The sequence below is a fragment of the Nicotiana tomentosiformis genome, chromosome 1 (genome assembly GCF_000390325.3).
Source record: "Nicotiana tomentosiformis chromosome 1, ASM39032v3, whole genome shotgun sequence".
In the NCBI taxonomy this organism is placed as follows: domain Eukaryota; kingdom Viridiplantae; phylum Streptophyta; class Magnoliopsida; order Solanales; family Solanaceae; genus Nicotiana; species Nicotiana tomentosiformis.
The window spans coordinates 23,459,247-23,531,335 of NC_090812.1; the positions used below are offsets into that span (position 1 = coordinate 23,459,247).

The 72,089-nt window shown below is 37.0% G+C and overlaps 2 protein-coding genes across 3 annotated transcripts; both read right to left on the reverse strand.

The window, feature by feature from the left end:
- Positions 1-26,057: 26,057 nt before the first annotated feature.
- Positions 26,058-28,582, reverse strand: LOC104116864 (NAC domain-containing protein 35-like). 2 transcript variants are annotated; one of them, XM_009627813.4, is made up of 3 exons: positions 28,212-28,582; positions 27,491-27,759; positions 26,058-26,957 (listed from the first exon to the last, which is right to left on the reverse strand). In XM_009627813.4, the coding sequence occupies exons 1-3, from the start codon at positions 28,405-28,407 to the stop codon at positions 26,265-26,267; spliced, it is 1,158 nt and encodes a 385-aa protein (XP_009626108.1). In that variant the 5' UTR covers positions 28,408-28,582; the 3' UTR covers positions 26,058-26,264. The 2 variants fall into 2 exon arrangements, with proteins under 2 accessions (XP_009626108.1, XP_009626107.1); XM_009627812.4 differs by having other exon boundaries at positions 28,143-28,580.
- Positions 28,583-45,236: 16,654 nt separating this feature from the next.
- LOC138904505 (uncharacterized) lies at positions 45,237-45,716 on the reverse strand. The gene has a single exon (XM_070193005.1). The coding sequence runs from the start codon at positions 45,714-45,716 to the stop codon at positions 45,237-45,239; it is 480 nt and encodes a 159-aa protein (XP_070049106.1).
- Positions 45,717-72,089: the final 26,373 nt, after the last annotated feature.

Sequence of the window (72,089 nt, forward strand, 5' to 3'; positions counted from 1 at the left end):
CACCAAGATTTTTACCTGAAAACCCCTTTTGAATAAGGAAAAAATCACGGCCCCAAGACGAGCAACTGATATCACTATAGCAAGAAATTTTACACTTTGTAGGTCCGAGTAAAATACCCCAAAAACCACTACAACACTAAAAAAAAAAAACTCTATTTTGATATTCCCACCTCACTACAATATCGCACTCTTTATTTTTCTCACAAACTATTTTTTTATACCTTGTCTGTGAAACATCATTCTTTCTTTCTCTTTTTGTTAGTGTGTAGAAATGAGAGCCAAAGCTCTCATTTTATTGTCGAAGCCTCACTCTCTACAGCCTACTATATTTGACAATTTACACATATTTTTTCTTCTTTTTATTCAATGTTGATAATTCAACAAAGTTGGCTACCAAACCAAAGAAATTTAACAAAGTTGGCTACTGATATCGCCCAAACTCACACCACTAATTTAGGTTGCGAGGCGGTCGATGCAATAATAAAAATCCAACGCGAGTCGGAGTCGATTCCACGAGGAGCTTGATGTGGGATTAGATATATACCTTGTGAATGTATGACGTGCCTAAAATTACACTTCCACATTTTCAGTTGTTGTTTCTACTTCTACTTTTACGCTAATGCTTGTAATTATAAAGTTAAGAGACAATGTTTTTGGTTTTGGTTGTTTTTCATGTTATAAAAGATCTAGGGTTGCGACTTCCGCCTAGTTGGTTACCTAATGAATTTAGACTTTAGGGCATGTTTGGTTGATCGGGATATAATATATCAATCACATGCATTTACTCACTCTATACCTCTCGGTAGTTTGAGTGATTTTTGTCCAATTTGGCTTTCTCAAGTCCAAATGGGTATCTCACGAAATAAGTGATAAATGCTCAAGTCGGGTCTTACTATCTCTAGATTCAACCCTTTAATTGGGGCTATCAATTTCTTGAGTTCACCCTAATTTCTTGTTAGTCAAGTTTTCTTAGACTTAGTCTCACTTTCTCAAGTATAGACTAAGTCAATTAGGCATGAATCAATGTTTGCAACAATCAATTCTGAAATTCAAGCAAGAACTAGGTTAAATATCATATACTCAATCATAAATAAGCCCTAAATCAATCACTCAATAAGTACCCATACTAGGATTGGGTCACAACCCTAGTTAAGGGTTTAGCTACTCATGAAAAATGAAGAAATTAAAGAAGAAACTAAGATAAAATGCATAATAATTGATTAAGAAAAGAAAATCTAATATTTATATACTAAACTAGTACAAAGTTACCCAATACCATAAATAAAAACTGCTCTAAGTGTTCAGGTACACCAAACTTAACCTAAAAATGACAAAAAGATCTATTTATACCCAACTGAAAATATCTGACAAAATTGCCCCTGTGAAGGTTATGCGGCCGCACAATTCTGTGTGTGGTCCGCACTTTGGGACTGACTGGTTAGGTTGGCTTTTTGCGGTCGAATAAAAGTGAGATGCGGCCGCACTTCCTCTCTTGCTCTTGGACTGGATCTAGGCTTCATTCTGCGGACCGCACATTTATGAGTGCGACTGTATTTTGGCATCCTGCGGCCGCACAATAATAGTGTGGTCCGCACATCTTCAAGCTACCAAACTACAAGTCTCTGAATCTAGTCTTCTGCGGCCGCACAATAATTATGCGGTCCGCACTCTGTGAAGAAATTCGATCGGTGCATCTTCATAGTTTGCAGCCGCACACAGTATTGTGCGGTCCACACTATAGCCCTTTTTGCATTGTTTTGATTTTTGTCCAATTTTACTCCTTTTTGAGTTGATTTTTACTTCTTTGGCTCATTTTCCAATATTCCTGCAAGAAAGCACATTTTATTAGTTCTCGGGAACACCTTTAAGCACTCTCATGCAGGTCACTGTGGCTCCCAAACTCCTTATCCTATACTCTCCGGAAGCTCATCTCACTCACGAATGAAGAATTCAATTCAATGACTCGAGAAAGATTCGCTCATCGCTCTCAAAAGAATGCCACAAGCCCGGCTCTAAGTACCATATACTTGCCCCTCATATAGATCACCACTAATGTAAGCTTGCTTGGCTTGAAATCACGTAGGGCTTTTTCGGCATGTAATGAAGGCTTTTGGACTAAGGAGGGAAATATCAGAATGGAATTGGTTCATCTTTCCTTTAGCACTTCATATTCTCTTTTTGGCTCTTACTTTGCCGACTCTTTGAGTCATTTTCTTTTCTCTTAGGGGGATTAGAGAGACTTGACATCACTCTTTATTTGTCATGCTATTCATACTTTCCTTCTTTGTTTTCTCCATGCTTTGAACTTTTGCTTTCTTTTGCATCTTTTCAACCCTTTCACATTATTCACTTTCTTTTTGTGTTTTTCTTTTGTTCTTCCTTTCTTTTTCTTTGCCTTTCCTCTTCTTCATTTCTTTTATCTTTTTGTGCCTTGAGACCATCTTTAAACTCCTCGTCTCTCCCCCAAACTTATATTTTTGCCATTTTAATCACATGAGTGCTAAAGAAAGTTCGGGTGCCAAGAGAGAGTCACTATAAAACGTGTAAAGGCTTGTAATGTGGTTATCGAATAAAAAGGCTTTAGGCTCAAAAGAGTTTACTAAGGATGATATCATTGGTGGGCCATGGAAGGTTTCAAAACGGGTCAAGGAAAGCCTACAATCACTTCTCAAGCCAGGCTAACTTAGAATTTCACCTAGAAACACATTCGGGGCAAGTTCTGGACCACTCGCACGGATACTTGGACTTGTAACAAAATAACTCACCTCTCACACAACCAGATTGTCAAAGAGAATAGAGTCAAGGACCCACAACAATCGCATTCAAGATTGAAAATCGCTAATGGTTCAACTAAACCACACGATGATTGTCTAAGTCAATACAAGAGTCACAAGGTTACTAACTAAGGCTATTTCTTTACAAAAACTTATTTTTAACCATAAGCACGTAGTTAAGTATGTTGGATACTACTTGTTTCTACCTAATCATCAAAAACTGACTCGATCCCTTAAGAAGGTTGTCACGCTATCCATCGTTGGGAAGAGCCACCCGGTTCATACAAGACCCACCTTTGGAAAGAACCGTAGCATTAAGAAAACCAAAGGATTATTGTTCACTAAAACATAAAAAGAAGCTAACAAATAAAAAAGAAGCTAATAAAGTAACTAAGAATCTATACTATTAAGAAAACAAAATGAAGAAGCTATGAAATAAACTACTGAAAGTAAGGCAAATGAATATATAAACCAAGGGGAATCGAATATATACAAGAAGGATGCATATATACATAATGAGGGAGAAAATATAAAAAAAAAAGAGTATTAAAGTTATTACAGGCCCAAAAGTAATCAAATGTCATCAAAATATCATCACAGCCATCCAAAATGAACCAAAATAGACTACTCCCCATAATAAGAACAAGCATTGTCCTCAATGCTTAGCAAAATAAAAACAAAAGAGGGTAGAGAGCAAAGAAAACTCCCTATGTGGTCTCGGGGTGACTGGCAACATCACCACCCTCAATCTCCTCCAACTATATCTCATCATCACCGAACTGAGGGACAACATGGTTGGTCAGCATTTGAAGCATCTTCTCAGCAGTGGGGGTAGTGAGATCTAGCTCGTCAAACTGGCCAGCTGGTGCCTCTGCTGATGGTGTTGCTGGGTCAACTGGTACTGATGGATTTGTCTCCATCAGTAGGTCAAAAGGCAAATCACCTGCTGTTGCTATTTTCGCCACCTCCTTTCTCAAACTCTCCACTGCTTTCTTTGAAGCCTGGGATTTCCTCATCTTTTTCACCTGCTTGGTCAACTCCTCAATAGCATCCCCGTGAGCCACCAGTGTATCCATAATAGTCTTCTGGTTGTCCACAATCTTCTTCAATGTTTCCTCCACTGACGGAGGGACCTGTGGTGCTGCTAGGGTAGAAGACTGTGCTGCAACAGTACTGGATATGTCAGACAGCTTAGAAGTGGTTGTCTGTATCCAGTTGTTGAGGCTCGCCAAAGTCAGGGAGACTCGCAGCGCAGTGAGAGGATAAGTGGATGAGGCTGGCACTGGTACTGCAACTGATGGCATAGAAGATGAAAGTGGTGGCACGTCGGCTGTCTCGGTGGAAGGCCCAGCTGTTATGGAAGGCATGGGAGTTGTAGATGGCTCAGCAACAGCCTCGGAACCCACCACCGATGGCTTGTCAGACTGACCAACTTTGGTAGTGACCTTACCCTTGAACTTTGGGTTGTGAGCACCCTGCGAGTGGTACCATGAGAAAGGCTTCTTGGCCTTTACTTTTGTGTCTTATGGCCTCGGCTCCACCTTGGCATCATTGAAATACTCTGTGAGGGTGTTTGGATAAGGGTAGGACTTTTCACTTTTTCGGACCGCCAATGTGATGTTGGTTGACATGATGGCACCCACATTGATCGGGTACCCCACCATAATAGAAGTCACCAGAACTGCCCGGGGAAGTGGGAGGTTGTTCTCATTCAAACTCGGATCAATCCAGCTAAACACAAAGGTTTGTCACCCTTTAACTTCAAAATTGAGGGTGGCCCGGAGGATAGGAACTCCTGCTGTAATCCATGGTGGTGATGGTCCTCGGGCAGCCAAAATCTCAGCTAGCCAAGGGCGAGCTGCATCACCCAGAGCCAACTTCTCTAGGTGCTGGACTGCCTCCACTTCTTCAAATCCCACATAAGTGTTCAAAGAGCAAGCGTCGAAGCGGACTTTCAAATTTCTCACCTTTGTCACTTTTGTCCCCTTCTTGATGCGAGCCACATTGGCGTAGAACTCCCTGACCAAATGCTCATTTGCATCGATGACACTGTGGGTGAACCACTTCCACCCCTTGCGCTCCCGAAACTGTCTAAGGACATTTGGATTATGAATATCCAAATCCTTCATTAAGAACGGTCGCTCAAGTGTGAGCTACCTCTAGGGCCACAATTCCCAGAACTTGTTGAAGGCTGTCAAGCTCACGAACCGATCCTACCATATTTTCTTTTTCTTCGACCTCTCAAGGCTACCCACTTGAGTGTCCCCCCCTCTACCATCATCCGAGACATCATCATCATCGATATCAATAGCTACTGGTGCTAGAGGAGTAGGTGTAGAGGAGGGCTCAGAACCTTGGCTTCTCGCATCAGAACCCCCAGAAGAACTAGATGTAGGTTTTGTTACGCAAGTGATAACGCCCATTGGGTTGGGATGGTTGGGACTAGGCCTCAGGTTGGACCTCTATTTAATGACCCTCGGAGGCCTCCCTGGATGGGGCGTAGGAACTGGATTCTGAGGGCTCTGTGGCCCTTCCTCTCCCGGTGGTCGACTTTTTAGCAATAGGCTTTGATTGCCCTCGCAAAGGGCACGTGCCTTTTCCTCTGCCTCGGGAGGATTCACCTCTCCCTTTTGATGTATCACTTCCACCACGTGATCTAACAATTGTCTGTAATACAAGATACATGGGTCAGTTGAGTTCAAAACAATTCAAACATTTGCAGAACAATTGCAGCACAACAGTCATCAAAGGAGACAGTGCGGACCGTACAATTCTGAGTGCGGTCGCAGATTATCTAGTGCGGATCGCACAATTTTGAAGTGCGGTCGCACACCCTGAAGTGCGGACCGCATAATTATGAGTGTGGCCTCACATCCTGAAGTGCGGACCGCACAATTTTGAGTACGGCCGCACAATTCTAATCCTGAGATACTGATTCTCTGAAGTTTAAAAGTGCGGTCGCATACATTTTTATGCGGCCGCACAATTTTTCTGCGGACCGCACAATTTTGAGTGCAGTCCGCACTTTTCAAGCGTAATATTTTCCCTAAGCAAGTGGTCTGCAGACCTAACAAATTTCTGTGCGGGCACACAATTTGAACAATTACGACAGTAAGGTTAGGGTTCATGCAATTTTTCACAATTTAGACATGGCATGCACAAATTAACATGATTAATGGTCTACCCATTCCCTAATCAACATATATGAAACAACCCACATGAGTGTTAAGCACATATTAAGCACATTTGACATTTTTAGGCCTAAAAATAACTAAACTAATCAAAAATAAAAATTAAGAAAAATGGACAAAAATCTAACATGGATTGAACATACCAGTAATGAATGATGCGGGTGAGAAACTAACTTGATCAACTGAGTGTGATTTTTGAACTATTTTGTGATGCACCGTGTTTTCTTAGGGCTTGGGAATTCAGAGTGCATAAGGTGTGAATAGTGTTGAAAAGCCCTATTTATAGTTTGACCAAGTCGGTCAAAAATTTAGTTGAGTGCAGCCGCACAATTTTGAGTGCGGTTCGCACTCTTTACATGCTCTTTGAACTGAACTTCTATGGTCCGCACAAAAGTGAGTGCGGCCGCATAAATTTGTGTGTTCCGCACAATTTTGTGTGCGGCCGCATTTTAGCCAATTTTCTGCAAATCCAAACTTCAGAGAGATCATGTTTTTGGGTCTCCAGTTGTGCGGCCGCACAAAGAATTATGCGGCCGCAGAGCCTTCTTTGCGGTTGCAAGCATTTTTGTGCGATCCGCACAATTTTGGTACGGTCTGCATAATTTCAACACTTGGCCAATTTTTTCAATTATAATCCCTGCAATGCATACGCATCCTGCAATTCACTTCAAAACAGTTAGCTCAATACAAAACCTATCTAAAAGGGAAGAAAATAAAAAAAAATGAGAAGAAACATGGGTTGCCTCCCAAGAAGCGCCTGATTTAACGTCGCGGCACGACGCAGGTTACCATCAATCACTTGAAATGAATCAACGCCACAACGTGGCCATCATCAACCTTGCTAAGATAATATTTCACCCGGTGACCATTGACTCTAAATACTTCATCATTCTTGTTCTTCAAGTCTAATGCACCAAAGGGTGTCATATGCACAACCTCAAATGGACCACTCCACTTGGACTTCAACTTTCCTGGAAACATCCGAAATCGAGAATTGAACAATAGCACAAGATCGCCTTCTTTGAACTCCTTGTTCCGGATGTACTTGTCATGGAGGTACTTCATTTTGTCCTTGTACAAGGACAAACTTGAATATGCATGGAACCTGAATTCATCAAGCTCATTCAATTGTGCCACCCTTAAATTGGCAGCGACATCCCATTCAAGATTAATCTTCTTCAATGCCCACATAGCCTTGTGCTCAAGTTCCACCGGTAGGTGACAATCTTTCCCGAACACTAACCGATACAGAGACATACCAATCGGTGTTTTGTAAGCTGTCCTATAAGCCCAAAGAGCATCATTAAGTTTCTTTGACCAATCCGCCCGGTTGGCATTCACGGTCTTTGATAAAATACTCTTGATCTCCCGGTTGGAAACTTCAACTTGCCCGTTTGCTTGAGGATGATAGGGGGTCAACACTTTGTGAGTAACACCATACTTTGTAAGTAAGGTATCAAAAGCTTTGTTGCAAAAGTGAGATCCCCCATCACTAATAATGGACCTTGGAGTACCAAACCTTGTGAAGATGTTCTTTTTCAAAAATGTCACCACACTCCGAGCTTCATTGTTGGGAAAAGCCATGGCTCTAACTCACTTTGACACATAATCCACAACTACCAATATGTAAGTGTTCCCACAAGAGCTCACGAACGGACCCATGAAATCAATGCCTCACACATCAAAAATGTCAATCTCCAAGATAGTGGTGAGGGGAATCTCATTTTTCTTAGAAATCCCACCGACCCTTTGACATTCATCACAACGCTTGATGAGATCGCTAGCGTCCTTATAAAGAGTAGGCCAATAGAATTCATAACTCAACACTTTTGTCGTTCTAGCTCCACCATGGTTACCACCATATGGCGAAGAGTGGCAGGCCTCAAGAATTTCCATTTGTTCCTCATCCGGTACACATCGTCGAATGACACGATCGGTACAAATCTGGAAGAGATAAGGCTCATCCCAATAATAGTCAAGGCAATTCTTTTTGAGCTTCTTCCTTTGGTTTGAAGAGAACTCATTCGGTACAATGCCACTCACAAGATAATTGGCTAAGTTGTTGAACCATGGCATCCCGGTCATAGAAATGGCTAGGAGTTGCTCGTCGGGAAATGGATCATTTATCTCAAGGCCATCATGTGTCCTCCCCTCCTCCTCCAAACGAGACAAGTGGACCGCCACTTGGTTTTCACTACCTTCGCGGTCTTGAATCTCTAGATAAAACTCTTGCAAAAGAAGCACCCACCGCTTTAGTCTTGCTTTAGAATATTTCTTGCTCATCAAATATCGAAGCGCCTCATGGTCGGTGTGAACAATCACCTTTGTACCCATCAAGTACGGGTGAAACTTCTCCATAGCAAAAACAATAGCAATGAGCTTTTTTCGGTCACTGTGTAGTTGACTTGGTCATCATTCATGGTCTTACTAGCATAGTAGACCGGATGGAAGATTTTGTTGATACGTTGCCCTAACACCGCTCCAGCCGCCATATCACTTGCATCACACATGAGCTCAAAAGGTAATATCCAATCCGGTGTGGTGATAATAGGAGTAGTAGTCAACTTAAACTTGAGCAATTTGAATGCCTTCATACAATCTTCGTTGAGATGGAACTTGGCATTATTCTCCAAAAGTTTTCACATGGGGTTTACCACCTTAGAAAAGTCCTTGATGAATCGGTGATAGAACCCTGCATGACCTAAGAAGCTCCTCACTCCCTTCACGGATGTAGGGGGAGGGATTTTGGAGATCACCTCAATTTCGGCCTTGTCAACCTCAATACCATGCTTTAAAATTTTGTGGCCGAGGACTATGCCTTCTTCGACCATGAAGTGACATTTCTCCCAATTCAAAACCAAGTTTGTCTCCTCACATCTTGCCAAGACCTTATTCAAGTTGTTCAAGCAATCATTGAAGCAATTCCCAACCACAGAGAAATCATCCATAAAGAACTCAAGAAAATCCTCCACCATGTCGGTGAAGATAGCCATCATACACCGTTAAAAAGTTGTCGGGTGCATTGCATAACCCAAATGGCATCCGCAAGAATGCGAAAGTACCATAGGGACAAGTGAAAGTAGTCTTCTCTTGGTCCTCAGGAGCAATGAGAGTTTGATTGTAGCCGGAATATCCATCAAGAAAACAATAGAAAGCTCGTCCGACCAACCTATCAAGCATTTGATCAAGAAATAGAAGCGGAAAATGATCTTTCCGAGTGACTTTGTCGAGCTTCCGATAGTCCATGCACACTCTCCACCCGGTCACCGTTCTTGTAGGAATCAATTCGTTCTTATCATTGGTGACCACAATCATGCCCCCTTTCTTTGGGACACATTGCACCGGAGAGGTCCACGAGCTATCGAAAATAGGGTAAACTATCCCAGCATCCAACCACTTTATGATCTCCTTCTTCACCACCTCTTGCATTGCTTCAATTAATCTTCTTTGATGTTCAATGGAGGGTTTGGCATCCTCCTCCAAAATAATCTTGTGCATGCAAAAGGCGGGGCTTATACCCCGAATATCTGCCAGTGTCCATCCTATAGCTTTCTTCCTCTTTTGAAGCACCGCTAAAGTAGAATCTACCTGCACGTTAGTCAAGCAAGAGGAAAGAATAACAAGTAAAGTAGAACATGGACCAAGAAACTCATACGTGAGATGTGAAGGCAATGGCTTTAACTCCAAAGTGGGAGGCTCCTCGATTGAGGGCTTTGTTGGAGGAGTTTTCCGGTTCTCAAGATCTAAGAACAATTTTCGGGGTTCATAAGTATACGACCTTATTCCTTATAACACATTTACACATTCCACATAGCCGTCCCTCTCATCATCATCATGATTAAGCAATACGACCTCCAAAGTATCATCAACATTCATCATGGCACTAGCATCATCAACAATCACCTCGGTCACTAAGTCTACAAACGAACAAACTTCGTTGCTTTTCGGTTGCCTCATAGATTTGCACACATGGAAAACCACCTTTTCATCGCCTACCCGAAAAGTGAGCTCATCGGGTTTCCATATCAACATGAGCCTTCCCGTAGCAAGGAAAGGTCTACCCAAGATAATAGGCACCTCATAGTCCACTTCGCAATTAAGAATCACAAAGTCCGCCGGGAGGATGTACTTATCAACACGAACCAATACATTATCAATAATACCCAATAGTCTCTTCATAGTTCGATCCGCCATTTGTAACCTCATAGATGTTGGTCTTGGTTGCCCAATTCCCAAAGTTTTGAACACCTAGTAGGGCATCAAGTTGATACTTTCCCCTAAATCACATAGAGCTTTGGCAAAGTCGGCGCTCCCAATAGTGCAAGGGATTGTGAAAGCGCTGGGATTTTCCAATTTCAGAGCCATTGAGTGCACAATAGCACTCACTTGATGTGTCATCTTGATAGTCTCACAATTCATTGATATTTTCTTTGTCACCAAATCTTTCATGAACTTTGCATAACCGGGCATTTGTTCCAACGCCTCAACCAATGGCACATTAATGGATAAACTCTTCATCATGTCAATAAACTTCTTGAATTGGTTCCCACTATTTTGCTTGGCGAGCCTTTGAGGGTATGGAGGAGGAGGCCTTGGCCTTTGGAACTACCGGTTCCGGTATGTCAATCACGTGTTTCCTAGACGGGTTCACTTCTTCTTGGGTCTCCTCCACATTCTCATTAATATCAATTCTCACTTCTTCATTAGATTGAGCCACATTGCTTGGAATCTCATCTTCTTGAACCACTACATCATCATCCACAATTCTTCTTTGATTTGAGGTGGTTGCATCTCCACCTCTTCCACTCCTTATTGTTACGGCCATAGCATGTCCCGTGTTGTACCCACCCTTTGGGTTCACCACCGTATCACTAGGTAGTGCCCCCTTAGGATGAGTGTTTAAAGCTTGCGAGATTTGCCCCAATTGAACTTCCAAATTGCGGATTGAAGTGTTGTGAGAGGCTAATTGAGCATCGGAGTCGATATTTTTCTCCATCATTTGTTTGAACTTATTTTCAACCCGTCCCATCTCATTATTGGAAGAACTAGAACCTTGAGACGTATAAGGAGGCGGGTTGTTTATTTGTTGATATAGCGGGGTCCTTTGAAAGCCCGACACCCGATTCCCTTGGTTATTATTATTCCAACCCCCTTGGTTGTTGACACCCCAATTGTCTTGATTATTGCCTCCCCAGTTGACTTGGTTACCTTGATTATTCCAATTGCCTTGATTATTGTTATTCCCTCAATTACCTTGATTGTTGTTACCACCACTCCAATTGCCTTGGTGGCCTTGATTGTTCCAATTTCCTTGATTTCCTTGTGATCTCCATTGTTGTTGATGTTGGCCTTGAGCATTATTTCTTTGGCCTTGATAATTTTTGACATATTGCACTTCTTCTTTCTCATTATACGAATCACCTTGGTCATACCCACTATCATCTTGCACAAATTATTCCGGACGGTTTTGCACTTGTTGAACTTTTTACCGTCTCTTGTTCATCATCATATTCACACCTTCCATCGCATTCACTTGCTTCGGCCCTTAAGCTTGTTAAAGCTAAGCTTTGGCTGACTGATTCATTGTGGTCGTCAACTCAGAAATAGCTTGCCCATGATCATGTAGTTCCTTGTGTAGGTGAATGACATTTGGGTCACCTTGAGGAACATTGGATCTACTTTTCCATGCCGATGAGGTATCCTCCATTTCATCCAAGATTTCACATGCTTCGGCATATGGCATAGTCATGAAGTTCCTACCGGCGAGTTGATTTACCACACATTGATTTGTCGTGTTGATCCCCTTGTAGAAGGTTTATTGGATCATGGCCTCAGTCATATCATTATTCGGGAACTCTTTAACCATGGTACGATATCTTTCCCAAATCTCATGCAATGGCTCATTGGGTTCTTTCTTGAACACTAGAATCTCACCCCGTAGTGTAGCCATATGCCCCGGAGAGAAGAATTTGGCAATGAGTTTTTCTGCCAACTCATCCTATGTATGGATGTAATGATTGGGCAATCTCTCTAACCAGTCCAATGCCTTTCCCCGTAGAGAAAAAGGAAATAAACTCAACCACATCGCATCCTCGGAAACATTGGTTTGTTTGCTCCCCAACAAGTATCCACGAACCCTTTGAGATGCTTGTAAGCATTTTGACTTGGAGCCCCAACGAAAAATCCCCGTTTCTCAAGAAGTGTAAGCATCACACTGGTGATTTAGAAGTTGCCTGCCTTAATGCGGGGCGGGACTATGGCACTTGCATAACCCTCATTCGGCAATACCCGGTGTGCAACCGCTCTTGGTAGAAGTAGGGGAGGGTTGGGAATGCTATCATGAGGTGGTCGACCTCACCTATTTTCTTAAGGTTCGGGATGAACCTCATCACCTTGATCATCATCCACTTCCTCCCCCCAATGGCAAATTCCCGAGAGTCTCATTGTTGAGAGCCATTCTTGTACCTATAATCAATTCAAAAACAAAATTAGTAACTTGGAAGGAAAAGAAGACAAATCACACACAAATCTAGATATATAGCTAAATCCGTTTAGCTCCCCGGCAAAGGCGCCAAAAATTGATATCGCCCAAACTCACCCCACTAATTTAGGTTGCGAGGCGGTCGATGCAATAATAAAAACCCAACGCGAGTCGGGGTCGATTTCACAGGGAGCTTGATGTGGGATTAGGTATATACCTAGTGTGAATGTATGACGTGCCTAAGATTACACTTCCACATTTTCAGTTGTTGTTTCTACTTCTACTTTTACGCTAATGCTTGTAATTGTAAAGCTAAGAGACAATATTTTTGGTTTTGGTTGTTTTTCAAGTTATAAAAGATCTAGGGTTGCGACTTCCGCCTAGTTGGTTACCTAACAGATTTAGATCTTTAGGGCATGTTTGGTTGATCGGGATACAATATAGCAATCACATGCAATTACTCACTCTATACCTCTCGGTAGTTTGAGTGATTATTGCCCAATTTGGCTTTCTCAAGTCCAAATCGGTATCTCACGAAACAAGTGATAAATGCTCAAGTCGGGTCTTACTATCTCTAGATTCGAACCTTTAATTGGGGCTATCAATTTCTTGAGTTCACCCTAATTTCTTGTTAGCCAAGTTTTACTAGACTTAGTCTCACTTTCTCAAGTATAGACTAAGTCAATTAGGTATGAATCAATGTTTGCAACCATCAATTCTCAAATTCAAGCAAGAACTAGGCAGAATAGCATATACCCAATCATAAATAAACCCTAAATCAATCATCCAATAAGTACCCATACTAGGATTGGGTCACAACCCCAGTTAAGGATTTAGCTACTCATGGAAAATGAAGAAATTAAAGAAGAAACTAAGATAAAATGCATAATAATTGATTAAGGAAAGAAAACCTAATGTTTAAATGCTAAACTAGTACAAAGTTACCCAATATAGTAAATAAAAACGGCTCTAAGTGTTCAGGGTGCACCAAACTTAACCTAAAAATGATAAAAAGATCTATTTATACCCAACTGAAAATATCTGACAAAATTGCCCCTATGAAGGTTGTGCGGCCGCACAATTCTGTGTGCGGTTCGCACTTTGAGACTGACTGATCAGGTTGGCTTTCTGTGGTCGCATAAAAGTGAGATGCGGTCGCACTTCTTCTAATTGTGTGGACCGCACATTTCTGAGTGCGGCTGCACTCTTGCTCTTGGACTGGATCTGGGCTTCATTTTGCGGATGACACATTTATGAGCGCGGCCGTATTTTGGCATCCTGCGGCCGCACAATAATAGTGCGGTCCACAGATCTTCAAGCTCCCAAACCGTAAGTCTCTGAATCTAGTCTTCTGCGGCCGCACAATAATTATGCGGTCCGCACTCTTTGAAGAAATTCGATCAGTGCATCTTCAGAGTTTGGGGCCGCACAATAATTATGCCTTGTTTTGGTTCTCGTCCAATTTTACTCCTTTTTGAGTTGATTTTTACTTCTTTGGCTGATTTTCCAATATTCCTGCAAGAAAGCACATTTCATTAGTTCTCGGGAATACCTTATGCATTTTTGAGTTAAACGTAAGTAAAAGAGAGAAAATAAGCGGTCAAAATCCCTACTTATCAGCTACCAAACCAAAGAAATTCTCATCCAAATATTTTCCTTAGGCACATGCCTATTACTTTGGCTTTTGAATGAGATGGACCCCATCAATCTCTCCCTTCAGTCTCATTCATCTAGAGGAGGTAGCACTGTCTTCTAGTTTGTGTGCATGCCTACAAGTTCTTTGCATAGCATGAACTTGTCTCTTGGTACCACCTTGGCCAACATATCAGCAGGATTTTCACTCGTGTGAATCTTTTTGACCTGTAAATATTCGTTCTCCACCTTCTCACAAATCCAATGATATCTCACATCTATATGCTTTGTTCTTGCATGGTATATGGAGTTCTTGCTCAAGTCTATTGCACTTTGACTGTCACAATAGCCAACATACTCTTTTTTATGCAATTCCAGCTCTTGAAGAAACCACTTGAGCCATACCATCTCCTTGCCAGCTTCTGTAGCGGCAATGTACTCTACTTCAGTTATTGAAAGTGCAACACACTTCTGCAATTTAGACTACCATGATATATTCCCCCTGAAAAAGTAAACAGATATCCAGTAGTGGATTTTCTATTATCAGTATCACCGGTCATATCAGCATCCTTGTATCCCTTCAAGATTGGATCAGATCCTCCAAAACACAAGCACTCTCTTACACTGAGTATCCACTTGACTGCTTCCCAATGTTCCTTTCCAGGATTTTTAAGGAATCTGATAACAACACTAACTGCATGAGCAATATCAGGTCTGGTGCATACCATTGCATATATCAAGCTTCCGACTGCTGAAGAATAAGGAACTCTAGCCTTATTCCCTTTCGCCTCCACTGTTGTAGGAAACATCTTCTTGCTCAACTTTAGATGACTAGCAAGAGGTGTGCTGACTGGCGTAGCATTCTTCATGTTGAAGCGTTCCAGTACATGTTCAATGTACTTCTCCTGAGACATCCACAACTTTCTGCTTGTTCGCTCTTGAGCTATCTTCATACCCAGAATTTGTTGTGCTGGGCCCAAGTCCTTCATATCAAATGACTTGGACAAATCTCTCTTCAACTTTGCGATCAGCCCCTTTTCTTTTCCTACAATTAACATGTCACCCACAAACAACAATAATATAATAAAGTTATTCTCAGAAAATCTTTTGAAGTATACACATGGATCAGAATAGGCCTTTATGTATGTTTGACTTTTCAGGAATGAGTCAAACTTCATGTACCACTGCCTTGGTGCCTGCTTCAATCCATAAAGACTCTTATTCAATTTGCACACCATGTATTTCTTTTCAGCTACTTCAAATCCTTGTGGCCACTCCATATAAATCTCCTCTTCCAAATCTCCATGAAGAAATGCAGTTTTCACATCCAACTGCTCCACTTTAAGATCTAAGCTAGCTGCTAAACTCAAAATTGTTCGAATAAAAGTCATTTTGACAACAGGTGAGAAAATTTCATCAAAATCAATATCTTTCTTCTGTTCGAAGCCTTTTACCACCAATCGAGCTTTGTATTTGACCAGCTTGCCATTTCCATCTTTCTTGAGTTTAAAGACCCATTTGTATTTGAGTGGTCTTTTTCCCTTTGGAAGTTCAACCAGCTTGTACGTGCCATTTTTCTGTAGAGATTCCATCTCCTCTTGCATGGCTTTCATCCATTGGTTCTTTTCTGGATGAGACATCACCTCCTTAAGATGTTTTAGTTCCCCTTCATCACTGATGAGGACATACTCTGTGGAAGGGTACTTGCATACCTCTATCCTTGGCCTCTCTGATCTCCTAAGAGGTTGAGGTTGTTCTTCTTCCTGAGTGGGGTACTCCACTTGCTCGACATCATTATCAAGTTGCTCCCCCCTGCTCAATAACCTCACCAGGTTGCTCCCCTTGCTCGGCAACCTTGTCGGTCTTACTTTTTGCACGTGTGAGATTGTTAGAAGTAGAAGTAATAATAATAAGATTAGGAATTATACCATTCTTGGCCTTCTCTGGTATATCATCAGCAGATCCAACTTCACTTTCTCGGAAGACTACATCTCTGCTTCTGATGATCTTCTCCTTTACAGGATCCCACAATCTGTATCCGAACTCTTCATCTCCATATCCGAGGAATATGCAGGGAACAAATTTATCATCCGGCTTTGTTCTCTGCTCCTTTGGTACATGTGCAAAAGCTCTACAACCGAATACCTTCATATACGAGTAGGACACCTCCTTGTTGGTCCAAACTCTCTCTGGGATGTCAAACGCCAACGTAACTAATGGCATCCTATTGATCAGGTAACAGGCTATCTGAACTGCTTCACCCCAGAATGACTTAAGCAATTTAGCCATTCTAAGCATGCTTCTCACCTTCTCCACAATGGTGCAGTTCATCCTTTCGGCTATGCCATTGTGTTGTGGGGTTCCAGGAACTGTCTTTTCATGTCTGATCCCATGACTCGAACATTACTCTTCAAATTCCCTTGAAGTGTACTCACCTCCATTGTCACTTCGGAGACGCTTTAACTTTTGGCATGTCTCCCTTTCCACCATAGCATGAAACTTCTGGAAAACTTGAAACACCTGATCTTTGATTTTCAAAATATAAACCCATAATTTTTGTGAAGCATCATCAATAAAAGTAACAAAATATTTGTTACCGCCCATCGATTCAATTTCCATTGGACCACAAACATCAAAATAGACCAAATCAAGTGTATTCAATTTTCTTTCAGACAATGTCTGAAATGAGACTCTATGCTTCTTACCAAATAAACAGTAGTCACAAGGTTTTACCGTTGTACCTTTGGCATAAGAAATGAGTGATTCCCTGGAAATAATCTGCAATCCCTTCTCGCTCATATGACCCATCCTTTTGTGCCACAAATCTGCAGAAATTTCATCTTGTGCCACATTCAATTTACCTTGGCATATTTCTGCATTTGTCCTGTACAACGTGCTACGAGCAACTCCCTCTGCAATCACCAATGATCCCTTGGTGAGTCTCCACTTTTGATTTGCAAAATAGTTCTCATATCCATCTCGGTCTAAAGCAATTCCCGAGATCAAGTTCATCCGTAAATTAGGTACATGTCGCACGTCCTTTAGAACCAATGTGCATCCGATATTTGTCTTGATACAAATGTCACCAATCCCCACAATCTTTGAGTAACCTGTGTTACCCATTCTCACTGTGCCGAAATCACCTGTTACATATCTACAAAAACGATCTCTTACTGGCGTGGCATGGTAAGATGCTGCTGTATCAACCATCCATTCCGACTCTAGACCTGACAAGTGCATGCATTCCTCATCCTCATTTATAAAGAGGACACGATTATCATTGTTTTGCACTATGACGGCTGTGTTTTCGTTATTCTTCTGGCCACTAGTTTCACCTTTGCCCTTCCTTGGATTTGGGCAATCTCTTTTGAAGTGACCTGGTTGGTCACAATTGTAGCAATTTCTAGATCTTGATTTGGATCGGTTCTTAGACTTCCCACGAGCTCCGGATCTGCCATTGTTGCTCGAACTCCTTTGATAAATATTGCCTCTACCTTCTGTGATGAGAGCTTGTCCTTGATTTTCAGGCTTCTTTCTCATCTTCTCATTGAATAAAAGAGCCGATGTGACGTCTTTCAACTCAATGGTAGTCTTACCGTGCAGGATGGCTGTTGCCAAATTATTGTACAAAGATGGCAAAGAGTTCAATAACAAGATGGCTTTATCTTTTTCCTCGATTTTCACTCCGAGGTTGGCGAGCTGTGTGATTAGTCCGTTAAACACATTTAAATGTGACAAAAAAATCGTACCTTCACCCATGTGTAGGGCATATAGCTGCTTCTTCAGGTATAATTTATTTGTCAGCATTTTGGACATGTATAGGCTTTCCAACGTTGTCCAAATACCATGTGCGGTGTCTTCATCAATGATGTTATTTACCATATCATCTGATAAGTGCAACCTGATTGCACTAGCAGCCCTTTCATCCAAGTCAGCCAAATCCTCAACTTTCATGGTATCAGGCTTTTTTACATCAACATCAAGTACCTTGTGTAATCCTTGTTAAATGAGTAGATCCCTCATCCTTCTTTGCCATGTTGAGAAACCGTTATCTCCGTTGAATTTTTCTACCTCATACTTTACGCCGGACATTTTTTTCCACCGAGTATAGTATTACCGATAGTGAATAGTACTTATGTGAATGAGCAAAACCTGTGCTCTGATACCAATTGTTGGGAATAAATTCCCTACAAAAATAATATTCACAATAATAAAAGCGAAATAATAATGTAGCACCGAGATACGGTAATTAACAAGAATAAAAGAGTAAAAATGACACCAAAATTTTTACGTGAAAAACCTTTTTGAATAAGGGAAAAACCACTGCCCCGAGACGAGCAACTGATATCACTATAGCAAGGAATTTTATACTTCGTAGGTCCGAGTAAAATACCCCAAAGACCACTACAACACTCAAAAAAAAACCCTATTTTGATATTCCCACCTCACTACAATATCGCTCACTCTCTATTTTTCTCACATACTATTTTCTTATACATTCTCTGTGAAATCTCACACTTTCTTTCTCTTTTATAGTCGAAGACTCACTCTTTAAAGGCTACTATATTTGACAATTTGCGCACACTTTTTCTTCTTTTTATTCAATGTTGACAATTCAACAAAGTTGGCTACCAAACCAAAGAAATTCTCAGCCAAATATTTTCCTTAGGCACATGCCTATTACTTTGTCTTTTGAATGCGATGGACCTCATTAATTAAAATATTTAGTAGCATCCCTATTTATATTATTACAAAACCAGATTTGACTAAAATCTAGAAAACCTTTTCTTACATGATTTTGGTTGTTAATCCTAATTAGACATAAATTAAATAAACTAGTAAATACCAAATCCTAGACGACGTAAGAATACTAATTAATCTTGGTTTAATTTTCAACATCATCAAGTAGGCATGACCAATATTAGTGGTGGAAGTGGAACAATAATTTCAGTATAAAATTATTGCCATATAGGTATTTCTTCATGTCTCTCAAATCCCTTTATGTTTTAGAAGGAAGGAAAATTCTGGACTTTTTCAGCCCAAGATTTGCAAGATGACTTTTCTGATTTTGTGGCTTCAGATGTTGATATTTGTTGCTTAACGTTAAATCAGCTATTACTAGTTGTGCTAATGGGCTGAAAGACAAACACCCCGCTAAAATACTAGTTGCTTTTAGGGTGTGTTTGGTATAACGAAAAATATTTTCCGTAGAAAATATTTTCTTGGAAAACAAGTAATAATCCTACTCATTTTTCGATATTTGATACGCAAATAGAGGTGAGGGGTGAGGGGTTAGATGTGATGGTAGATGGAGTTTTTGGAAAATGCTTTCCTAACTTTTTCTAAGGAAGTCATTTTCTTTCAATTTCAGAAAAATGTGATATCTAGAAAATTATTTTCAAACTATTTTGTGCAACCAAACAGTGAAAAATGGGAAAACATTTTTCGAAAACTGTTTTCCGTCATACCAAACACATCCTTAGTATGATTCATATTAACGAGCTCCTACGGTTGTGATTGTACAATGTCCTAATGTAAGAAAATCAACATTGCTCAACTTGTAGCAGCAAGCAGGTTCCAATTTCGTTTTTCAAAACACATATTTGTCATTTATAGTGCAACGAAACATTCTGTTTGATATGTGTCATGTAATTATATTTGATTCGTCTGTGTATACAACACTCAACTGAGCATGTTACGGGAAAATAGGATAAGAGGTTGCAAAATTGGGTGATTTGCCGTTAATGGTGTTGGTATCTACATCAAGTAGGTTTGGTGGAAGTGGAACAATAGTTTCAGTATAAAATTATTGCCAAATAGGTGTTTCTTCATGTCTCCCAAATCGCTTTATGTTTCAGGAGGAAGGAAAATTTTGGACTTTTTCAACTCAAGATTTGCAAGATGACTTTTCTGATTTTATGGCTTCAGATGTTGATATTTGTTTCTTAACGTTAAATCTGCCATTACTAGTTATGCTAATGGGCTAAAAGACAAACACCCCGCTAAAATATTGGTTGCTTTTAGGGTGTGCTTAGTATAACGAAAAATATTTTTCGTGGAATATATTTTCTTGGAAAACAAGTAGTAATCCTACTCATTTTTTGGTGTTTGGTACGCAAATTGAGAAAAATAACTTCTCAAGAATATTCATAAATAATTTAGATACAATAACATAAAGCCATAAACTTTCGAACCTACAAATTTCATAAATTTCTGAACCGCTAAACTTTCGAACCCGTAAACTCTATAATTTCTAAACCCGCAAACTTCCAAACACATAAATCTCTGAACTCATAACTTTAGAACTCGTAAAATTGCGAACTTGTAAATTGAAAAATAAAAAAATCAGAGCTGAAAATATAAAATAAAAAAAATTATCGGGGAGGGGGAGGGGAGGGAGGGGGTGAGGGGGTTTGGGGGTTAGATGTGAGGGTAGGTGGAGTTTTTGAAAAATGCTTTCCTAACTTTTTCTAGGGAAGTTATTTTCCTTCAATTTCAGGAAAATGTGATATCTAGGAAAATATTTTTCAAACTATTTTGTGCAACCAAACAGTGAAAATTGGGAAAATATTTTTCGAAAAATAATTTTCGTCATACCAAACACACCCTTAGTATAATTCATATTAATGAACTCCTACGGTTGTGATAGTACAATGTCCTAATGTAAGCAAATCAGCATTGCTCAACTTGTAGCAGCAAGCAGGTTCCAATTTCATTTTTCAAAACACATATATTCGTCATTTATAGTGCAACAGAACATTCTGTTTGATATGTGTCATGTAACTATATTTGATTCGTGTATACAATACTCACCTGAGCGTGTTACAGGGAAATAAGATAAGAGGTTGCAAAATTGGCTGATTTGCCGTTAGTAGTGTTGGATTCTACATCAAGTAAGTTTGGTGGAAGTGGAACAATAGTTTTAGTATAAAATTATTACCAAATAGGTATTTCTTCATGTCTCCCAAATCCGTTTATGTTTCAGGAGGAAGGAAAATTCTGGACTTTTTCAACCCAAGATTTGCAAGATGACTTTTTTGATTTTGTGGCTTCAGATGTTGATATTTGTTTCTTAACGTTAAATCTGCCATTACTAGTTATGCTAATGGGCTGAAAGACAAGCACCCCGTTAAAATATTGGTTCCTTTTAGGGTGTGTTTGGTATAACGGAAAATATTTTTCGTGGAAAATATTTTCTTGAAAAACAAGTATTAATCTTACTCATTTTTCGGTGTTTGGTACGCAAATTAAGGAAAATAACTTCTCAAGAATATTCATAAATAATTTAGATACAATAACATGAAGCCATAAACTTTCGAACCAACAACCTTCCGAACCCACAAATTTCATAAACTTCTGAACCGCTAAACTTTCGAACCCGTAAGCTCTATAATTTCTAAATCCGCAAACTTCCAAACACATAAACCTCCGAACTCATAACTTTGGAACTCGTAAAATTGCGAATCTGTAAACTGAAAAATGAAAAAAACAGAGCTTAAAATATAAAATAAAAAAAAATTACCGGGGGGGGGGGGGGGGAGGACAGAAAATTGAAAATACAAAAAAAGCGCATAAAAACGAAAAAAACCAGAAAATTAAAGTTGGAGGGGTTAGGGTTAGAAGTGAGGGTAGGTGTTGTTTTTGAAAAATATTTTCGTAACTTTTTCTAGGGAAGTCATTTTCCTCCAATTTCAGGATAATGTGATATCTAGAAAAATATTTTTCATACTATTTTGTGCAACCAAACAGTGAAAAATGGGAAAACATTTTCCGAAAAATTCAAAGAAAATGTTTTTATAGAAAACAAGTAGTAATCTTACTCACTTTTCGGTATTTGGTACGCAAATTAAGGAAAATAACTTCTGAAGAGTATTCATAAATAATTTAGATATAATAAACATGAAGCCATAAACTTTCGAACCAACAACCTTCCGAACCGATAAATTTCATAAACTTATTCGAACCCGTAAACTCTATAATTTGTAAACCCGCAAACTTCCAAACACATAAACCTCCGAACTCATAACTTTGGAACTCGTAAAATTTCTAACATGTAAACTGAAAAATGAAAAACCAGAACTAAAAATGTAAAAAAAAATATTTTGGGAGGGGTATATTGGGGTTAGATATGAGGGTTGGTGGAGTTTTTGGAAAATGTTTTCCTAATTTTTTATAGGGAAGTCATTTTCCTTCAATTTTAGGGAAATGTGATATCTAGGAAAATATTTTCCGTCATACCAAACACACCCTTAGTATGATTCATATTAACTAGCTCCTACAGTTGTGATAGTACGATGTCCTAATGTAAGAAAATCAACATTGCTCAACTTGTAACAACAAGCAGATTCTATTTCATTTTTCAAAATACATCTATTCGTCATTTATAGTGCAACGGAACACACTGTTTGATATGTGTCATGTAACTATATTTGATTTGTCTGTGTATACAACACTCAACTGAGCGTGTTACGGGGAAATAGGATAAGAGGTTGCAAAATTGGGTGATTTGCCATTAATGGGGTTGGATTCTACTGGCTTATAAGCTGTGGCTTGTTGTGTTTGGGTAGAAGCGACAACATGACTGGAAAGGAGCTGGCAAAAGCTGAAGTAGCACTCTTTTATCGTTGATGCAAGGTTAGTCTTGGTACAAAATTCGAGCAACTCTCAAGATGAAGTACATACTATTGCTGCTAATACTCCAGAATTTACTTGGACACAATTTCTAAAATAAGTTCTCGTTTTTGTCAAATCACATGCCTCAAGACTGTTAATCTATCATGAATGAATACCTGCATCTTTGCAAACTGGATGTAGTATATCTAACCGAAGTGCGAATTCATTAGTTATCAGCTCACCTCGTCAAGCTTGAATTCTAAATTTAACTGTCAGTATATGGTGTTGTGACTAGAGACGGATAATAGCCTATTTTGGATATGGGAAAATGGTTGAGGAACAACGCATCTGGAATCAAGACTATTGCGGTGACAAATAAATCTGAGAACTTGATGATGGTGATGGTTCACTTGTTTACATTCCACATTGTATCTGTTAACATTGCATATGACAGCTTTCTACAAGTTGTTTCTGCACATTCTGAATAAACTTTGGCATTAACTTGCTTCTCCTTATGTTAGTTTCCCCTCTTTGAAAAGTGTTCCCAAGTTTACAAAATTGAATATTATTGTATATATATTGATATCTCTGCAAAATTGAAAATAACCTCTCTGAAGTTTAGATTATGGCTTGAATATGACACCTGACCTAAAGGTGCTGCTCCTAATGATCATTTAATTGCTTAGTTTAGATGGTGATGCCCTTCAGAAAGAAATAATACTCCTTAATGTTTTATCAGATTGGTACAGTTCTTGTATTCATTTGGTATATGGCGATTAGATTAAACAATTAGCACTATTAGCTGTCTTTAAATATTCCTTTTAAGGGCATGGAGAGGATTCAAATTTGACAATCATATTTATTTTGTAGAGAACTTTCCTTGAGATTTTCATGACAAGAGACCATTCAAAATTTCATATGGCTATTTCAGCTCAAGTTTGATGACATAACTCAAATGAATCACAATTGACAGAACTAATGTGGTTTTATGCTATCAATAGAAAAGGGTTCATATGCTTGGTCTGATGTCCCTGACTGTCCATTCAGAAAATGTAGACAAGTATCAAATTTGTATCGTCTATGAAATTCAATTTAATTGACAGAAATATTGAGTGTCAAAGACAAAGAGTACTCTTTCCTGTTCTCTTTTGTTTTCTGATAAAGTTACTCTTTCCAATCTAATATGACTGTTTCCACTTTATGACATGTCAAACATGCTAAAATGCACTTCAACTTCAAGCAATATCAATAAGAAACAGTAACATTAATACATTACATAACTCTGTTCACCAAGTTGAAGTATTCAAATACTTTATAGATGTCAACTCCAACACTTCAAGCATGATGTAGGAGGCAAATAATGCTTCCTTGATATGATATGTGCCTTAACTTTTCTAAATATAGAAGACTTTAGTAGCAATTCCTGTAGGTTCTACAAAATGTGAGGAATCACTATCATATAGAATCTTCAGGAGAATGAACTATTACCATTAGTAGTTGGACAACCTATATATACAAAGAGACAGGTGAGGCTTGCTCAGTTGGTAAAAGTACTTCCACCTACGACCGTTAGGTCCTGGGTTCGAGTCACGCTGGAGGGAAAGTGTGAAAACACTATAAATCCTCCTAATTTGGGAGGAGTTTGAAGAAAAAAAAATATACGAAAAAGAAAAAGGAGCTCGGAGTCTGTTCCTACACTACAAATTAAAGAGGTAATTAAAGTGCAAGTTTCAAAAAGCCATCGAGATCAATACACATGTTAATTCTTTTTTCTTATTGCAAATTATAGTAGATAATGTTCTTCATTTCAAATTGAAAGAAATAAGTGAGAGACACCAAAATGAGATAATACTCAGATTAATAGTATTCAAGTTAGTAATTTTCATTGTTTTTTGTTCAATAAGAAAACATCTCAAAAGATTTGCACCGGGTGTTTCCACATTTTTGTTATAAAGTCATGCCATCCTCCAGTGTTCTTCATATATTTTGAAATGGAAGAGAAAGAATGTAAAAAGAGTAATACATCCAAAGAAGAAAATAAAGAGAATTTGAAAAATTGCTTCATAATTAAACCATATAGTTAATTATAAGCAATCCGCACCTCCCTTTGAAATTGAAGAACGTAACTGCTCCATTTCAAATAACAATCCTATGCTGACCAAATAATTATTTTTTGGAAGAAAAAATGATCCAAGACAGTATATATAATTTCAGCCAATTATAGCATCCAATTAAATATGGCTTTCCAAACAGGATCAAAATCACATTTTCGTCGCATTACACGTGAATTTGGAATGTGATTGGCCTAGTCATTTCATAATTTCGTCCCGCCACCTAATATAAAGCTCTTTCAATAATTAGGAAATTCTAATTGATAAGGCTCTTACTCTTCTACCCTCTAATTAGGAAAACAACTTTTGACAATCAAATACTCCTAACTTAACATTTTGTGAGAAAACATTCATCTAAAATTGCAAAACATGCAAACTCTCAGTAGCACATATTCCCTCTCCCCCTGGTCACAAATTTTAAGAAAATGTACAAGATAATATTTCTCCTCGATGGATAAATAGAGTAGCATTTTGTTAGAACGATGTAAAGAACTTTTCAGACTAACCGACACACATATATATAAAAAAGATAATCTCAAGAAATAACGTAGCTATATATATTAATAAATCCGACCTAGTACTGATATTTTGCTCAACAATGAAATCTTTGTAATGGATTAGTTACCGCGAGAACTATTCAGGCAAATCTTGATGTACAATTAATTTGTCTTCTATTTAGATGTTGGCTTGTGAAAATCGCCGATCCAACTCATTTTCCAACATTTTTCATTGCAATTTTGTCTCTTCATAGTCATCTGTGAATCAATCATTACATCATTATTTCTCACGAATAACAGTGTGTTTATTGGAAAAATAGACAGACTGATTTCTAAGTTCATCCCTTTTGATTCCAAAAACTTCAATGGAAGGACATGAGAATTGAACTCTTTCCTTTTTATTTTTTTTTTGGCTGACTAACATGGGATGTAGGGTGTTGGATTTTGTTCACAATACCAATTGATATAAAAGTCATTTTGAGTCATTGGAATCGATTTTGCCTCCTTATCACTTTGGTTAGCTATATACCTGAATAATGAAGGGACATATACAAGACAGTGTTTTGATTCCTAAACTAATTCTAGATATAATTAGTAGGTATTTTTATTTTGCTTAATAGTAGAAAGTAAAAGTAATTCACTCCATTAGTACTTCCCCTCCAAATTTTCCCAAATATATGTCATAGCTAAAACTTGCAAACAAGAAGGCCGTTTTACTCGATAATCAACAAAAATAAAAATGTTGGATACCATAGAAGTTAATGAATTAACTAATAAACATTTTTCCTTATTGAAAAGTACAGCTAAATCACATATTTAATCAAGTACCGATAGTAAGAGAAATTACAATTAACTAAAAATTAATAGTCTAACTAAGATCCCAAAACCCTAACAAAGGTACCATGCACATTATTTAAAAATATAGAGCTCTATGTATATATATGTCTAGTAGCTAATTGATAAGACTACTTGAAGGGGTTATTGGGTTGGTAGTCTTTACAGTTTGCATCAGTTTGAATTGAACTCCATTCCCATAATCTGTCTGAAAAAGACGACGACGACTGAAGCGATCCTTGGAACAATAAAGATTGAGGCTGCGCATGGTGTGGTAATACTTGTGGCTGCAAAAACTGCTGGGATGCAACAGCAGGAATATGGTTAATGGGATTATTATGAAAATGCTGCTGATTATGAAACGCGACCTGCTGATCTAAGTTGATTAGTTTGTGGAGATCCTCGACTACAGCACCAGTACTACTCGGTGATACTAACGAAGCAAAAGGCGATAATGAGGATGTTGAAGTGACCGCGCCCCCAGCCATGGGGTCTAATGCGATGGAATTGTAAGAATTTGAAAGGGAATTGAGGCCGAGAGATGTAGCAACGTGATGATGGTGGTGGTGATCGGTGCTAGTACTGCTTGCACTTGTTTCAGTACTCAATTTTTCATCAATTTGCTGTTGGGAGGATTGACCTACTACGTATGGAGAGATCAATGAGTTTTGTACTACTTGTTGATGGTGTTGTTTCTTGATTGAATTAGTAGTCCCTCTTGAGGAAGAAGAAGATGATGCTCTTGTTGTGGGAAGTGATCGAGGGAGAGATGGATGGTCTTCCACTCCGGATCTTTTATGGACACGGCACAATGAAATTTCAGCCTGAAATAGATTCATTCAGTAACATACACATTAATCAAAATTTGATGTCATAAAGTGAAGTTCCGTAATAATTAATTCGTATCTTCCATGCATGTTAATATATTGGTGTATATACGTTTTCGTCATGGGCATTTAAGAAACTCAACTAAATTTATGATTAAATCCCTTGTCAACTAATTGGCAAACTACGTACATTTCTTCTATTCACATTTTTATTCCTCATATTTTACCCTTTTCATCTTTATGCTTTTATATATCTTCTAATTGAGTTTCTTTCATGAACTTAATCTTAAGGATCTAGAGATTTGTGAAACATTGAGAATGAAAAAAAGTAGTACTATGTTTTCTAATGAACATTAATTGGAGCTAACATAGATTTCTGTAGCTTCCCACTTTGGAGAAAACAGTAGGTTCAACAGTCAAGCTTAAGAAAAGTCAAGCTTGATATGCACATCTTTGTAACCAAGAACACCATAAGACGGTCAAGAAATGAGGAATTTGTGAAGTTACTCGCAAGTATTTGAATTTATTACCTTTTGTAGGCGTTCAGTCTCATGCTGTGGAAGACGGTATTCATTCATAATCCAACTAGTTCTAATCCCCTTTGGAGCTTTACCGGAGTAGAAAACTAATGTCTTTTTCAGGCCAATCGACTGCGAATTCTCGCTTCGAATCATTCTATCAGCTCCAGTAGCTTTCCAGTACCCTGAAGTTGTCACCCTATTAGGCCTGTCCCCATTTCTGTACTTCCGATCTCTTGGTACATAGAAATACCATTCCTTCTCTCCAATTGCTGCCAACGCTAAAACCAACAAAGCAAACCAAGTTATAGAACTTACAAGAAAACCCCCTAAACACTCAATCTAATCCAATATTATGTGCTAGGCGGATGCAATCTTTGTACCATTGGCTCAAACATGGAACATAGATATATATATATATATCTATACAAGAAATCACTAAAATTTCGACAAATTCTGAACTCATAATTTCAAAAGTACGACAAGTTAAAGAACAAAAGGTTGAATCCATTAAGTTTAAAATTCTAAATTCGCCTCTACAAGTACCAATATCAATATGGAGAAAGATTGAGAAGAAACGGAAAAAGTAATTAAAAGAGTAAGAGATTGGAATTCAGTGGAAGAGGGAAATAAAAAAAGGAGAGTAGAAAATTAATATATATACCAGGAAGCTCCCAAGGGTCATAGCGATAAAGATCAAGAAAAGTGATGAGTTCAACATTAAAGCGCTTGCCTTCAACCTTACGGCGAAGATAAAACTCTACAAGTTCCTCTTCAGTTGGATGGAATCGAAAACCAGGCATGACCATGTCATGTTCATGATCATCATCATCTTTAATGGTGTTGTTAATGTTGTTGATGGTGTCATCTTGTTGCTCATGTTGTTGGCTTTGGCTCATGATGATGCTTGTAAATGGGACAATTGCCATAAAAATATAGGAGTAATATGAACTTTAATTTCTTTAGTAACAGTAACTTTTCATAAAGAGAATCCAACTCCCAATTATCTTTAGGCTAAAAAGTGGGAGTTTCTTCGTCCCCTTTATATTACCTGGCTTTATTGTACGATAATGCAAGCTGTGGATGAGAGATACGAGTAGTAAACGAACCCACACAAGTCAAAGTCTTAACTATAGTCCTCTCTAACTCTAGAGGGTTGAAGAAAATGTGGAGTTTCTTTTTATTTTATTTTTTGTTATTTTTTTGGATTGGGGGTGGGGTAGGAGTTAATAGAAAGATCTACATAGCTATCAGACCCTACGTATGAGAAGATGTTGAGTTAAGATGAGAAAGGGACTTCACAAAAATTAGGACAGGGTGTATAGCGGTGGGTTTGGAGCTTTCTTAATTCCCCTATTAAAGTTATTTTTCTTTAGTTACTAGTACTGCTTTCTTACACAAGATTTCACATTTAAGACTTATTTCTAGCGACTTTAATAAGAAAACTAAGATAGGTTACACGAATACTCTATCGAAATGTCGTTAAGTACATTTTATATTGGTTATATTTGTAATTATAATCATTAATTTCTTTTTTTCCTTCCCAAAATCAAAAACTGCCGTGTACTTCCTTTTAGGTTTAGAATTCTTTAGAATTTACACTACTTGGGATTCTTGCCTTACGATTTCTTTTCCTTTGGTTTTGTTTCCTTTACTTTTAGAATTCTTGCGTTTTTGTTTCCTTTACTTTTAGGATTCTTTCTTTTAAATTATGGCATGTTTTTTTTCCATTGTTTCTTGTGTATCGGTTTAAGATGCAATTTTCATTATTTTTTTGGTGTAGGTTTAGGATTCAATTTAATATTAGTTTACCGACCGTAGTTTATGGTAATGTTGTATCTTCACTTTATTTTTACTTAGGATTCAATTTAAATTTCTAGAATTTTAGAACCAAAACAGTTAAAATAAGGAGGAGCTAACCACTTTATAAAAGAAGCCATTAACCTGCATTCTTTATTATAAATCGTTTATAGTATCAACCTTCGTATAGGTAAATTTGCTTGTGAATTGAGGTAAATTTTCTACCTTATTCTATATTCTTGAACTTACGTAATAATGATCTTTAATGCATTACTCATATACAATTGCATATAGAAAGTTTGTCAATTGTGATTTTATTTATAATGTCTCATATATGATCATTGGTTTAAAATTGACTCATATACGAATGTTGTACAAGTTCTTTGGATCATTGCATTCATCACATAAAATTGGTCAGACATTCTAACTCATATAAATTGAATATTTTATTAATTTAAGATTATTTTCACTTTGTATTTGATAGTTTTAATTACTAATTGTTATGCCAGCTCAAGTTGCTCATATTTTGTAAGAAAAAATTAAATTTAATTACTTTTTTTAATTGACTATATTATACATATCACAATATTATAATTGTGTTCTTAAAGAATAGCTCTTGGCAATTGGTGTCCTTGCATATACCCAAAATTTTGACAGTTTTTACTGGTTCAGGTAGCTTTATTTGATATTTACGCTACTATTACAAATTAATTTTACTGTGCAATAAGGTGTGTTCTTGTATATGTGAACAAAAGCATATTAATCCTCAATTTGATACGATCTTGCTCAATGTATGGTCTCCAAATAAATTCATAAATACAGGAAGTCAAAAATAAAGTACTATCTCACCAAGAAATAATTTATGGTAGTCAATATTAGTGATGATGGATTGTAATTCCCCATAAAAAAAAAATTGTAACATTAGAGGATCCTAACTAGGTTAGAAGGGGTGACAAGGTAAGAAGTATAAAAATTAATAGTTTAGTAGTACGTGCATTCTGGTTGGATTAACATACGTTAGTGCATTAGCAAATAATTTTTTTATTATGTTAAATCCTTATTAGTGGTTTAAGTATTTCTTTTAAATCTTTTTTAAATAAATCTTTTAAATTTTTTGAATATTGTCTATAAAGAGATATTACTTTTGAACTTGTGGTATAAAATGAAGCACATATATTTTGTGTGGTTATAAATCATTACATAATGGTAAATTATTTCCAAATAAGGAAATGGTTCATTCTTTTTGGCACGGACTAAAAAGGAAATAGGTTCACATAAATTGAAACGGAGGGAGTATTATTTATAATTACAAATATTATATTACTACCTTAACTAATCAAAGTGTTGACTTTTGCAGGTTCAGAAGATATCCAACATATTTGAATTCACCTATTATATTAATGTAATTACACTCAATTTTTATTTCAATTGTATGTTGAATTTATTTGGACATTAATTACTATTATACATAGTTCGTTCTCGTCATATACAATTTTCTTACTAATTAATATACGCGTCTTACACGTGCAACGCACGTACCCTAAAACTAGTTAGTATAATAACATATTGCATTAAGTTAACATACATTAATACAAGAAAAATTCTTTACACTATCAACATATACAAGAAAAATTCTTTACACTATTCCATTACATGCACGTGGTTATAATGTTGATTATTTTTGCAAGTTTCCTTATTTGAGCAGTAAATTAGTTCTATAGGAGAGTGAGGAGGTCCTCAATTGATTTTAATTCGCATTAAACACACACATATATAATAAAAAGGGCAGTCCGGTGATCTTCTGATCACATGACAACAATTTTACCTACATTTCTGCAAGAGGCTGTTTTCACGGCTCGAACCCGTGACCTTCTGGTCACATGACAACAATTTTACCAGTTACACCAAGACTCCATTTCTCACGCACATATATACGGATTTAAAATATATACACACTAAGATTTTTCCAAGGAAAAAGATGTAATTCATATTATAGAGCTAGGCTGGGGGATAGGTTGGAGTCTACTTAAAGTGTGTGTCTATGTGAAGGGATGGCTGCTTGCAATTGTCAAGAGAAGCCCGTGACAGCTCTCAGCAACTTAGGATGATTATGAAAAATATCCCAGTAGCTTAATTCTTCTCTTTAATTTCTTCTTACTTTCTTGTAAAAGAACTAATTACTCGTTTTAACTGTACTGATGTTATTAACTGCTAGACACAACTTTATTGAATGTATATTCAATGAAAGATGTTAGAACTATACATTAAGTAGCGCAGCTAATGATGTTTTGCAGTATAGAAGAGTCAAAACGTGTCCTCTTTTAGAGAAAACAAGACATTCACACGAGTATTTATTGGAATTGTTAACAAAAAAATTATTAATTTCTCTAGTCACGAGTTATGAGGTCACAGTTCTCTCTTTTTTCGCTGGAAAGAATAGATAGAGAAGTTCTAGAATATAAATATAATTAACTTGAATATAATGTTCTTCTTGCATCATACTGTCTTATGCATTAATATTATACAAGTATAATCCAATAAAAGATGAAGATATTTTCCAATGAAATGGACTGCCTTCCTATCACATCCTTTCCTCAACAAATTTTTTATTTCAAAGCATGCGAGCTAAATATTATTTTATTAAAACCCTAATTAAAGCCGGTGGAGGAGTAATTTAGTCCATCCCAACTAGAAAACAAATGAAGATTTGATTTGCTTCGCTTGCAATTAGGTGACGTGCTTTAACAAGAATGGTGAAAGTTAGGCTAATTATTTTCACCTACTTCATATAATATAAATTATGATGACAAGCTAGTATCTATTGACAGTACATGTTAATTTTCATTAATTTTATTGATTAGGAGAAATCAAAAATATTCTACTGGAGACCAGAATTTGCCACCCCCAATCATTTTCAAGGGACCCCATTATATTTGACTGCTCAGTTGGCCTCCTACTTAGAATCATTCAGATTAATTTCTTACATTAAAATTCAGCCATATGATAAATTTGTCTTCTCTACTGGAAACTTGTAGTCCCTCCTCATGTTTTATCTCTCGTGAAAGTAGCTTCCAAATATTGGGATAGTTGACTTCATATATTGCCTGTAATTTCATTTGTTGTTTTTGTTTTGTTTCCTCTACCCCTTTTTGGTTTCTACTTATTCTTTCTTGTCTTCATCTAACCCTGTTTTTTCATGAGTCAAAGATTAGGAGAAAACAATATCTCATCTAATGTATTCCACAGGCTGTACGTACATTACGGAGTTTTTAAAAAAATGAATCTCAACTTTCTACGTAGCAAATCGTATTTGTATTTCTTAATTATGGAAATAAAAAAACCGTAGACTCATTCTTTTTAGATATCTGATATCCAAAAATTCACCGGCTTATTAAGGCTTTTTAGAAGCATCTCTAGGTTAATGTATAGAAATCTTAAGATTTTTCTGCAAGTATATTATTTTGAAACTTCTTACCAAGTAAATCTAGTAATTTCTACAGGTGGTCTATTGCTATGAATTAGAGAAATATTAGATCTACGTCATGAAACTGTTGACGTCTTATAAAATTAGACATTGTATAGGTAACCATCTTATGCCATGCTTACCAATTGGTTTGGTGATCAAATCTTATACTGATTCTCTATTACTTCACCATTTCTCACAAGGTAGTTGATTAAACCTGTCACGTAATAAAACAGAACAATTATAAGTATGAATATGGAAAGACTTAGGTTAAAGTGGCAAGGTAGGTAGAATATCATTTCCCTATTTGGACCTGTGATTAATCAATTGTTATTAATCGTTACATGAACATGAAGATTGGCTAAAATATCTCCTATAGTGGCGTCATATTGGGTCAAACAGATCAGCAAGCAACTATTTAATATACTTCTCCAATATTCTTTTGCATGATCATTGCTTGTAAATATTGAGGCAAAACGATTTATGGTGTATTTTATGCTCGTTGCTAGATTAAAAAATAGAAAACTTCCATATCTAAGCAGATGTGACCTATAACAACGATAATTATGAGTTATTCAAGAAAGGACACTTGGTTCCACCAAAATATATGACCATAAATTAAGTTAAAGTAAGATTATCCCCATACTTCTAGCAATATATCACTCTTTTAATTTCACTGTTTTGGAAATATGATTTCAACTTCTTCTCCAGGCTCATTTTGTCTCCAAATAGTTCTACCCCCTGCCCCAAAAAGCATAAAAAGTGCAAATAGCTAGATATTATTGGATAAATCATTCAATTATGTTCTTTTTCGTTTACTTCTACATTGAAAGTGGCAAAAAGTGTCTTTTAAAAAAGGGATGATTGAATAGGTAAGGAACTTTTAGAAAAGGTTCGATTTGGTGCATTCGTTCTCTGCTTATTTATCCTTTAAATAAATTATGGAAAAGAAAAAAACAATTCTTGGCCAATAATATTACAATGGTGGCTCTGCTGGTTTTAAGCCAGGCCAAAATTGGGACATACCAAGATAGGGGCCCATCAATTATCCCACACGAGATTCTTGTGGCCTGGAACATTTTGACGGCTGTCAACCTTTTCCTTTGTATCATTTCAATATTGAAAAGATGATATATATATATATATATATATATATATATATATATATATATATATATATCAAAATCAAAAGGTGATATTCAAGATATACATTTACAAAAATATATAAATTTTATAATACCTTATGAAATTTCCTCCTGTGTGTCCTGAAGCTATTATTAAAGCTAATGATAATCAACTGCAACCTTTTCTACGTGCTGGGGGAGACATGATATAGCTTTTTCTCCTTCCCAAATTAATTAAGCTGCTCATATATGTTTGGATACCAAGGAACAGAAGAGGAAGAATGGAAAAATATTTAAATTTCTTTTTCTTCTTCAGTTTGGGAAAAATAAAATATAACGAGGAAGAAAGCAAAATAAAGAAATTATCTTTCCTATTGGATTTACATATTTAATTCCACGTGAAGATGACAAGATACTCTGTTTTTTTTCCTCCTCCTCTTCTCAATAATTATTTCTCTTATCGTCTTTCATTTGAGATTGCTGTAAAGTATTTATGTAAAATATTGGTACGATAAGAGGACCATAACATGTTCATATAACGAGTAAGAGGACCACAACAATATTCATTTGGTACGGTAACGATTGCTGTAAAATATTTATTTCATTACAAAATTGTCAGTCTTCAGTTCTAATTTGATAGTGTATCTGTGTACCGCTTTCCTTCATTTTGTGTTTAAAAGGATCTTTGTGTAAGAGTCCAGAGGCGGATCCAGGATTTAAAGGTGACGGGTGTCATAATTTCTTTTAATGTGCACCTTGTAATGACTAATATGGAGTTTGTTAGGAACGTTTATTCGATTTTTTTTAATTTATTCGGGTCAACTTAATAGATATTTTTAATCTGCAAATATAAAAATTACATCTCAGATAGCAAGAAACAAATGTAATTAGCATTTTGAATAAGGAATCACAACTTTATTATTACCAACACAAGTAAAATCAATAGTTTCACTAGGAAATTACATCTTTTTTGTATACTAAAAATAAATTTAACATCTTCAATAAGGGAATTACACCAATCAAAATAAGAAAATTAAAAAAAATATCTTCAATAAATAAATTACATCAATAGTATAGATTTAGGTAAACTAAAAGTTTCCAAAATCAAAATCAAAATCTCATATTTTTTCTAAGCAACGCTTACGAAACTTTCATCATAATTTGAATGTGGTGAGATCTAAATTATATTTAACAACCATAAAACAACACAATTTTTTAAAAAACAAGATGAAAATTGAATTTGATCTCAATCCAAAAATCCCATCGAGACTAGATTTTTCGGATTTGATTGAAGAAAACTCATAGATTTGAGATTAAGAGGAATGCTTATTTTGTGTAATTTTGAAGTCTCTTTTTTGAATGTTCTTGCTAGAAACCACATATAAATTAATAGATTAGAGAAAAAAATAATAAAATGACAAGTGAAAAATTGGGAGGTAACCGAAAAGGAAATGACTAGGACAAAATGAAATAAAAAGCACAAAGAAAAGGGAAAGTCGGGCAAGGTTCAAGATAAATTTTTAAACTTGAATTTTACACATGGGAAAAGCTTTCAAAAAGGTCTACCAGCCATGACACTTTTACCTATTTTGCGAATGCGTGTGGCAGGATCACATAATTAACCTAGTATAAAAAAAATTCAACATAGATATATAATAATTTTATCATCTTAACGGGTGTCATACCACCCCATCCTAAAGGGATGGATCCGCCCTCGTAAGACTGATATAGTTCAAAATAGTAGTTCCCTAACGCCTAAACCGATTCACAGTAATTTGAAGTTTAGGAAGTAAGTGCATATTGTGTTGGAGTAGAAATTGCTTAAAACACGATGTCAGACTCTAAGAAAAATCATTCGAATTGTTGACAAGGAAGCTAAGTTTGTACAATATTCCTTATTGAATGCATGAGGTCCAAAATTCAGAAGACTAATAAGGTACGATACTTGACAAATTTTGCGTAAAAAAACAATCACCGGCCATTTTGGGATCATAAACCGTCCGACCAATCTTCTTTTGTTTTTAGATATCCCATTCTATTTGAGGCATTACCAAACCACTCATTCTTGTTTTCTTCACTTTTAACTTTTATTGCTTAGAGGATGATTGATGTTTGTATTTTCGTTTGTGTGCATTATTTAGTAGGCCTAATTAATATACCCTCAATCAATCCCCACTTTTTTGTTATTGTAAAAAGTTCTAAATTGAATTTTTCTGTAGAATTGACACCTTTGCTAATGACTTGGATCTTTTCTAGGCTCACATTTTCCCTTGGGAGATTTCACGATTTTGAAGTTTTAAGTGATCGAAGAGTTTTAGATTTGATATTGCATAATCAAATAGTAGTATTTTTTTTCCTGGATTCAATGCACAACTACTATAGTGGCGTGGTGATAAAACATAAAATACGTCACGAATTAAAAGCAAATACAAAAACAATATATGAAAAAGTCAATTAGCTGTGGGTGTCACACCCCTTTTCTACCCCAAAAAGAGAATGTGTGTTGATTGTAGGTTAAAGAGTTTTTTCAATTAAAGTGACAAACTTGAGTAGGAATTATTTTATTGTTTAGAGTCACCACTTGGAATTAATTTTTTTTTTTTTTTTGGTGTTCCAAGTCACATTTTATTTGAATCCCTAGTCAAAGAAAAGTTTGACTCTATTATTATTGGTCTGTGAAAATAAAGTTCAGGTAAGGAATTTTGTTGATCGGGGAGAAGGTGTAAGGCATTCCCCGAGTCCCGTGGTTCTAGCACGGTCGCTTTATTGAGTTAAAACTTGGCTTGAATTAATTTTGGACAAATTGTGATTTATATAATTTTTATGTTTTACCTATCCTCTTTTAATACTTACTTTATTAGAATTGATAAAGAATAACAAGATATCGTAACCACACTACGCAAGCGAATGCGTAGTCATGACAAGGATTATTAGCACGCTATGACTTTTGGAAAAATTACTACATTTGAGAAAATTAATTTTTTTTTGAAATTTATTAAAAGTTAACTATCGCGCTACGCAAGCGAATCATCGATTTTAGCAAAGAATTAACTAAAACTAATGGTTATGGTGTGAGGTTATTGAACTAATTTATTGAATGTTAAACTTCACGCTACGCAAGCGATTCCGTGAAGTTATAAACGCGCCTACTAATTGCCTAGCGTTTAAATTAATTCATTTGTTAAAACTATTTATTTAATAAAGAAACCTAGTATTTAAAAGATTGAGTCAAAACTTGTTTACTACTTTAAACTTGACAAATTCAAATTTTCTAGTAGCCTTGATGTTTTTAAAAAAATGGCCAACAAATTTAAACCAAAGGTGATAGTGGCCTAAAATATTCTTAAAATTAATGTAAATCCAACTAGGACATGTAGCTAAAAATAATGTAATAATGAACATGGACTTCTAGACATATAACTGAGAAAAAAAACATATGCATCAAACTCAACCAAACAGAAGTTCAAAATAGCAATAACACATTTAAAAAATTCTTTCATTGATTCTCTCTTCTCTCCCACACACTCATCACATACTATTCCCCAATTTCATTTCAACTTAACCAAGAAGAGAAGTATTACTATAAGTTATTTTTAGCACTAAGAGAAAAATTAAAATAACAAAATCACAAATACATAAAATCAAGGCAAAGGAAACTAAACTCTACATAATAATTCTAAAAGATGTTTATTTTTCTTAACTAGATACACTTAACATTATGTTATTTGAGCTACACATGTAAAGAAAAATGGAAGATCAACCAAATATTACAGATGTACATGCTGAAATATGACTATATGAATAACATACTAAACATTCATTTATTCCAGTAAAGTACATCAAGCGTATCCATAGAGCTGAAAAAGAGTCATATCCTCATCCATTGAATATAAAAATCTGCATTGCAAAGTTTAAGAAAATACCTGGATTGCAGAAAATAAATACAGCAGTGAAGAAATAGAGCTCAACAGGAAAAAAAAATAGCAAGAAACACAAGCAGAAGACAGCAGCAATTTTGTTTTTAAACAGCCCGAAAACCTTAGAAGAAACCCAGAACCAGCTCTAAAGAAGACTTATACTTTTCTAAAAGTTTGCACTCTAAAATTTACTCACAAAGCTCACTATTTCAGCTTACTAAATGGTGCTTTAGTTGCTGATTTTTTACTCTCCAAGTTATATTTTTAGGGTGTAAAGACTGTCCAACAAATGTGTGATCAGTGTCCTCAAGTGAGAAAATAGCAGCCCCCTTAAATAGGCAAATAAAGTTACTTTTTGGGATAGATTTTGGTTCTCCAAAAATCTGTTCAAAACACTGACTTTGTGTGCTAAACACTGTTCAAGATCTGTCCCAAAGGTGAAAGGACAGCCTGAAAATCTGCTATGTCAGAAGCAAGGAGAAAGAATATCATTCCAGCCACCCTACTAGTAAAAGGTAGGCTACTATTACCCTATTTTGTGATAAATAAACTTAAACTTCAGATTTTAACCATCAACAACAAACTACTTACTCAACACAAATCAAACTTGAACAACTATGAACTGACAAAGCATAGACGAGACTAAAAACGTAATTGAACTAAGTATTCAAACCAACTTGATGGGAATGAATTCGATTTGTGAAAACTAATTACTAAACAAACAACTAAATTCACAAACTAATATTCAAAACAGAACGAGCATCATTAACAATTGGACAACGACTAACAACAACTAAATAATCGACTAACTAAGTGAACGATTTAACTAATACACTAAAGATCATGTTTAAATCAATAACAATCTAACAAACCACTAAACTAAATAGAGATAACTAATTAAATAAACCTAACTTAAAACTTTAATTAACAAGAAATAACCAAAACAGAAAAAATCAAAAATCAAAAATTATCTACTAATATAAAAAATCAGAAATTAATTAAAGAGATGATGATTATACCTAACGAGTATGCTTGAAACTGGGCGAGCCATGAGAAAACTCCAGGGATGCCAAGAAGCGATTGTCCGACTCCGAAACGCACGTTTCTTTTGGGTAGATGCTAAGAACGAAATGAGTCTCAGCATCTCGCCAAAAGAAACAAGTGTCTTTGAGTCGAACAATAGCTAAAATAGAGGCTCGGGGCATTTTGGTAGTGGTGAGGCAGTGTGAGCGGCGGCGCCCAGTGGGCAGCGGGCCGGCGGCGACGGGGATTTTGGGGGTGAAATGGGTAGGAAAAGATAGGTCTCGTGGAACTCTATCCATTCATGTATGTGTTGTAGGGTGGTGTTGGCTGGAGCTTCAAGAATTTAGGCCAAAAAGTGGCGGCTAAAGTTTCCTAGATCTAAAATTCAAGGAGTTTGAGAGGGTTTTGAAGGGATTGGTTTGGAGATATGGGAAGAGGAGGTTGTGGAGATTACATGGTGTTAATTTGGAGGTGTTTGGAGGTGGTCCGCCGCCGGTGGGTGATTTCCGGCGGCGGCGGCGGATAGAAGAAAGAGAAGAGAGAGAGAAGAGAGAAAGAGTTATGGGGAAATGAGGGAATTTTTTAAATTTTTGAGGCTTTAAATACCTCTTGAGAGATCAAATATGGACCATTAGATCAAGGGGTGATCAATGGGTGAGATTTGATCTTGGGTCACTTAATGAAACGACGTAGTTTTGAGGCAAAACTACGTCGTTTCAGACCCTTTTAAGGGCAGCCCTTATCTTACACTTTTGGCCAATTTCTCTTTAAAATTTGGCCCAATTTCTTTTTTAATCCTACTTATTAAACTAAATTTATACAAATAAATAAATTAATTAAGTAACTTATTCAAATGATCAATTAACTAGATTAATTCACCAATTGAATAGTTAGTTAATTCCTAAAATGCACAAATAAAGAAAGAACTATTTTTTGGTATTTTTATGATAGGAAATATGCAATCAAAGATACAAAATTGGGAATAATAATTAAAGTAACAAAATACTAATGACTTTAGGAGGTGTTAAAACAGTACAAAAATCAGGTATTCACAGCTGCCCCTCTTTGCTCGAGAACATGAAGAGTTTTCGTGTAAAGAAAAGTGAATGCCATGGCTAATTTTTGCTCACATATCACTCCAATGAAAGTATTTTTAAAAAAAAAATGGTAACCGGACCTTGCTTCCGAGGTTGCCTACATATCCTTGTTTAGAGGAATCAGGTCAGTGTAGTTCTTGAAAACTTTGGTAGCTGGGACTACCAGACACTAGATTTAAGACTGATGTTGTTGTTGTTATTGCTGTTACTGTTACTTGCTGCTTACATCAAAAGGAAAAGAGAAGAGAACTACATATGTCTGCAAACTAAGAGTTACAAAATTCCTAATCTATGTGTCTTGTGGAGTCAAATCTTGATTCTTGACCTGCTCGCTTGAGTTGACCTTAGATTGGATCTTGATGCTCTTTGAGGAAAAGATCATGGCTCATTCTCGATTGCTTGCTTTCCGGATCAGAATTCGAGAAAATGAAACTCGAGAAGCTGGGCTGCTGACACATTATCCAAGCTAACTCCAACTATCTTGTGACCGAAAGACTTCTTTATTCTGATAAGAAATTTAAAACTGCAAGCTTTAATCGTCACTTGTGCTATGCGGTGGGGCCTGCAAAGCCATCAAAGATGAACAAAACGAACAAATTTTTTCTGCCCCAATTTGGCACTAGGAAAAATTTGTGAGTTAGAGAAAGCTATAAAGTATCTAATTTGTTGAAATGAAGACAACGGGAGTAGTATAAACTAGCTATGTGAGGATATGCAACCACGAGGGGTAGTACTTTATGTTACCAAAGGAAATGGAATTAGAGGACGGTACCCTGTATTACTGAAAAGGAACGTAATCAGGGATTGTCACCCCGTATTACTCGAAAAGAACGTAACCAGGGGTTGGCACTCTGTATTACCGAAAGGAATATAACCAGGGGTTGGTACCCTATATTACTAAAGAGGAATGTAACCAGGGGTTGGTACCCTGTATTACTAAAAAAGAATTGTAACCAGGAGTTGGTACCCTGTATTACCGAAAGAAGTGTAACCAGGGGTTGGTACCCTGTATTACAGAAAGAGGAATGTAACCAGGGGCTGGTACCCTGTATTACCGAAAGGAATGTAACCAGGGGCTGGTACCCTGTATTACAGAAAGGAGTGTAACCAGGGGTTGGCACCCTGTATTACTGAAAGGAGTGTAACTAGGGGTTGGTACCCTGCATTACAGAAAGGAATGTAACCAGGGGTTGGTACCCTGTATTACCGAAAGGAATGTAACCAGGGATTGGCACCCCGTATTACTGGAAAGGAACGTAACCAGGGGTTGGCACCCTGTATTACCGAAATGAGCATAACCAGGAGTTGGCACCCTGTATTACTGAAAGGAGTGTAACCAGAGGTTGGTACCCTGTATTATAGAAAGGAGTGTAACCAAGGATTGGTACCCTATATTACTAAAAGGAATGTAACCAGGGGTTGGTACCCTGTACTACTAAAAATGAATGTAACCAGGGGTTGGTGCCCTGTATTACCGAAAGGAATGTAACCAGGGATTGGTACCCCGTATTATTGGAAAGGAACGTAACCAGAGATTGGCACCCTGTATTACCGAAATGAGCGTAACCAGGGGTTGAAACCCTGTATTATCGAAAAGAGTGTAACCAGGGGTTGGTACCCAGTATTACAGAAAGGAGTGTAACCAGAGGTTGGTACTCTGTATTACAGAAAGGAGTGTAACCAGGGGTTGTCGCCCTGTATTACTGGAAAAGGTTCTACCTGGGTTAAGCTACTGTAAAACAACCTGAGCGAAGAGTATTTCTACCCGGAACTATGAGTTGGATCCCCCTAGGCGAAAAGGGTTCTACCTGGGTTAAGCTACAAAAAACAAGCTTGGGAGAAGAGTACTTCTCCCCGAAAATATGAGCTGGATCCCCCTAGGCGAAAAAGGTTCTACCTGAGTTAAGTTGTCTATAAAAACCTAAGCGAAGAGTACTTCTACCCGAAAATATGAGCTGGATCCCCCTAGGCGAAAAGGTTCTACCTGAGCTAAGCTACAATAAACAAGTCTGGGCGAAGAGTACTTCTCCCCGAAAATATGAGTTGGATCCCCCTAGGCAAAAATGTTCTACCTGAGTTAAGCTATGTAAAACAACCTGAGCGAAGAGTACTTCTACCCAGAACTATGAGCTTGATCCCCCTAGGCGAAATGGTTCTACCTGAGTTAAGCTGCGTAAAACACCCTGAGCGGTGAGTACTTCTACCCAGAACTATGAGCTGGATCCCCCTAGGCGAAACAGTTCTACCTGAGTTAAGCTACGAAAATGGGAGGTATGGATAGTAGTGATGCATGCTGAAAATAAGAGAAAAATGGAGATTTTAAGGAGCTTACGTTTGGTAACATTCGTCCTTTGAGAATCACCATTCTGCACTTCTTTGTTCCTGCTGCCAAAGAAAAATTTGTGAGTTTTCAAAGTGGTGGTCGGTTTGTGGCCTTGATGCCCTGTTGTAATTTGAATTCACGGCTACTCCACTGTTGAAGAACTGATTTTATCAGTGTGGTACCGAAGTGCTCGGATACTCTATTTTGCATTCAGGAGACCTTGTTTTCCGATGTTGCCCCTGACTGTTTCATACTCGGATGTCCATGGTACCGCTAACCCTTGTCCCTGAGGCAAGGCAATATTTTCCTTTAAAATCAAACTCAGTTGTCTTGCACCCAGTACCAGTTTGTGTCCGTAGTGCTTATCAACTTTTCTCATGAAGCAGGTCTTGCTTAGGCGACCTTTTCAGTTTCTTTGAGACACTTCGTTTGCCTTATCAAATGAGATCACAGATGGATTCTGCCTTCACTAATGCCATATATGCACCAAATTGTGCTCGATATTACAGAGAAACTGTAGCCAGTTTTGCAGCCATTTCTTTGCTTCGCTTTTGATGCAAGATTAGACCGAAAGGGACTCAAAGACAAATTATGGGTAAAAACAGAAGAATAATTGATGGTGATAAAAAACTATGCTTAAACAAAAGGTGTTCCTTTCGGGGAAAAGAATATGGAGACTTATCTGGAAGTATGTGTCGACTTCACTGAATCATGACATGCATTTTGGACTAGACGCCCGATCCATCTGAGCTGTCTAATTCTCAAAATTCGTCACAAATGCTCATCTTGAAACTGTCTTGGTTGTGCTCATGTCGGGGTATCGAAGACCCTCATTCGGCTAGTAGTGCCCTTTGCGGGTTTTCGCTAACTAACCTCTCTCATTTATCTACTTATCGTCACCTTATGGTGCCCATTTGGGTTTTCACCAATAAGACTCTCTCATTTCTCTGCTCACTATCGCCTTACAGTGCCCATACGGGTTTTCACCGATAAGACTCTCTCATTTCTTCTTCTTCTTTTTTTTCACTAAGATACGACATGCGGAAGGTTGCCCAATGCCCCTGGCATGGGGACTTCAAATATTCTCAAAGATGGATCAGAAGTTCTTAACAGGGAAAAGGCGAAAAGAACCTTGAACTGAATTACAACTTTTGGAATCGTTTCTATAGAAAAAATCGTAAAATAAAACAAACTTCTGCCCCAGTTTTGGAGTATTGGGAATATGGATTTTTTGTTGTGATGGGACCGAACCCAGGGTAAAGCTGCCTACGTATCCTTTCGGAATCAGGTCGGACGTAGTTCAATGACTCAGAAAATTTGTTGTTTGACTTTTTGTTTGTTTCTCTTTTTTTTTTTTTTTTGCTTTTGTAAGTGCACAGGTTCCAAAAAGTGGAAAACTAGGAAGACAAATAGAGCTTAAAAGGGATAACAAAAGGGTGAAACTTATTTGGAATAGCGAGCAATGGTAGCCTTCGTCATCTCGATCTAAGAAAATCATGCGTGAAAGTTCCACAGTGGGTATATATCAGACATAATATCTTTTAACTGCATCTGCATTAATAGTCATGTTTGGTACCCGTCCTTCTTCATCTACCAAGTGCAAGGCCCCTTTTGGTAACACTTTCTTGATGATGTAGGTTCCTTTCCAATTTGGGGCGAACTTTCCTTTAGCTTCTACTTGGTGTGGAAGAACGCATTTCAGAACGAGTTGGCCTACCTCGAAGTGCCTTGGACGCACTTTCTTGTTGTAAGTGTGTGCCATTCTTTGCTGGTATAACTGGCCAAAGCACACTGCTGCTAGCCGTTTTTCATCAATTAGCATTAGTTGTTCTAATCGGGTCTTTACCTATTCTGTATCTTCAATCTCCGACTCCACAATGATCTGAAGAGAGGGAATTTTGACTACAGCCGGTATTACAGCTTTCGTTCCATATACTAACAGATAAGGAGTTGCACCAACAGATGTGCGAGCAGTCATGTGGTATCCCAAAAGAGCAAAAGGCAACTTTTCATGCCATTGTCTGGAACCTTGGATCATTTTCCTAAGAATCTTCTTGATGTTCTTGTTTGCCGCTTCAACGGCTCAATTGGCTTTTGGCCGGTAAGGGGTAGAATGGCGATGCATAATTTTAAATTGCTCGCATACCTCCTTCATCAAATAACTATTGAGATTGGCTGCATTGTCAGTGATAATGGTCTTTGGGATACCAAAGCGGCAGATGATGTTGGAATGAACAAAGTCTACCACTGCTTTCTTGGTGAATGCTTTGAAAGTGACGGCCTCCACCCACTTGGTGAAGTAATCAATTGCAACCAAAATGAATCTATGCCCATTTGAAGCCTTTGGCTCGATTGGCCCAATAACATCCATTCCCCAAGCAACGAAAGGCCAAGGAGAGGACATGGGATGTAACTCCGAAGGTGGCGAGTGAATCAGGTCACCGTGAATCTAGCATTGGTGACACTTGCGAACAAAACTGAAGCAATCTCGCTCCATTATAAGCCAATAATACCCTGCCTGCAGAATTTTCTTTGCCAAAACATATCCATTCATGTGAGGTCCGTATACCCCCGAATGCACTTCACTCATGATCCGCTCAGCTTCTGTGGCATCTACGTATCTCAACTAGTTCAAATCCGGGTCCTTTTGTACAAAATTTCCCCATTTAGGAAGAAACCACTGGCGAGCCGCCTTATAGTTCTTTTTGATCTCCCTTGGCATGCTCTGGGTATTCTCTTATTTTCAGGAATCGTTTTATGTCATGATACTATGGTTCACCATCTGGTTCTGTCCCAATTGTATTGCAGTAACCGTGTTAATTCTGAACTTGGATTTCTAGTGGATCGATATGAGTGTTTCCCGGATAAGGGAGCATCGAAGCTAAAGTAGCCAAAGCATCGGCTAGCTCATTGTGAAACCTGGGAATGTACCTGAACTCGATATATTTGAATCTTTTGCTCAAATCTTGTACACATTATCTGTATGGAATAATCTTGATGTTTCGAGTCTCCTATTCGCCTTGGGCTTGCCGGATAAGCAAGTCATAATCTCCCATAACCAATAGTTCATGCACATCCAGATCGAGGGCCATTTTCAAACCCATGATACAAGCTTCGTATTCTGCCGTATTATTGGTACAGAAGAACCGAAGTTGGGCCGTTGCAGGGTAATACTGTCCAATAGGTGAGATGAGGATTGCCCCAATCCCAACTCCTTTGATATTGACAGCTCCATCAAAATACATTTTCCATACAGGGTTGTCGCCTGGAACTACTTCCTCTATTGAGTTGACCTCTTCATCTGGGAAGTATGTGGTAAGTGGCTTGTACTCATCATCAACTGGATTCTCTGCCAAATGATCGTCCAAAGCCTGTGCTTTCATCGCGGTGCGAGTGACATAGACGAAGTCAAATTCTGTGAGCAGGATTTGCCATTTTGCGAGCCTGCCAGTAGGCATTGGCTTTTGGAAGATATGCTTCAGAGGATCCATTATGGATATGAGGTAAGTAGTATAGGCCAAAAGATAATGTCTCAACTTCTAAGCGACCTAAGTCAAGGCACAACATGTTCTTTCTAAAAGGGTGTACTTAACCTCATAATTGGTGAACTTCTTGCTCAAATAATATATTGCTTGTCCCTTTTTGCATGTTGCATCATGTTGCCCCAGAACGCATCCAAAGGAATTATCCATCACCAATAGATATAAAAACAAAGGCCTACCAGGTTCAGGTGGGACCAGTCTAGGGGGTTTCGACAGATAATCTTTGATCCTGTAAAAAGCATTTTGGGAATCGTCCGTCCACTTTATAGCAACATCCTTTTTCAGCAACTTAAAAATAGGCTCGCACGTGGTTGTGAGCTGAGCAATGAACCTACTGATGTAGTTCAACCTCTTCATGACTTCCTTTTTGTTCTTCGGGGGTGGCAGATCTCGAATGAACTTTATCTTAGATGGATCCAATTCGATGCCTCTCCGGCTAACTATAAAACTGAGGAGTTTCCCAGATGGAACCCCAAATGCACACTTGGCTGGATTAAGCTTAAGGTCATACCTTCGAAGCCGTTCAAAGAACTTTTTCAAATCACGCACGTCATCAGTGTGTGTCTTTGATTTTATGATGACATCATCGACATATACTTCAAGCTCTTTGTGCATCATGACGTGGAAAATGGTAGTCACGGCTCTCATGTAAGTTGCCCCTGTATTCTTCAAACCGGATGGCATGACCCTGTAACAATAAGTACCCCATGGAGTGGTGAAAGCGGTCTTTTCTGCGTCATCCTCATCATTAGAATCTGGTGGTACCCAGCATAGCAATCCACGAACGACTGTATCTCATGCTTTGCGCAATTATCTACAAGAATGTGGATGTTTGGAAAAGGAAAATTATCCTTCGGACTTGCTTTGTTTAGGTCTCTGTAGTCAACACAGACTCTAGTTTTTCCATCTTTCTTTGGCACATGCACAACATTTGCCACCCAGGTGGTGTATCGTACGGCTCTGACAACATTGGCGCTCAATTTCTTCATTATTTCCTCTTTGATTTTATCACTCATGTCCGTTTTAAATTTATGTTGCTTCTGTTGCCCTGGTGGAAAATCAGGATACATGGGAAGCTTATGAACCACTAAATCGGCGCTTAAACCCGACATATCATCATAGGACCAAGCAAACACATCTCTATACTCAAATAAAAGTTGAATCAAGGCATCTCTGGTTTTTTGTTCAGTGTGAATGCTTATCTTTGTTTCTCTGACTTCTTCATGACCTTCGATATTAATTGGCTCAGTTTCATTGAGGTTGGGCCTAGGCTTGTTTTCAAATTGTTCCAACTCTCTTTTTATTTCCTCAACAACCTTATCTTCATCATATTCGACCTCTTGATGCATTATTTCGAAATTAGACAACTTTTTGAGATCTAGGCGTGAATTTCGCATGCATGTCATGTTATTAAAGCCGGCATTAACAAAACTGAAATGGAAATAAAATGGCAGGAATTAGGAAAAGGAAAAGATACAAAATTTAATACGAAACTGAACTGCATTTCATTGAATTTGAAAGGATAGAAGGGTTAACATCAAAATAAAACAATCATACTAAGATGTTTGGATTACAACCCTGAAAGTAACCCAAAGTATAAAAGAAAGAAGCTGCAAAAGTCAACTACTAAAACTCCTTCCTTGTGGGGAGAGGAGTTGCTTCCCAGTTATTGAGCAAGGTGTCTGGGCCAATTAGTTGCATATCGGCACGACTAGTGCCTTCACCAGCCTGGATCATATTCACTTTAGACAACATCTGGCTGAGGCCATGGCAAATTTGATCAATGTTTGCATGCGCCGAGGAATTTTGACCCTCTTTGAATCGTGGCTTGACAAAAGTGTAGAAAATGTGAGGGATAGGTTGCTGCAAGACCCACCCATGCTTTTTGTGGTGCTTGGATTTGCCTTCGTTTGCTTGTGTTGGACTGAAGCCTAAACTAAAAGTACCCTTGTTACTGACCGGAGAAATGGGTTCTAAAATTCTTTGCATTGATGTCCCCAAGCCTTTTCCTAGCTCATAACCTTGTCTCATCATAAGTGCAGCCACCATTACAGATGTGGCGGAGAGACGAGGATGCAGGATGGGCTTTCCTTCCTCAACATGGTCCACAGCAACAACTTCGAAAGCCTAATAGACAATAGACTCACATCCTTCCTTGGCCACAATACATGGGATTAACGGGTCTTTATAAAAGGATGACTCGTCTTCTTCGTGAACAATAATTTCTTACCTGTCGTGCTTGAATTTGAGCATTTGATGCAAGGTGGATGGAACAGTTCTGGCCGTATGGATCCATGGTCTTCCAAGAAGAAAGTTATAAGAAGTTTCCATGTCCACTACTTGGAAGATAATTTCAAAATCAACAGGCCCAATCGTCATGGTGAGGTTGATCCCCCCAATAGTATCTCTCGCTGAGCCATCAAAAGCTCGGATGCAAACATTGCTGGGTCGGATTCTGTCCGTGTTGATCTTCATGCTCTGCAAGGTAGAGAGATGGCATACATCTACACTCGAGCCTTCATCAACCATCGTTTTACATAGTGCCCCTCATATTTGACAACCAGGTGCAAATCCCTATTGTGCTCGGCTCCCTTCTCGGGAAGTTCATCATCAGCAAAGGAGATTCTGTTCATCTCAAAAAATCTTCTCTAACTGATTCACGGTGGTCTTCTCTGAGACATGTGCCTCGTTCAGGATTTTGATTAGTACACGGGCATGTTCTTCTGAGTGTATAAGAAAAGATAACAAAGAGAATTGGGCAGGAGTCTTTCTCAACTAGTCAATGATTGAGTAATCCTGAACTTTTATCTTTTTCAAAAACTCCTCCGCCTCTTCTTCCGTGACCGGTTTCTTTATTGGCATTTGGCCTTCTCTGATTTGCTTGGCCTTCCTCAACTCTTCTGGAGAGTAACACCTCCCTGATCGAGTCAAACCTCCAGTTTCCCCTACTTCTTCTATGATTTCCTTGCCTTTGTAGGTTACTACAGTTTTGTTGTAATTCCAAGGAATGGTTTTCGTGTTTGTCATACGGGGTTGTACGACAGGTTTGATTATGATCGGCTCTGTTATACCCTTCGTACCTCCCTGATTCTGCTTTGTGATGGGGTGACCTCCAAGGACATACAACTTTGGTCTTGGAACATTAAAGCGAACTTCCAACCTCAAGATTTTTGGAAAAAATAAAGTTGCCTTCCCTGAGCTCTGGGCGCCTTTCACAATCAATGGTACATCTCGGCTTGGACTTACTTCCAGTCATGTTCCTTCTTGAATCGTTCCCACTGTAATTTTTTGCTCGGCCAACTAACTTGTATTCTTGATCTCGGTCGATCATTCCCACAAAATGGGCATCGTTGTGTGCTAGCAGCGGGTTGTTTGTAACATTAGGAGGGTCTTCGCCATTTGTTACCACAATCAACTTTTCGCGATGAGTCTTTCTATGGCTTTTTTCAGAGTCCAACAGTCATCAGTGCTATGCTCTAGGGCACCTGAATGATATTCTCATCTAGCATTTGCTTGGAATCCATGTGAATCGGGATGAATATGGTGGGGAGAAATAGGTCCAATCACGCCCATCTGCTTTAGCTTCTAGAATAGACTAGAGTATGATTCTGCCAGTGGAGTAAATTTTTCCACCGGCCTCTGCTCTTGACCATAATCCTGCCTGGGATGAGCATTGTAGGGTGCCCGAAAATTTTGCTGCTGAGCTCGGGGGATCCTTGGAGCTGGTGCCCGTACTTGTTGATTGGGAGGCCGAGCATATGATTGAGCATTAAAAACTGTATATTATGGTGGGCCCACAGAGTATTGAGTAATTGGCAGGGGATAACAATGTTGAGGGTAGCTGGATTGCCCCTGCTGAACTTGCGCATAAGGGTGCGATGCCCCTCTTTGAACTTCCCTAGATCCGGAAGTCATCATGGACCCTTCATCTCTCTTCTTTCTATTTGCCAAACTTCCCGACCCATTTTGGATAGCTTGGGTGGTGGCTTTGAGAGAAGCTTGACTTACAATTCTGCCAGTCTTGAGGCCATTTTCGACCATCTCTCCTATTTTGATCGCTTATCAAAAGATCTACCCATTGCGGACATCATGTTCTGAAAGTAATCAGGCTCCTGAGCCTCCAGAAAAACAGTGATTAACTCGTGGTTATCCATGGGTGGCTTATCTCTGGCCGCTTTCTCCCTCCACTTGATTTCACACTCCCTAAAGCTTTCAGCCGGCTTTTTCTTCATATTGGACATGGAATTGCAATCCGGCGCAATATCAATGTTGTATTGAAATTGTTTTATGAAGGCCTGGGCCATGTCGTCCCAGACATGCCAATGAGAGATATCTTGGTCAATGAACCATTCGGAGGCTACCCCCACAAGACTTTCCCCAAAATAAGCCATCAGCAATTCTTCTTTTCCACCCGCACCCCTCAGCTGGATGCAGTACCTTTTCAAATGGGCGATAGGGTCGTCGTGTCCATCATACTTCTCAAATTTTGGGGTCTTGAAACCTGGTGGCAAATGGATGTGAGGGAACATGCATAAATCACTGAACGAAACACTTTTGTGACCACCTAGTCCCTGTATGTTCTTTATATTCTGTTCAAGACTTTTCATTTTCCTGGCCATCTCATTCGGCTTAACCGTCTTGACAAGCTTTTCATTTTCCACTGGTGACTTATACTGAGGAGTCTGATTATATGGAGTCGAGACCCCGAAAGCCATATTTGGAGAGTAGTATTAGCCATCATAAGCATGAGATGGTGGCTCGTTGATTGGCCTCATCACAGGAGGTGGAGGCGGGATTGTGTATACCGGTGCGCCAGACACGACTAGAGGAGTGTTCCTTACTGGTGCGACTGGAGGTCGCACATTAGAAGTACCAAGAGCAACATGGAGACTGTAGTTTGGCACATACCCTGGTGGTAGGATGTGGTCACTCGTTGCATGGAGCGGTGGTTGAGTAGCCAGGGGTACGGTGGAAGTTCCCTCCGAGGGACCCCAGGGTGGAGGCTGACCAGACACCCAAGCTTGATATACATCAGACAATTGTTGTCTCAATTTTCTTATTTCCTCCGACTCTTGTTCAACTGACTGACCCTGGGGGTCGTCACTGACCAGCTCGATCTCATCATCGTTGGCCATTACTACTATTCCTTTAGATCTGATGAAGTAATGTTGTGTTTCCAGTTTCACCACAAACTAAACACCTTAAGCTTACTAGATAAGAAACAGCAAACGTGTTAGGGTTAAGCATTTTATAGATATGAATCACACGTAATGTGCCATACTCCTATCATTGTCAATATTTCTAACATGCTTTTGGAGGCTTCGGGTTTTATTCCGGCTTATAAGGTTGCTTCTTATTGACGCTCTTATCTTCTTCTCTCCTTTTTTCTTTTCACACACGCCTCATTTCGATCCCTCATCTTAGAATCATTGAAAAATATTTTGATCGAACCTTTTGTGGGTTGCCTACGTATCATGCCGCCGCATGAATCAGATCATTACATAGTTCAGGGGAAGATCAGGAATAAACTAGCCCTTTCCTTTTCCTTTATTGTTTCTACTCATATACAAAACAGACCACTAAAGCCTCTAACAAGGAAAATATTTTTGAATTTTAAATTTTTATTTTATTTTTTTATTTTATGTTTTTTGGAGAAATTTTTGAAAGGAAAAATTTTTAAAATAAAGAAAATATTTTTGGATTTTGATTTTTTCAAATATTGTCTTTTTTTTTTTTTGGAAACTTTTGAAAGAAAGACTTCTAAAGAAGAAAGAAAATATTTTTGATTTGATTTTTCCTTTTTGGATGGAAGACTTCGGAAAAGAAGAAAAAATATTTTTGGATTTAATTTATTTTTGAATTTTCTAAGGAAAGAATTCTAAAGAGGGAATCAAGGAAAGGGAAAATATTTTTAATTGATTTTTGAAAATTGGGCCCGGAACCGATGAGGTTTGCCTACGTATCTCACACTCGGTGAGAACCAGACCCGCGTAGTTCGGTAAAAATCGACTATGTTTTTCTTCTTTTTTATGAAAATCAATCTTTAAAAACCATATGTACTAGACCACATCATTGTTTCTCTGTTCGTTCAACTGATTTATGATAAAGTCGATCGACATGCAAGCCTCCCAAATAATGCAACAAGTAGCACATAACATGACATAATGGTCTCAACAAGGTACCTATCCTAAAATAGAACTCGGCCCCTTGTGTCGAGCGCTACTAAGTCAAATGCACATGATGCAAATAAATCATAGCCTACTAGGGATATTCATTGCTTGTGGCTTGTTCTTCTAAGTTTTCAAATCCTAAAGGAGATGGTATCTGGACCTGGCTTACCCAGGCGGACAACCCGAGCTGAGGAGCGTCAAGCGTGACCAGTAGTAGAACAGCACTGGCTAGCTAACGGCTCTCCCGCCTAATCATGTGTGACTAAATCCTTCACCAGAAGCTGGTTGGCTAACTGGCTTTATCTCAAGACAAAATTTTGTGATGCTGGTAGGCAAACATAACATAACTAACTATCAGAAGACTTAGAGGGGTGCGAGAGAGGATACAATTTATGTGTACAGTTCAATAATATCAAAGCGGTAAAAAGCGTACAAATAGCACATTGGGCCCAAATAAATCACAGTATATACAAAAATTAATAAAGCTAAATAAAGTCAATGTACAAGCTCGAATTCTTAAAAGTTCCCCAGCAGAGTCGCCAGAGCTATCACACCCCTTTTCTACCTCAAAAAGATAATGTGTGTTGATTATGGGTTAAAGAATTTTTCCAATTAAAGTGACAAACTTGAGTATGGATTATTTTATTGTTCAGAGTCGCCACTTGGAATTGATTTTTTTGGGGTGTTCCAAGTCATCTTTTATTTGAATCCCTAGTCAAAGGAAGGTTTGACTCTATTATTATTGGTCTGCGAAAACAAAGTTCAGATAAGGAATTCTGTTGACCGGAGAGAAGGTGTAAGGCATTCCCCGAATCCCGTGGTTCTAGCACAGTCGCTTTATTGACTTAAAACTTGGCTTGAATTAATTTTGGACAAATTATAATTTATATGATTTTCATGTTTCACCTATCCACTTTTAATACTTGCTTTATTAGAATTGATAAAGAATAACAAGATATCGTAACCACACTACGCAAGTGAATGCGTAGTCATGACAAGGATTATTAGCACGCTATGACTTTTGGGAAAATTACTACATTTGGAAAAATTAATTTTTTTAAAAAATTATTAAAAGTTAACTATCACGCTACGCAAGCGAATCATCGATTTTAGCAAAGAATTAACTAAAACTAATGGTTATGGTGTGAGGTTATTGAACTAATTTATTGAATGTTAAACTTCACGCTACGCAAGCGATTCCGTGAAGTTATAAACGCGCCTACTAATTGTCTAGCGTTTAAATTAATTCATTTGTTAAAACTATTTATTTAATAAAGAAACCTAGTGTTTAAAAGATTGAGTCAAAACTTGTTTACTACTTTAAACTTGACAAATTCAAATTTTTCAGTAGCCTTGATGTTTTAAAAAAAATGGCCAACAAATTTAAACCAAAGGTGATAGTGGCCTAAAATATTCTTAAAATTAATGTATACCCAACTAGGACATGTAGCTAAAAATAATGCAATAATGCACATGGACTTCTAGACATATAACTGAGAAAAAAAACATATGCATCAAGCTCAACAAAACAGAAGTTCAAAATAGCAATAACACATTTAAGAAATTCTTTCACTGGTTCTCTCTTCTCTCCCGCACACTCATCACATACTATTCCCCAACTTCATTTCAACTTAACCAAGAAGAGAAGTATTACTATCAGTTATTTTTAGCACTAAGAAAAAAATTAAAATAACAAAACCACAAATACATAAAATCAAGGCAAAGGAAACTAAACTCTACATAATAATTCTAAAAGATGTTTCTTTTCCTTAACTAGATACACTTAACATAATGTTATTTGAGCTACACATGTAAAGAAAAATGGAAGATCAACCAAATATTACAGATGTACATGCTGAAATATGACTTTATGAATAACATGCTAAACATTCATTTATTCTAGTAAAGCACATCAAGCGTATCCATAGAGCTGAAAAAGAGTCATATCCTCATCCATTGAATATAAAAATCTGCATTGCAAAGTTTAAGAAAATACCTAGATTACAGAAAATAAATACAGCAGTGGAGAAATAGAGCTCAGTAGGAAAAAAAAACAGCAGCAAACACAAGCAAAAGATAACATCAGTTTTATTTTTAAACAGCCCGAAAACCTTAGAAGAAACCCAGAACCAGCTCTAAAGAAGACTTATACTTTTCTAAAAGTTTGCACTCTAAAATTTACTCACAAAGCTCACCATTTTAGCTTACTAAATAGTGCTTTAGTTGTTAATTTTTTACTCTCCAAGTTGTATTTTTAGGGTGTAAAGACTGTCCAATAAATGTGTGATCAGTGTCCTCAAGTGAAGAAATAGCAGCCCCCTTAAATAAGCAAATAAAGTCACTTTTTGGGACAGATTTTGGTTCCCCAAAAATCTGTCCAAAAGACTGACTTTGTGTGCTAAACACTGTTCAAGATCTGTCCCAAAGGTGAAAGGACAACCTGAAAATCTGCTATGTCAGAAGCAAGGAGAAAAAAATATCATTTCAGCCATCCTACTAGTAAAAGGTGGGCTACTATTACCCTATTTTGTAATAAATAAACTTAAACTTCAGATTTTAACCATCAACAACAAACTACTTGCTCAACACAAATCAAACTTGAACAACTATGAACTGACAAAGCATAGACGAGACTAAAAACGTAATTGAACTAAGTATTCAAACCAACTTGATGGGAATGAATTCGATTTGTGCAAACTAATTACTAAACAAACAACTAAATTCACAAACTAATACTCAAAATAGAACGAGCATCGTTAACAATCAGACAACGACTAACAACAACTAAATAATCGACTAACTAAGTGAACAATTTAACTAATACACTAAAGATCATGTTTAAATCAATAACAATCTAACAAACCACTAAACTAAATAGAGATAACTAATTAAATGAACCTAACTTGAAACTCTAATTAACAAAAAACAACCAAAACAGAAAAAATAAAAAATCAAAAAGTCATCTACTAATATAAAAAATCAGAAATTAATTAAAGAGATGACGATTATACTTAACGAGTATGCTTGAAACTGGGCGAGCCACGAGAAAACCCCAGGGATGCCAAGAGGCGGTTGTCCGACTCCGAAACGCATGTTTATTTTGGGTAGATGCTAAGAACGAAATGAGTTTCAGCATCTCGCCAAAAGAAATAAGTGTCTTTGAGTCGAACAATAGCTAAAATAGGGGCTCGTGGCATTTTGGTGGTGGTGAGGCAGTGTGAGCGGCGGCGTGCAGTAGCCAGCAGGCCGACGACGACGGGGATTTTGGGGGTTAAATGGGTAGGAAAAGATAGGTCTCATGCAGCTCTATCCATTCATGTATGTGTTGTAGGGTGGTGTTGGCCGGAGCTTCAAGAATTTGGGCTAAAAAGTGACGGTTAAAGTTTCCTAGATCTAAAATTCAAGGAGTTTGAGAGGGTTTTGAAGGGATTGGTTTCGAGATATGGGAAGAGGAGGTTGTGGAGATTACATGGTGTTAATTTGGAGGTGTTTGGAGGTGGTCCGCCGCCGGTGGGTGATTTCCGACGGCGGCGGCGGAGAGAAGAGAGAGAGAGTTATGGGGAAATGAGGGAATTTTTCAGATTTTTTAGGCTTTAAATACCTCTTGAGAGATCAAATATGGACCATTAGATCAAGAGGTGATCAATGGGTGAGATTTGATCTTGGGTCACTTAATGAAATGACGTAGTTTTGAGGCAAAACTACGTCGTTTCAGACCCTTTCAAGGGCAGCCCCTTATCTTGCACTTTTGGCCAATTCCTCTTTCAAATTTGGCCCAATTTCTTTCTTAATCCTACTTATTAAACTAAATTTACACAAACAAATAAATTAATTAAGTAACTTATTCAAATGATCAATTAACTAGATTAATTCACCAATTGAATAGTTAGTTAATTCCTAAAATGCACAAATAAAGAAAGAACTATTTTTTGGTATTTTTATGATAGGAAATATGCAATCAACGACACAAAAATTGAAAAAAATAATTAAAGTAACAAAACACTAATGACTTTAGGAGATGTTAAAACAGTACAAAAATTAGGTATTCACAGTGGGTAAATAGTCTCGTACGATGAAGCTATATAATAGATATCAATGAGAAAATAGGCACCCGTGCAACTACCTAATTTACTAGATTGTTCAGATATTTTTAGTAATATTAATTCCCAGGTTTCCATGCCAAAATAAGGTTTTGAATTTAATGAACGATAGCCAGACCTATCAAAGTCTTGCTCTAAATTGTCATCTTCTTCAACTTGAAGCCCATCCCTTTCAATAAGTTAAAAACTCATTAATTAAACCCGTTTCTTAATTCCACTCACTTATATTAAAATTCAACCCTAATTTACTTTAATTTTGTCTCAAACAAAGGGATCAGACAGCTTGCAAAGAGTGGCAACACCTATCATCAGAAAGTTATATTGTTTAGATATGTTAAATTAAACTAAGACAATCATAATTATGATTTTATATATAATGTCATTTCGGTGACACCTCCCAAGGATATAACGTAAATAGTATTATTAATAATATCAGTATACATATGTTTTCCTATTTTCCCGTCATGCAAATAATAAAATTCGAATTGATATATTTGGTTGGCAAAGAGAGGCAAATCAATATAAAGTAAAAGGAGAATTCGAGGTTTTTTTTTCTCTTCAACATCTGTTCCTTTTTTCTTGGGTTTCATTTTCTAAATTTTTATTATTCTGGCAACAACTTTCTTATGTAACTGGAAAGGACGTACGTTATTCTACTAATTGGACGAGCTGGGAACTGTTGGGGTGTTAAAATCGAATCGAAAAACTGCACCAGACCGAAAAGTCAAATCAAATCGATTTAAAAACTCAATTAGGTTTGGTTTGGTTTGATTTGGTGTCACACCTCCTTTTTATCCCAAATGATATGTGTGTTATGGATTGTTGTGGGTTAAAGAGTTTTTTCAATTAAAGTGACAAATTTGGATATGGATTATTTTATTTACGGAGTCGCCACTTAAAATTGATTTTTTGGGTGTTCCAAGTCACCTTTTATTTGAATCCCTAGTCAAAAGAAGGTTTGACTCTATTATTATTGGTCTGCGAAAATAAAGTTCGGGTAAGGAATTCTATTGACCGGGGAGAAGGTGTAAGGCATTCCCCGAGTCCCGTAGTTCTAGCACGGTCGCTTTATTGACTACAACTTGGCTTGCATTAATTTTAGATAAACTGTGATTTATTGGTTTCCATATTTTATCTATCAGCTTTTATATTAAAATATGGAATTATCTTTGAAACGAATCACGTGTGTGAATAATCCGTTGTGTTTATTGTGCCAAAATCATATCACGTGTACGTGCACGCAACTAATAGCATTTTTATTATATTTAAGGTTGTTTCGCCCAAAGTTGCGCGAACGCATACCTTGATTTTAGTTTTGGGAATCGTAATTATGCCACGTGAACGTATACATAATCACGATGATTCAATTAATTAAGAGTACGCCTAAAGCATTCTAGCACATTCATGATTTGTTTCTTTCTTAAGTTTGAGATTATTGTGAAGGCCATGAATTATAGAATTACTTGTGGAAGAAGTGTATGATTTTACATATTTAAATTTAAATAAATAAACCATCATATATCAATACCCTACAACCCAATGATTGAAGCCCAAACTCATTAGGGTTCAGATCTTCCCAACTTTAAAGCAAGTTTGAATATCATATTTCCAAAAACATGATTAAGCATATAACATTTAAGGACTAACTTACAATTATTTATAAAGTTTAAAGGCAAATAAATAAAATCACATGAAATAAGATTAAAAGAACAACGGGAAGAATAAACCTTTAATGCAAAATTTTCAATTAAATGAGTCTCCAAGAACAGGTACAATAACTCAGACGAACGTCGAACAAGCATAAGCGACGAATAACATCAAACCTAGTGAACGGAGCTCCAACGGAATCCTCGACCTCGACTATTGACTCCATTTTTTGGCGTGTAAAAATGGATGTTATGAAGTATTTTTGTTTGGTTTTGGGTGATGACTTGTTGGATTTTTTGAAAGAAAGACGAAGAAAGTAATGACACGAGTAGAAATTCCCTTAGCGTAGAAGAAGAAAAACAATTTCTCTCAATTCCCCCCTCCCTTCTTTTTTTCTCCTCCCCCCCCCCACATTTCTCTTCTATTTATAGAAAAAAATTCGGAATTTTATTAGAATTTTATTTTATTTTATTATTTTTTTAATTTAAAAAATTCTAACTTCCCATTTTTCTTCTTTTTTAAACAAATAAATTCCCCACTTTCCTTTACTTTTATTTTTTAATTTTCCGCTTTTTTTACTTTTCTTTTTTTTATTTTCCACTTATTTTACTTTTCTTTTTTTAGTTTCCAGTTATTTTTTTTTAATTTCCACTTATTTTAATTTTCTTTTTTTTTTATTTTCACTTTCTTTTACTTTTCTTTTTTTAATTCCAACTTTATTTTTCTTTTCATTTTTAAATTTCCACATTTTTTTACTTTTATTTTTTTTTAATTTTTAATTTTCTTTTACTTTTTAATTAAATAATTTTCACCTACTTTTACTTTTAATTTTTATTCCGTACTTTTAATTTTCCTATTATTTTATTCCCATCCGAAAATATTAAAAAAAAAAAAAATTTTCGGTTTTGTTTTTAATTTATTTTATTTTAAAATAAAGATAAAAATTAAAAATAATACTAATAGTAATAATTTGACATTTTAAAATATTTGTAATTCTTACCCTATATAAAAAAATGTAACAAATCTAAAAAATATATATTAAATTTCTAAAAATATTTACATAGTAGAAGGTAGTAAAAATTCAAATATAATCAAAAATTAGGTGCTCACATTTGGTATTGAGTAAAAAAACCCGAACCAAACCGACATATAAATATATACTTTTAAGACTTTATATAGAATTTTTCTTAAAAAATATTTAGAAATATTTGGAATCCTCTCATGGGATGTAATATTTAATAGAACTATGAAGTGCATCTATTTTTATTTATTTTAAATAATAGATTGTATCATCACTTAAATTCTTATATCTTTCTCGAATTTAAAACGGTATTTCGACAATTTTAAAATTAATAGACATATTATTATTTAAGTTTCATATTGATTTATATATATAATTATTAAATTCGGTTAACCTTAAAAGTATACATCAAGATTATTGTTAGACGACTCTAAGAAAATAACTATCATGTGTTACTAAAAACTACTCCTACTAGAATATATTAATAGATTGTAAGTTTGTCAGTTTTTTCAAATTTTACTAAACATATATTCACTTAACAAAACTTTATCTACAACTTTAACAAAGTAAGATTGAAATAATACTCATGTAACAAAAAAACCCGAGAAACCCGAAAAAAATAACAAAACCGAACCAATCCAAACCGATATAGTTGGTTTGGTTTGGTTTTGATAAAATCCGAACTAACCCGGTTTATGTACACCCCTACTGGGAAGTCATCCTACTATTACCATTACTTATAAAATTGTCTAACAAACTAGGTATTTTGATTATTAAAGAGCGGATCTAGAGGATTGGTTAAAAATTCACGTAAACTCAATAGTTTTTACCAATTAAGTGTACAGAAACACATCTTTTTAATGTAATAACTCTGATCATAGGCGGATGTAGCCTTCTAACATCGGATAAGAACTCATAAAGTTTAAATTTTAGATTAGATTCGCCGATTCAGATAAATGCATGATGAGCACAACTTTCAAGCTTGTCATAAAATTAAACTCACCACGCGTATAATGGCTCACAAATCGTACGTGCAAAATAGGGCAATGACATTAGGTGAAAATAGACATTGAAGACACATTATTTCCACTTGTGAATTAGCTAGAGTGCTATCACAAGTTGCAAATTTTGAATTTTCTATCCATGAAAACAAAAGACACTACAATTTTCTTGCCGTCGGAATTAATTTCTTGAGCTTGAGATCTTGTTCTCACAAGACAACACTTATATTGATTAAAACTAACCTTTAAGCGTTTTCAAACAAATTACTTAAGTTAAAGGTCATTTACCAACTGTACTCTAATCCCCCCCCCCCCCCCCAATATATTAGCTTGATTATAGAAAAAAGATAGGCAGGTCAAAAAAGAAAAGGTGCAATGAGCTTTCCGCTCCTAGCTAGTCGTCGCTAAGAATTTAAATGTGAATCCACTTGCGTGGTCTTACTCTAAGTCTCTAACAACACTTTGAAAAGATAAAATTATTACGTTGTCGGCTTTTATTTATAATAATTCCAAAACAGCAAGAATTAAGGTGAATTTTTAGTGTTCTTTTCCTCAATATTTGAATTTTCTGTCGACTTTCTAATGTCTTAGGTATAATTTTGATATCGTTTCTTGTCCTCTTTCTTAAACTAGATTTTGGACTCCAACTGTTTTCAAGAATAATCACCCTTGATGATGTTATTTTATTTATTTCCCGATAAGGAAGATTATTGTTTCTTTAAGTGGGCCATGTATATGGGTGTACATAGGTCGGGTTGGTTTGGATTTTTTAATTATCAAACCAAACCAATTATGTCGGGTTATTAAATCTAAAGACCAAACCAAACCAATAAAAGTCGGGTTTTTTAATTTCGGTTTTTCTCGGATTTTTTGAATTTTTGGGTTTTTTTTCCTATAAAGTCTTCATATTACAAAACATAGAATTTGTGTTCCAAATATTTATTTAATCCTAGTAAGACAGAACTATATGGGGTATTTTTCAATAAAATAACATAAATATGGGATGAGTCATGACATTGTACTAAAATATTCAACAACAAATATAATAAAATTATATAAAATATATTATTAATAAACCATAATGAAAACAAACATAATTTAAAATTACTAAGTTGCTAAAATAAGTACGACTAATAAGTACAACTATTATTTACTTAACTAAACACTAAAAGAAAAATAAGTTATGCATTTTATCTAAACCTGAATAAAACTAAAAATAGATATCCAACACTATTTTCATTCATAGTACAATTGAATTTCATGTCTTTTATTAGCATTAGTATTGATTTGATTTCGGTTTAGGACTTATTTGAGTAACTAACATTTATGGACTATAAAACTTATTGGAGCATCCAAAAATTATAAGTTCAAGCTTGAGATAGTACGCTAAAAGATAAAACTATAAAATATCTTAAGAAATATTTATAAACTACACTACAATAAATATTTTTATGTATTAAATATATTTAAAACCTCCATACATATAATGTCGGGTTGGTTTGGTTTCGGTTTGACTTTTTTAGTTAAAACCAAACCAAATCAATTATAGTCGGGTTTTTTTTCTCGCTTTGACTCAGATTATCGGATTGGTACGGTTTGTCGATTTCGTTTGTACACCCCTAGCAATGAGTTAAGGTTACAATAACCTGCAATAGTGGAAAATGAATTCGGTCAATTGTTAATTAAAGATGCATCAAAGTTTCTTTCGTACCCAACAGTCAACTTGCAGAATTAGTTAATTAATATAACAAATAAAAAAAGCTATATATATATATATATATATATATATATATATATATATATATATATATATATATATATATACTGGCAATATTAAATTGTGGGATATTACTTTCTCCAAAATTGACTCTTAATTTGTTTATTTTCGCATCTTTATTGTTGGTTTGCCTAGCAAGTGGTGTTAGACGTCATCATAGCTCCAGTGAGATTTTGGGTCGTGACAAGTTAGTATCAGAGCACTACATTACATAAGTCTCACGAGTAATGAGCAGGTCTAGTAGAGTCTTGCGGATTGGCACGGAGACGTGTGTACTTATCTTCGAGAGGTTATAGTGCTTTAGAAAACTTTCTCTTCCTTGATCCCTTGTCGTATGATTTTATCTCGGCTTGAAGCATATATCTTCAGTTCGTTCCCATTTACGACTAATTAAGCATATATCTTCAGTTCGTTCCCATTTACGACTAATTAAGTGATGTTCACAGAAGGGTGTCTCCGCTAATGTCTACATTACATCTCCATCAAGTTTAAGTCAATTAGGTTAATCCTCATATTTACACATTGTCATTAGAGAACTACTCATTTGTAACAACCCAACTCACTAGTGATAATGTTCGCTTTAGGTCCAGGCTTGCATGGTCTTTAAAGCTTGTTTACTTATATATCTAGTATCTCTCGTGTTCGGTGTGGGATTCATTTGGGGTGTTACATGATTGTACCAATACCGGCTAACAAATTAGAAAATTTCATTGCATGGGTAATAAAGTTCGCAACTAACTTACCGAAATGATAACTAGAGCCCTTGATTCAGAAATGTAGTTTTCATTTGATGAAGATGGAAAGGGAAAAGTTAGTTAAAGATGAGAACAAGCTATGGTTAAATATCTGCCGACCCTTTTAATGCCAAGTGGGCAATGCGGCTGCTATTACACACACAAATTGGTGATACAGTGACTGCTTGTACACTTTTTGCTAATAATTAATACCATATGATAAAAGACAAACACAAACACAAACACAAACAAACGAATAAATGTGCATTTGAGATGATTTAGAGTGGTGTGAGGGGACCAAACCCACTGCAGCCGAGGGGGGTGGTAGAATGGTCGTCATTACTTCACTCTTAACCAAATAATATCTCAAGTTTGATAATTAAATGTCTCGAGTTCAAGTTGAAAAGCTTCGCGGTACAAAATGCTTTACTCTCTTCAGCAGGCTTACCTAGCGCATATTCGAATTAGTTGGTCTAATGAATTTGGATATAGGATAATTAAACTGGAAAAGAAGAGTGGACCAAACCGCTATCAAATTAAACTCTTGGGGGCCCAATAGACCAAAATCACCGATCCAATTTTATTGCAATATATATGTCCCATTTGTTTCATTAATTGATGCACCGATCGTAGTTAAAGATCGAGTATTAATACATGTTTGTTTGACACTGTGACTGTCTGTCCAAACTATGCTAACTTTTTCTGTTGACTGTCAGAACCTTCACCATTAAATTCTCTGTTCTCTGAATGTTCTATGCTATCACTGAAAATTACAAATATGTATGCCAAATGTAATTAAATTATGTATACATATATAATAAAATTATATTTATTCTGAACTCATTAGCTCTAAATGATGAGTTCGTCTCCGATTATTGTACACAGACGAAGGTGAAGCTTAGTTCGTAGTACAATAGATACATGAAATGGGGTAGGCAAAGATGACAAGCATCTCGTGATTCCGTTTACTACATCAGCTAGAAATTGACACAGCGTATCTTCTTTGTTCGTAGCGTGTTGAACTCTTTTAGTTCTACGACTTTTGTCTCTTACTTCTCCCATATATGCCCTGTTATAATTCTGTATTGCTGTAATAAACAATTAAATTTTCTGAAAAAACAAAATAGAAAGTTAGTAATATTTGTTTAACGAAATAAATTCTGGAAAAAACAGTATAGGAATAAATCGAGCCCACTGAATACACAGTGTGTCATTAAGAAAATTATTCCCTTCAAGTACCCGAGGTGCTGGAATATATCCTCCCAGGATAGAACGATTTAACTCACCGGAGTGTTGGTACCAAAACGTCGATGAACAGCGAGCCACTCGAAGGCTGTAAAACACATTGGAATTTTTGTGCAGAAGAAGAAGAAGAAGAAGAAGCTCAGAAAATTTCGTAAGGAAAGATTCTGGGATTCAAACTCTATTTATAGAGTTGCTGGCATTGTTTCTGAAAAGGTTCGAAACCTTTCAGAAACAGCCATGGCTGTTGGAACAGGGTTGTTTGAAATATTGCGGGAAAATATATTTAAAATAATCCGAAAAAGAAAACGGGCCTGACCAAACCGGGTCGCGGGTCATGGATTATTCCGGATTGAATTTTTCGTTAATTAATTAATTAATTAATTAAATAATTAAAAAAAATTTGTCCAAAAAGATTAATCAATCAATCGATCTTTGACCAAATCCGAATCCAAATCCGAAGCCGAAACCAAGCTGAGCGAGCGACGACGACGACGGTGCGAGGCTTGCCTTCTTCTTAACTCTTTAAGAGCTAGAAAAAGAGCAATTATATATATATATCCATCAAAAGCCTTTTCTTCCTCCGATATGGGACAATGTCCCTTTGCCAAGGGAAACTCAAATATTTCATTTTCCCTCCATTTCTCATTCACCCTCTTTAAGCTACACAAGTTTAAAATCCCAACAATCCCCCACATGAATGGGGAATGGCTATAAAATAAAGGAATGCACGGACGCGTGTGTGTTTTACATGCAAGAATTAATTGCATCTGGATAAATAGGTTTCCCTTTGAACTTTTCGTAGTGAACTTATATCGGATATACTCGGTCAATCGGTAGATTTGATATCTTTGAACCGTCGAGCTTTGTTGTATACCTAGACAACATAAGTCACACAATCAATCCTTAACCATCTATGGTTCTCACGGTTGTGTTCGTTTCAGCCATGAACACCGCCTGGTTTCATGAGTGCTTAGAGAATGGGCCTTTACTTTCATTCCCCTTGAAGCGGCTTACACTTCACACTCACATAGGTGATTTCTAAACGTGTAATCCTGTAGACACACTATCTGGCCATATCCTGTCAGACTTAGCAAATCATTAAAAACCTTTAAGCTTTGTTGACTCATCAAAAAGCCTTAATACTTTACCTCGATTTCTGAACATTGTCTTCATCACGAGAATGGGTTGAGTTATTTGACAATGTTGAACCGTCATTCATAACTTTGTTTGATCTCTTTGAACCTAGCTCGTGGGATCTCCAGTCTGCTAGGTAGAGTTACCGTCATGATGACTTGTCCTAGACCTTAACCCCATTCCCTTTGATGATCTTTCAACTGCCTCTCTAGATAGACCTTTTGTAAGTGGATCCAACACGTTATCTCTTGACTTTATGTAGTCAATTGTGATAATACCACTAGAGAGTAGTTGTCTAACGGTATTGTATCTCCGTCGTATATGACTAGATTTTCCGTTATACATAACGCTCCCTGCCCTGCCTATTGCCGCTTGACTATCACAATGTATACAAATAGGTGCCAAAGGTTTGGGCCAAAATGGAATATCTTCCAAAAAATTCCGGAGCCATTCAGCTTCTTCACCGGCCTTATCTAAAGCTATGAATTCAGATTCCATTGTAGAACGGGCGATGCACGTTTGTTTGGATAATTTCTAAGACACTGCTCCACCCCCAATTGTGAAAACATATCCACTCGTGGATTTAACTTCAGATGATCCAGTGATCCAGTCTGCATCACTATATCCCTCGATCACGGAGGGATATTTGTTATAATGCAAAGCGTAATTTTGAGTATGTTTGAGATATCCCAAAACTCGTTTCATTGCCATCCAATATATGTGATTGGGATTACTTGTAAACTGACTCAGTTTACTAATAGCACATGCTATATCTGGTCATGTACAATTCATGATATACATCAAACTTCCCAATACTCTTGCATAATCCAGTTGTGAATCACTTTCACCTTCATTCTTTTGAAGTGCATAACTCACGTCAATTGGAGTTTTGGCAATTTTGAAATCCAAATACTTGAACTTGTCAAGTACCTTTTCAATGTAGTGAGACTGTGATAATGCTAGACCTTGTGGAGTCTTGTGAATTCTGATTCCTAAGATCACATCAGCAACTCCTAAGTCTTTCATATTGAATTTGCTAGCCAACATACGCTTAGTAGCATTTATATCTGCCATGTTTTTGCTCATTATCAACATGTCATCAACATATAAACAAACAATGACTTCATGACCTGGAGTGTTTTTAATGTAAACACATTTGTCGCACTCGTTGATTTTAAACCCACTTGCCAACATTGTTTGGTCAAATTTGGCATGCCATTATTTGGGTGCTTGTTTAAGTCCATAAAGCGACTTAACAAGTTTGCACACTTTCTTTTCTTTACCAGTTACCACAAAACCCTCAGGTTGTTTCATGTAAATCTCTTCCTCTAATTCTCCATTTAAGAAAGCTGTTTTAACAGCCATTTGATAGATTTCAAGACCATACATGGCCGCTAGTGCCACTAACACCCTAATAGATGTTATACTGGCGAGTAGATGTGTATGGTTTGGTGTGGCGGGGCTCTGTCCCGATCTTTATGACAATTATGTACTCTTAGAGATTTGTTAGGGAGTGTTTCTGAGCTAATATGGAATGTTGAAGGTCAAGTAAAGGCTTATAGAGTAAACTGGAAGTTCGTTCGAGGATCAAAAGAGGTTAGCACACTTAAAAAGAAGAACGAAGAAGAGTGAAGAAAATTGCTCAGGTGCGCGGCCGCGCATGGACCGCGCACTGGGCCGCACAAGTCAAGCAAAAACTCGCCAAAGTGCGTGGCTAGGGCTAAAATTATAATTTTGGGGACGACTTTCCTTGACCTATATGAAACCCAGCTCGTCTAAAAAGAGAATATCTAGGATTTGAGGAGGACTGGGGAGGGAGAAGAATCACGGAAGCAACGGAAAAGCGAGATACTTAATCCAATTCACTCAATACGAAAGTTTGATTGAATTTGGGAATTGTAATGTCTTCTTGTTCTTCTAATACTCCTGTTTTGAATACTTTCTTCATTATGGAGTAATTGTCCTCAGGGTTGTTGACGGATATTGTGAATTAATTATGTTTTGGGTTTTACTCTATGTTAATTTCTCAACCTTACTGAATGAGTTATTAATTGAATTGCAAGGTTTATTGTAGTTTTACTTTAATCGAAAGAGAAGTTTTCTGCTATTTGCTTTGTACCATCTTAATTGGGTTGACTTTACGCCTCTTCTAGGTAATCGAAAGAGCTTAAGGAGGTATCGATTTACCCAGTTCAGGAGAATAACCGAGAGGTATTTTTTGAAAGATCATTCATTCACTAATTTAGTGCATATATTCATAGGAATTGTCATTAGGTTAGCTAAAGGAATCAAATTTATTCGGAAGAAGAATTGAAATCCCAGAAGTAGCCTGATCATCTATTGAAATTGAAAGAATCAATAGAAGTTAAGATTGAATTTAGCACAGAGTACCCAGAACAATAGTTGATCACATATCGTGTCATCGCCCTTGCCTCTCTCATTGATATTCCTTTGTTATTACTAATCATTCGGGTATCACCAGCTTCTTACAGCTGATAATCTTAGTTTATTTGTAGTAAATAATAACATAAATCAAAAGATTTATTATCCTGGATAGTGTTAAGCTGAAGAATTAATAGAACTTTATTGAAATCAATCCTTGTGGAGACGATTTAATACTATACTATCTTTGACTAGCGAGCCTACGTATTTGTACACCGGTTTTGTGCTCGCCATAACCAAACATATCCTTCCACTATTATGTTTGAAAATGAAGCAGGGAAGATAATAAAGCAGGAGGTGCATTTTGAATGGAAGCCAGTGTTGTGCAGCAAATGTAAGAACTATGGGCATGAAGTAACTGAATGCATGAAACAACTAAGGGAAGTAAATAATAAGGAGAAGAAGAAGGCAGATCAGGAAGACAAAAGAGGTGAACAACATAAAAAAGGGAAAGGGAAAATGATGGAACAGGGGACTAACCAGCATACTGGGGTAGGAGTACAAACAGGGCAAATGCAAACAAACAAAGGGGATAAAAACACCGGCTTCAAGGTAGGGAAATATGTGGAAAAAAAGGGTACAGACTCAGGAGATGGATATTGCAATAGGGAATGCTTTTGCAACTCTGATATTGCAGAATAGAGAAATGGAATGCAAAGCTAGTAAAGAGGGAAACAATGCAACATGGCAAGGAAGACAAAGCATAGATGGTCCAGAAAGGGAAAAGGATGGGGGGATCCCCCCTCCTAATGGATAGAATAGGATTCTGGAATACCAGGGGACTAAATAGACCAGAAAAGTAGAAAGAAGTGCAGTTATTTATGCACAATGCTAAGGTAGGTCTATATGGTCTCCTAGAAACTAAGATTAAGAGAGACAAAGCTCACCAAGCTGCTCTTAACCTATGTAATGGTTAGTCATTTACTCCTAATTTGACACAACATCCTGGGGGGAGGATTTGGTTATTATGGAAGCTTGCAATATATGAAGTGGGAATTATAAAAGTAACAGATCAAATGATACATTATGAGGTGATACATATGGGGACAGGAAGAAAGTTCCGGGTAACCATAGTCTATGCATATAATGACATGGCACTTAGAAGAACATTGGGGAAGGATATTAAAGAAGTATATGAAAAGATAAATGGCCCATGGGCAGTAATGGGAGACTTTAATTTATACTCAATATGGATGAGAGAATAAGAAGCCCAGTTACACTAGTAGAAATAAAGGATTTCAGGAGATGTATGGGGGAATGCAACTTGCAGGAATTGAAATCACCTGGAGCATTCTACACCTGGAATAACAAGCAGGAAGAACAACATAGGGTCTATAGCAGAATAGACGGAGGGATTGTAAATAATGAATGGAAGGTAGCACTACCTGATTCAGAAGTGCATTTTATGAGTGAAGGGCTATTTGGCCATTGCACCTTCACTGATAAACTGGGAAGAGAGGAACAAGAAGCAAAACAGAGTATTTAGATATTTCAATATGTGGAGTCAAGCACCTCATTACAGAGAAAGGGTTGTTAATGGATGAAAAACAAAAATGAGAGGAACAAAGATGTATGAACTAGTAAGGAAGTTGGACAACTTAAAAAGCACCCTCAGGAAGCTGAACAAGGAAAAGTTTAGTGAAGTAGAGAGGAAAGCAGGGGAAGCTATGAAACAATTAAAATCTTGTCAGGAGAAAATTCAGGAAAATCCAAGGAATGAAGAGCTATTGAAGATGGAAAGACTTATATCCGAGGACTGTAATAATTGGGCAGAAGCCAGGTATCGGTACTTAAGGAAAAGTGCAAACTACAATGGTTAGCACAAGGTGATCAGTGTCACGACCCAATTTCACCTATAGGTCGTGATGGCGCCCAACACTACAGCTAGGCAAGCCAACTAATAAGTCAAACGTACATTGGTTAAACTTTTATTCCAAGAAAATAATAAAATGCCAACTTCTACCAATGTGTGTGTGCCAAGACCCTGTGTCACAAGTGCATGAGCATCTAGTAGATTATACAAAACTCCAAATACTGTCTGAAATGAACTAGACAGAATATAAATATAAGAAGAGACACTGGTAGCTGCATAACGGCTCAGAAAGGCAGCTCACTACTATGCCTCGGGATGACGTGGGTATGTGATGATAGGTCCTCCACTAGTACCTGTCTCAGATCCTGCACAAAAAGTGCAGCAAGTGTAGTATGAGTACGTAAACAACGTGTACCCAGTAAGTATCAAGCCTAATCTCGAAGTGGTAGAGACGAGATGACCGACTTTGACACTCACTATGGGTCAATAATAATAACTGAAATAAAACTAGGATATTTAAATCAGCATGATTTACAGAATTTACAATAATTTATTTAATCAGCAGAAATAATCAAATTCCTTCAAATGTAACAATTCTTAATATATTAATTAAATTCCTTCAATTCAAATAATTTCCAATTTATCAATTAAACCTCATTTACAGGAGTAACAATTAATTCCTTAACAAGCAAGAATAATAATTCATTAAATTCCAAGGATTTTTCAATTTATTAATTAGCTTCACAAGCTGAAATAAATTATTAAAGTATCGTGTAATTATTATTATTAAGAACGATTTCTGCCGAGGACGTACGGCCCGATCCAGAGTATCGTGTACACTGTCGAGGGACGTACGGCGCGATCCATAGATGCATCTATCCTGCCGAGGCGTTCGGCCCGCTCCACAAGAGAGGAGAATATTTTCTTATGTGGCTCCGGAAGGAGAGTATATTTATTATAAGATGAATTTGGGAGGAGAACAATTTCTTTTAATAATTAATTGATTTAAACAAAAATTAAGCATATGAAAATTTTATATTTTTTTACTTTTCATAACAATTCACAATATATATATATACATCAATTATTTTAATTAATAAAGAATATAATTCACACAAGTAATTCATGCTTTGAGTCTTAAACTACCCGGACTTTAGCATTAATAGTAGCTACGCACGGACTCTCATCACCTCGTGCGTACGTAGCCCCCGCAATTAGCAATAATTATTCAATTTAATCCCTATGGGATAATTTTCCCCCTCACAAGATTAGACAAGAGACTTACCTCGTCTTGCTCCAATTAATCCACTATAAGGCCTTTTCCACGATTATCCAACTCTGTCTAGCTCGAATCTATCCAAAATAATTCGATACAATCACTAAAAATTATAGGAATCAATTCTATAAGAAAATACTATATTTTTAATAAAAATCCCGAAATTAATTAAAAATTCATTTGTGGGGCCCACATCTCGGAATCCGGCAAAAGTTACGAAATCTGACAACCCATTCAATTACAAGTCCAACCATACCAGTTTCAATCAAATCCGACTCTGAATCGATACCGAAATCTCAAAAATTCGTTTCTATGAGATTTCTAAAATTTTTCCAAATTTAAATCTCAAAATACTAATTTATGGTGAAAACAATGATATACTTGTATATGTAGACCAAATCCAAGTTAGAATCACTTACCCCCAATGTTTTTCCCTTGAAAATCTGACAAAAGTTGCCTCTGCTCAAGCTCAAGCTCAAGTTCGTCAAAAATGGCAAATGGGACGAATGTCCTCTGTTTTTATAACTTACAGCTCTGTCCAGTTCGATCAAGAAGCTCGATCAGGGGAGCTCGATCTCGGGAGCTCGATCTTAGGGAGCTCGATCTTGGGAGCTCGATCAAGGAGCTCGATCTTGGGAGCTGGTCATGGCCTCGATCAGGCCTCGAGCCTTGGACATGGTCATGGCCTCGATCAAGTTCGATCTTGGGTCTTGATCCTGGCCCTCGAGCCTTGCCTTCGATCATGGCCCTCGAGCCTTGCCTTCGATCGTGGCTTTGATACTGAGCCTCATCCCTGACTTCGACTCAGGCCTCAATCGTGGGCTCGATATCTGGGTTCGATCTGGGGCTCGATCATAGCCCAGAATATACAGCAGAAGGGAAAATTGCAGCAGCTTTTTAAGTCCAACTTTTGATCCGTTAACCATCCGAAACTCACCCGAGGCCCTCGGGACCTCAACCAAATATACCAACAAGTCCTAAAACATCATACGAACTTAGCCGAACCTCTAAATCACATCAAACAATGCTAAAACCATGAATCATACCCCAATTCAAGCTTAATGAAACTAAGAGTTTTTAACTTCTACATTCGATGTCGGAACCTATCAAATCAACTCCGATTGACCTCAAATTTTACACACAAGTCATAAATTATATAACGGAGCTATGAAAATTTTCAGAACTGGATTCCGACTCCGGTATCAAAAAGTCAACTCATCGGTCAAACTTCCAAACTTAAATTCTTATTTTTAGCCATTTCAAGCCTAATTTAACTACGGACTTCTAAATAAAATTCCAAACACGCTCCTAAGTTCAAAATCACCATACGGAGCTGTTGGAATCATCAAAATTCTATTCCGGGGTTGTTTTATCAAAATATTAACCGAAGTCAAACTTAGCACTTTAAGGCCAACTTAAGGAACCAAGTGTTCCGGTTTCACCCCAAACACTTCCAAATCCCGAACCAACCATCCCCGCAAGTCATAAATCATTACAAGCACCTACGAAAAGTTTTATTTTAGGGAACGGGGTTCTAAAAGTTAAAATAACCGGTTTGTTCCACAGTATGCTAAAGACTAGGAGGAACATGAATAGAATATTCTCAGTTAAAGACTCTGAGGGTAAGACTGAGACATCAGCATAGGGGATTGCAAATACTTTCATTGAATTCTATCAAGATCTATTGGGAACTAGTACAGCTACCAGAACAAGGGTGAAAAGTGGCCTTGTCAGGGAAGGCAATATACTCAAAGATGACCAGAGAAGTATGCTATAAAGAGAATTTAGCTTAGAAGAAGAGAAAAAGGCATTGTGGGGGGAGGGGGGATATGTGGGGATAAGCTGTAATGGAGTTCTTCAGAAATGGAAAAATGCTGAAAGCTTTCAACAAGACAGTGATTACATTAATGCCTAAAAGAAACCATGCTAATTCAGTGGGAGACTACAGGTCAATTACATGTT

What these genes read in the sequence shown, in the direction of transcription:
- LOC138904505 (XM_070193005.1), bottom strand. Translation starts at nt 45,716, where the DNA reads ATGGATCCTCTGAAGCATATCTTCCAAAAGCCAATGCCTACTGGCAGG.
- LOC104116864 (XM_009627812.4), bottom strand. Translation starts at nt 28,407, where the DNA reads ATGGCAATTGTCCCATTTACAAGCATCATCATGAGCCAAAGCCAACAA. An exon ending in TGACCCTTGGGAGCTTCCTG is followed by an intron (nt 27,760 to 28,142) that starts GTATATATATTA and finishes TGTTGGTTTTAG; the next exon opens with CGTTGGCAGCAATTGGAGAG. An exon ending in AGACTGAACGCCTACAAAAG is followed by an intron (nt 26,958 to 27,490) that starts GTAATAAATTCA and finishes AATCTATTTCAG; the next exon opens with GCTGAAATTTCATTGTGCCG.